The 70,871-nt window shown below is 49.2% G+C and overlaps 2 protein-coding genes across 2 annotated transcripts in view; one reads left to right on the plus strand and one right to left on the minus strand.

The window, feature by feature from the left end:
* Taok3 (TAO kinase 3) overlaps positions 1-16,558 on the minus strand; it is a 167,239-nt gene extending 150,681 nt beyond the window's left edge. Inside the window, exons 1-2 of the mRNA XM_036171725.1 lie at positions 16,362-16,558; positions 5,917-6,010 (exon numbers count right to left, since the gene is read on the minus strand). The gene's annotated coding sequence lies outside the window, so the exon portion shown is untranslated. The remainder of the gene's footprint in view (positions 1-5,916; positions 6,011-16,361) is intronic.
* Positions 16,559-20,501: 3,943 nt separating this feature from the next.
* Positions 20,502-47,346, plus strand: Suds3 (SDS3 homolog, SIN3A corepressor complex component). Its single transcript, XM_036171886.1, has 13 exons — positions 20,502-20,818; positions 23,020-23,089; positions 26,099-26,154; positions 27,762-27,833; positions 29,491-29,510; positions 30,794-30,950; positions 36,318-36,413; positions 37,343-37,404; positions 37,567-37,588; positions 38,392-38,497; positions 44,329-44,413; positions 46,711-46,796; positions 46,886-47,346. The coding sequence occupies exons 1-13, from the start codon at positions 20,677-20,679 to the stop codon at positions 46,908-46,910; spliced, it is 999 nt and encodes a 332-aa protein (XP_036027779.1). The 5' UTR covers positions 20,502-20,676; the 3' UTR covers positions 46,911-47,346.
* The last annotated feature ends 23,525 nt before the right edge of the window (positions 47,347-70,871 follow it).

A 70,871-nucleotide genomic window follows, 5' to 3' on the forward strand; every position in this document is an offset into this window, starting at 1 on the left:
TGCACACCTCTCACCCCAGCACTCAGGATGCAGGGGCAGGAGGATCTCTCTGAGTTTGAGGCCAGCCTGGTCTATATGGCAAGTTCCAGGATAGTCAGAGAGACATAGTGAGACCCTGTCTCAACACAAAAGCAAAAACTCTCATTGAAAAAGAGAAGTATGGCCCAGGTGTGCCTCTCCTGGGTATCCACCTGGAGGAATCAGCCGTCAGACACTGTGGACCTGCACACCATGCTTATTGCTGCCCTGGTCACAGCAGCCAAGCCATGGAATTGGCCTAGGCTAGCTTGTGGGTAAGAAGGGTGGAGAAGACGTACATATATTCGGTCATAACCAAGAATAAAATCCTGGGGGGCTGGAGAGATGGCTCAGAGGTTAAGAGCACTGACTGTTCTTCCAGAGGTCCTGAGTTCAATTCCCAGCACCCACATGGTGGCTCACAACCATCTGTAATGAGATCTGGTGCCCTCTTGTGGCCTGCAGGCATACATGCTGTATACATAATAAATAAATCTTAAAACGTCCCCCCCCCCCAAAGAATAAAATCCTATCATTTGCATGAAAGTAGATAGAATCAGAATCACCAGAAACCAGACATGGAAAGACAAGTGTCACATGTGTTCTGGGCTTTATGGAAATGAGAATTTAAAAAACAAACAAACAAACAAACAAACAAACAAACAAAAAACCCCAAATAAATGACAGATGAGCTGAAAGCGGCAGAGGGTCTGCTAGGAGATGTGAAAGCTGGGAACTGGAGGGGGGGCGGGGTTAGAGGGTGGGTGGAAGAGGGGTGTGATGGAAACATGATACAGGCCTGTCACACAAATGTCACAGGGAAAGCCATTCACTAGCATGTATAATTAGTATGCACAGATTATAACCCCAGTGTGTGTGTGTGTGTGTGTGTGTGTGTGTGTGTACTAGTGAGGATGTGAGAATGAATGACAGGGGCACACACACTTTTATTTTTTGTTTTGATCAATTAAAAGCCATCTGCTGGTGATGGTGTGCGCCCTTAAATTCCCAGCACTCAGGAGGCAGAGGCAGGAGGGTCTCTGGGAGTCCAAGGACAGCCTGGTCTACATAGCAAGCTCCAGGCTGGCTGGGGCTATGTAGTGAGACCCTGACTCCAAAACAAAACAAAACAAAACACAATGGATGAGATCCTATTGGGAGGTAGAGGCAGGAGAATCAGGAGTTCAAAGTCAGCATTGGTGACACAGAGAGTTCCAGGCCAGGTTGAGCTACAGGAAACCCTGGCTCAGCAAAAAGACAGCAGAGATAGGCGGGGGAGGAGTCAAACAAGACACTGGGTCTTGAAGAAAAAAGGTACCGTGTGAGTGGGTGGAGAAACTCTTTGAGGAAATAACCATGAGTACCAAAGGCAGGACCAGGGTGAGCCTGAGACATCTGGCTGCAGAAGAACAGAAGGGGCCGCCTGCCCGCCCGCCCGCAAGCTGAGGAAGGGAGGCTGGATAAACACTGTGGGGACAGACTAGAAAGGGTATGGGGAACACTGCAGTGCAAAGTGGGAGCCTTGGGGGCTGTGTGCTCAGAGATCTGTGCTGGAAGTGGCATGTGAAGAAGGCTATGCAACAGGACGTGCTGATGCATGCCTGCAATCCTTGCACTGAAGAGATGGAGGCAGGAAGATGGAGTGTTCGAGACCAGCTGAGCCTGCACACAGTGAGACCCTGTCTCCACTAACAACAAAGAAACCAAGGAGCGAAAAGGTTGTTCAGAATGAGCTGGGGTGGGTGTGAGACCAGGAAGAAGAGAGGCAACTTTGGTGACCCGTGAATGAGGCCACCAGGGTCTGAATCAGAAGGGGAGACAGGGAACAGTGTATTTTTACCACAGTGTTGAGGATGTCTGATCGGGAGCTTCCGGATACAAGGAATATGGAGGAATCCAGAAGCAGGAGGCAGGGGTCATGCTACAGATGGAGACCAAGACTTTCAAGTGTCAGGACTGTCTCCACAGAGCCTACATAGTCCTCAACAAGGCGATAGTTTCTTGGTTTATTCTTCATTTATTGCAGGTGTTTCCAAATTTCACATCTGCTTTGCCCATCCCATGAACATCATCATGTCTTCAACTCATCAAAGTTTACTGACTCCTTACCAGAGATAGACAGTAAAAACAACAACAATAACAACAAAACCTTCTTTATCTTCTGCTTCTGCTAAAGAAACACCCGAGAGTTCTCCTTGGGTTGACCTAAAGTGCTGAAATACAGTCTCCACCTGATGTGGCCACACCAGAGAAAACCCGCACATGGACTAAGAGTCGGATCCCCAGCACCATGTGGAAGCTGGACGTGGTGATGTGTCTAATCCTACTACTGACCAGAGACAGAGGCCCCGACACATGCATGAACAGTGAGTGTGCCCTCACACACATGCGCACACATGCACACACAAGTAACTTGAAAATACACCCATACTTCGTTTGCCACGTTGCTTTCCTGAGTTTTTCTGAGGTCTATCGTGGATGGAGAGGGAATTTTCAAGGGGAGGCAAAGAGGAAAATGGTGCTAAAGCTGAATCTTGATCAGACGGAATAATCATTTTGACTAATAATTACTGCATCTACAGCCAACCCTGCTTCCTCCCCTACTCCCCCCCCACCCCCCCCGGCCTGGGTAGCATGGAACATTGTGAGAAGATGAAGGACACCAGCAGGTCCCATCTGCATGTCCACAGCACTGCTCTTCTCTGGACACTCTGTGACCTTACAAGGCTTGTGCACTATTTTTCCTCAGCAAGAACAAACATAGCCACCAGACATCAGTCATGGGCTCTTGCCTTGATGGATGGTCAACTTTTGGCTTTGCGGACATTATCTTACTTAATCCCACACTGATCTGGGGAAGTAGGGTCTCTGGCCAACGCCCACTTTCCAGTTTGGGACATCAAGTCTTCCAGGAGGTTAGCAGGTGTGTGAGGCGATAGAATGAGCAGATGGTAGACACATTCCTGTGCCAACCCCAAGTGCATGTGACTAAAACCAAAGTAATACAATGAGGCTGACCATGAGCCACAGTGCAGGGGTCAGGGTGGGCCATCCTCTAAGAAACATGTTGTGGACACAAATGACAGGTTTTGTGACTCCTTGAGCTGTCCCGGGGGATGGGGGTGAGGGGGTGGCAGGACATTTACATCACATCAAGGTCAGATGGTACACATGAAAAAAAAAAAGATGCTATCAGTCTGTGCAGGACTGATGAGGGCTGGCAGATGGCATTAAAATGCTTTAAAAAGTGTGCAGGGATAGGCCAATCTGGGGCAACTGAAATTAACCTTTGTAAGAAACTTTCAATACTATCTATCTAGCTATATGTATGTATGTATGTATGCATATACATATATACACCCACTTATATGTGTATGTGTGCATGAGTTATATATACACATGTGCAATGTATATGTATGTGCGTACACAGACACACACACACATACAAATGCATACACTCACACAGACACACTCACACACACACACATGCATACACACTCCTAAGACACTTCTAAAAACAACTTGCCTCTGCAATTCCTAAGCATCTGGGCCCAGATGTCATGTTTCCTCTGAAGGCTTCCTTTTTATGTTGCCACCAGGGCTGAACCAGAACAATCTAGAACTTCAGGCTCCTTCCCAGGAGTTTTTGATTCTTGTTTAACATTTTACATGACAGTCCCAGTGTGTCGGGAGGTTCTCACACACCGACTCTGCAATAATTTAAAACAGGAAACAGCACTCTCGCTATGAAACTCTGCCCCCCCTCCCCCGCTTTCTGCTAACATGTGGCCTTGTACAAAAGGGGTCCATGTCATCTTCGAGGGCCAGAGATAAGGACTATGACCACAGGAAACTAGAGAGAAGGGTCAGCATGTGTCGTGTCAACTTACTTGGGAGAGAGAGCCCTGACATCTGGATGGAACCGGCACACTGTTGGTGCCGGGTAAATCAACAGGCACAGATGAATGGCACACAGCAAGTGGCTTCCACCTTCCCTAACTCCAGAAAATCTGAAATCATCTGTCAGCGTGAGGCTACGCCCACTTCCTCTCCCCACTCCCAGCTCTGACCCGAAGCTGGACTGTGACATTCAGCCCATCATGGCAGTTCTGAGAGACTGCAATTTATATTACAAACACACACACACACACACACACACACACACACACACACACATACTCATATACACACACACCCACGATTTGGCATCATATTTCAAAGATTATCTGAAATTTTTAATTTCCTCTTTTCTTTAATAGACCTTCCCACCATGAGCAGTACCCCACTACACACATTCTTGAACAAACAATGCCTCCTACGCAGGACGACAAGAATCAATTTACACGCGAGACATGGAGGATGCTAGAGTTTGTCCAGGGCTGAATGGTAGCCCACACATTTCATTCAGTCCTTGCTCCGATTGCCTAGTAAAGCTGTTGTTAAAAGAAACTGAAGATTCAAGAGGCAGTGTTCAGGCAGAGGATGTTTTAGACTAACTAACATACAAAGTAACGGGCTGCCAATCAAAAGTTACCTCCTTGCTTGCGTCATCTGACTTTATTTTATGGACTAGAGCTGTCCCAGAAATTAATGACCTCAACGCTAAGGTATTTTCCTTTCCACTTTACTAAGTAACTAACCCTAGTCACTAAAATGATTTCAAAAAATTGCAAAACCAAGTAAATGTGGCCAAACTCTTTGATCTTTGTGTCTCTGCATTTGGAATTATATGTGAGACACTGCTCTGCTTTCTACCCTGTTTTTCCTTTCTTTGAAGTAAGAAAAATAGGAAGTGATATTTTTGAGGTCTGGGACAGACCTTGTGCCATTTTGAGTAGTTTACTATCGAGATGTTACTTTAATGCTGTGGCACCCATTAGGGTAGGCGGCGTCCACCTTTAAAAAGGTGACCTTTAGCATATTTTTAAAGTTTTCTTCACGGGCTTTTCTGCCAAGATTATGACATTCTGTTGGCAGCTTGGCCTTTGCCTTGCTGATCCAGAAGAAAGAGGGAAAACTTAAAAAAAAAAAAAAATCTAAGTTTTGAAAAATGGACACAAAAGCTCAACTTTGTCCAACTACTAACTAAACATAGCCTGGGTGTTGGCCGAGCCTCGGCTTTCCCTTTCTCGGCTGGACTTTGAGCGAAGGTCCTAAGTACTCATGTGAAATTCAGCAAGACGTTCAAATGGCTCCCGTGTGTGAACTCGGTGGCAGCATAAGGTGCTATATAGTAGGACATTCAGTATAAAATGGAAAACCAAGCACGCTTGCTCGAAATGGGCTGTCTGAAATGCAGGCCCCTCCACGTCCAAGCTGACATGACAAAGGCTTGCAGTGGAAGCCCGCCTCAGCGGTTAAGAAGCCTGCGAGGTGAATTTCTTTCAAAGACTGGCTCCCAGGCAAGATAAACCTGAGATCAACTTCAGTGACAAGGACACCCTAGGCTGTCAAGCGCCTTCTTCATCCAGAGAAAGGAAGCTCTTCACAGACACTCAAGTAAGACTTAAGCAGTACTTCCTGGTCAGACCCGGAGCCTCAAGAGCACTTTACAGGGCTTTGTATTTTGACATTCGGGGAGGGAATGTTCTAAAACAAGTTTCCAGTCTGCACGCCACCCCCCCCCCCAGCACCTCCTCACCCCTGTACCCCCAGTTCCCACCAAAGAGAACAAACAGACGCTAGCCTAAACAAACACCATGTAAAAATCCATGACATTTGGTCAATGCCTGCAAACACCAGGCCAGGCCAGGGCACACTGTCCTCCACAAAGGCATCCGCAGAGTTAGCATCGGGCTCCGTGAACGCGCCCCTCGTCCCTCTGCCTGGGTGCTGTGTGAGCTTTCATGGGACACACCCTGTTAGGAGGCAGTGAAAACATCCCAGAAAGGCACTCACCGGGTTCCTTGAGAATGAAGAGCAGTCAAGGTGCCTTCACATTTTACTCTTCGAATCTACAGTGCCGTCTCTTCGAGGTTTAGGGACGAAAAGTCTGCAAGAAACCCCAGAAAGTCCTTATGAGGAACTACAGATAAAGAAGCATGAGCAGGGTGCCCCACGGTGCTATCAGGCCCAACAGCCTGCATGCGGCATTTCCTGTTCCGACGCCCATTGGCCCTTGCAGGTGCGTATGCCTCTGGGTGGTGCCAATCTGCCATTCAGTTTGCGCTCTCTCTCTCTCTCTCTCTCTCTCGTTCTGTCTCTCTCAACTATCAATTCCCTGAAGATTTAAGGTTGGCTTTCCCGATACCAGGAACATCTAGGATCCAGGACACTACCACCCTAGGTTCAAACTGAGAACCATCCAGCGAGGTTCATTATGGACTGGTGATCGCCTGATTTGAAAGGGCTGCGGACAGTTTACTTCAACAGGTTTTCATGATTTCTCTAAAACTCGCCATTACTGTCCTAGAGAGTAGGGAGGATGAAACAGGATGATTCCCAGTTCAAGTCTTGCTCAGGCTGCAGAGGGACTTCACAACCTGTGTGGGCTTCAGGGTGAGTTCAAGGACAGCCTGGGCAACTTAGTGAGAGGCTGTGTCAGAAATGAGTGGTGGAGGGAGAGAGGCTGGGGAGAGGGCTCCACGGTTAAGAGGGCTTGCAGCTCTACCAGAGGTCTGGAGTTTGGAACCCAGCACCCACATCGAAAGGCTCACAGCTACCTGCAATTCTAGGTCCAAGGGATCCAAAGCCACTTCTGGCTTCCCTGGGCATACGTGCATGACACACACATAAATTAAAAAAAAAAATCTTTATATTTATCCCAGTCACTTTCTTTATTTAAAACATGGTTCCTGGCACTAGAACATTGTGATGACCAGAACATGGTCTGGGATCTGGTAGATTTTGTATATAAAGGGGGAAGAAAAGTTTCATATGATTGAGACTGAAGTCACTCAGCTGGCAATTGATAAAGCTGACAGTGTTCATGTTTACTACAAAAAGCATCGTGATCAGGCCTCCGCTGGAAGCCTGAAAAGGCTTTTCAAGCTTGGCGGCTCACACCTCTAACCTCCTGCATTGGGGAGGCTATGGTGGGAGGATGACAAGTTCAAGGCCAGCCTGGTTTACACGGGGAGATGATGGAAAAAGACAGAAACCTTTTCCATACCCCGGTATGTGGAGGTGAGGGTTTGTGTGTCCTTGGTATTCCAAGTGCAAGTTGGAGGTTGTGGTTGTGGGTACCGGGAGGCAAGACCTCGCCAGTGCTCAGTTATTTTAACTCAGGCTTAAAATGAATTTCAAACGAATTACTCATACATGCAGAAAGCTGATAACACCCCCAAAATAACAACATCAGGACTTTGAGCTGACCAGTTTTCAGCATCAATATCATAACCAATGGAAACCAGGTGAAAAGTCTCCAAGGAGTTAATGCTCCTGCGCGGGGCTCAGTATTACTGCGGGTTTAAGTGTTTTGCCCCTAATAAGGTGTCACAGGCGCCGGAGAGGTTTCCTTACAGCCAATGGTGCTCATAGGTTTTTCTCCAGCCTGAGATGCATCCTTCTTGGCTTGTACTGTCAAAAGTAAGAGTGAATGTGAGGCTGGCACGAAAGAGAAATGTAAAACCCAGAGAGTCAAGTGGACATGAAAATGCTTCCAAATTATATTTCCTTCCTCTGGATTTTTACTTCCTTATGTTCAAAAGAACGAAACTCTTGTAGCCAACCAATTGGAGAACTTGCTCAAGGCAGACTTCTACTAGATATTCCACAAGTACTCACTAAGCGACTAGCTGGGGTGAAAGCAATAAGTCAAAGCGACAAGAACCCCTCCTTTGTGGACCCCAAATGCTAGTGGAGAGATTGAAGGTGAACAAAAGTGAAAAGCAAAAACCCTCGCCAGAAGTTAGCAAGTGTTGGGGAGAAGAATTCAATGGGAAAGGTGGAGACCACCCCAAGTTGATTTGTGCTCAGCTACTAATTGATCGTCTAGGAAGGAAGGTCCTTTGCTTTGGAAGAACAGTGTGGGAAGGTGACTTATGTCACCACCATCTCCTGTTTCTAAACCTCAGAGAAAGTACAGAATTCCAAAGGACCCAACTAATAAAAACACCATCCAAGGAAACAAAGTAATAGACCCCAACATCAACAGGCAAAGTGAACTCAGGAGGCAGAGGCAGGCAGATCTCTGAGTTCGAGGACAGCCTGGTCTACAAAACAAGTTCCAGGACAGCCAGAGCTACACAGAGAAACTCTGTCTCGAAAAACCAACAGTCAAAGTGAAATGTTAAAAATGGCCATGGATCTTTCCAAGTCCTGGGTTCCTGATGCCTCCTGATGTCAGACTGTCGTGCTCGGAGGTAATCTTCCTTCAAGAACTTGTCCCTATTGTCTTTGCTTGAAGTGACAATTGTATTCTATAATTATCTCCGTAACTATACTTAAATACTGTTTGGATCTAAAGTGTTACAGTTCAATACAATTCAATAATTAAGGTATTGGTTGTAAGGTTAGAAATATAAGAGATTGTCCTTTTTTAAAACCAAGAAGATGAACATCTGCAACAGAGAAGGGAAGTGTAAACCCTAGAATAGACAACCAGAAAGAATATTCTAGAACAAAGGAAGCATATACTTAGAGAACTCAAGAGAGAGAAGTGGAGGGTAGTCAGAGGTCTCACCAACCATAGCCCTAGGTCCATGAAAAACACTCCAGAAAACCCCAAAGAATCCTGAAGATGAGGGACAGGTGTTGAGAGGGCTGGGCAAAGATGGGACCATGAATGGCCAGGCAGGAAGTGCATGGCTGATAGGCAGGTGACATGGCTCAGGGGCAAGGTGGTAGGAGCAAACTGGCTCCCACCAGTTGTCCTCCGACCCCACAGGTGACCCCCAGCAATACCCCATACACAGAAAATAAATGTGTGATAAAAATGGGGTGCTCAAACCCAAGAACATGTTGCTAAATCTGCCCTGAGTTTACTAGGCCAGGAGATTAGTTGGGGGCTCTGACTAGATGAAGAAAATTGGTGTCCTCCTTTGAGGAAGTCAGAAAGTGCCTGTGTACCCTGGAAGGACAGAAAGATGAGGCTGGAGGCTGGAGAGCTGGTTCAGCAGAAAGAGACTGACATACATACAAGTGGACAGAATGACACCCACATAAAACTATAAAATTAAAAAAAAATTTAAAGGAGACACACTGGACAATTGTCACGGTGTCCTAGCACCCTACTAAGGCCCTTACAGGACCATGGAGGGTAGGAGGTGAGGACGGGGGTGGGGTGGGGTGGGGGGTGGGCTTCCAAATGAAAAGCCAGCCCCGTGGCAGAGCTGGCTCCTGCCTCTGCCCCCAGCACCGAAAGACAAAGAAACCACACCTAGCTCACCTGGGTCAGGCTTGCTACTGTCTTGGTGATCTTAGGAAGGCACCAGCTCTTGGAGCCTCAGTTTCCCTGTATGTAAAGTTACTCCTTGTTCTTTCTGGAGTTGGGTGTCATTCAATGGAACAATGATCCATGAGAGCGCAGCAAAGGTGACTAGAGAAAACGGTCTCGAGGGGTTGGAAGAAGCAGCCTCCACTGCTGATGGAGCCTTCTGTGCGTCACTGTGCTCAGAGTTGACACAGGGCCCTTCATTCACTCATTCCAAGAGCCAGGAGAGCCATATATCCTTCTTGGACAGAAGAGAAAATCTGATGCTTCCAATGTCTCCACAGTGCACCCAGTGGAATGCTAACATTTGTTCTTATTTTCCAAGAGAATCCTGTCTCTCTTCCCAGACTTCATTAAAAAGTTATTTTTTTGAGCTGAGGACTGAACCCAGGGCCTTGTGCTTGCTAGGCAAGCGCTCTACCACTGAGCTAATTCCCCAACCCTAAAAAGTTATTTTAATAGCATGCTTTAAAAAAAACATTATTATTATGTTAAAGTGTGTGCACCTCTGGGTGTGTGCATGTATGAATGCAGGTACCTGAGGAGGACAGAGTTATTGAATGCCCTGGAGCTGGAGCTCCAGGAGGTTGTGAACCACCTGCTACTGGGAACTGAATTCAGATCCTCTTTAAGAACAGGGCCCACTCTTAACTACAGAGCCATCTCTCCAGCCTACAGAGTATCCTTAATTTATTCACTGACAATTCCATACATGTCAACAATGTATCTTGATCATATCTACCCCCAACTTCGCTCTAAATTTGATTTTTTTACTTTTATGGTCCATGTGTGTGCATGCTGGTGTATATGGGCATGCATGACACACACGTGGAGATACAGGACAACTTGGTAGAGTCATTTCTCTCCTTCCATCCTGGGCTACAGGGATTGAACTCTGGTTATCAGGCTTAGTGGCAAGTGTTTTAAGGGACTGAGTCATCTTGATGGGCCCCCTGTTCACATCCTTTCGATGAATGAGCTAAAAGCACCCGATGAGGACTAGACAGAAGACATAGACATGACCTATTAATTTGCCAATCACTAATTCATTTCCCCCATTCTTATGCACACTGCTGAGCATACTTCCTACTTCGTGGGTCACGCTTAGCCTGGGGTATGTGAAGATGAGTAACGGCCATGCATTTCCCCAGCTCACAGGCCAGTCACTGAGAAACATGGAGACGGGGCCCTGGCTGGCATGCCACGGCTGAAAGGATTTTGCAAGCCCAGGTGTGGTGGCTCAAGCCTGTGATCTTAGAACCCAGAAAGCTGAGAAAGAGGCTACGGGGGAGTTCAAGGTCAGCCTGGCTAGAGAGGAAGACCCCGTCACAAGACAAAAACAAAACAGAAACAGAAAAGGAATTTTGCAGGGCCAGTCGAAGCAGAAAGTCTCACAAAACCCCTTTATCATCCTCTCTGCTATCAAATCTTGACCCAGGTCTCTTAAAAACCACGTCAATGTTGCTTTGTGACCATATCTGTGGAGGGGCTGTAGCTCCGAGGCAGGGCACTTGCCTAGTGTATTTGAGGCCCCGAGTTTGAGCCTCACCATCTAAATAAATACAATAAAATACATGTATTTGCACACTCCTGAAACACAGTCTTTCGTTTATCCCCATGATTAGTACTGCTCTCAGCCCTGGTCAGGGCTTCCCGAGGTGGGTGTCTTCCTGAGGCGGGCAGCAGTGAATGAAGAGATAGACTCAGAACTGGGCGGAGCACTGGGCCGTGATACCCAAGTGCTGGGCCCTAGTGGGACATCCCAGGCCTCAGAAGGCTCAGGGGACACTGAAGAAGAGGGGAGCTGCAGGAGTGGGGAGGGGGCTGTGAGGTGATGTCTTCTGGGCAGGGCATACCCACTACACTCAGGAACTCACTGCTACTGTGGTTACCCGCGCACGAGGAAGCCAACAGATCAGCCAGCACTCGGCCAGCACGCCAGCCAGGCGGGCAGGCCTAACTGGACTCTGGATTACAGGCATGCCAGTGTGGGGGTGGGGTGGTGGACATGAGGTGGGAGGGAGGCATGTTGGAAGGTGTCTGGAGAGACAGAGAAGAGTGTACTGGAGTGGATATGATCAAGATATATTGTATGCATGGGTGAAGAGGTCGGAGGATAAATAAAAGATACTTTAAACATTAAAAAATAAATGAAAATTTTTAAAAAAAGGCTTATGTTCTCAACAGAAGAGAAAATTGGCCATGAACTATGATTCTGGTTAGTGTATTTATTGCCAAGACCAATTAAGTTATTAGTTTATTTAAGAAAGCTTTCTGACTTAATTAGTGGGCTCTCTTGTAGTGGGGAAGCAAGATGTATTTGAATTGCCATCACCCTTGTTCGCCATGGGCATATGCCAGTGACAGACAGAAAGTGAAATACGTGAACATAAATTCCGGGCTGGCAGGGCTGGAGAGCTGGCTGATTGGTTAGGAGCACTGGTTGCTCTTGCAGAGGACCCAGGTTCAGTTCCCAGCATCCACATGGTGGCTCACAACCATCTCTACCTAGTTCCAGAGGATCTGATGTCCTCTTCTGGCCTTCGAAGGCACCAGGCACACATGCAGTGCCCAGATAAAACAAAAACACCCACACATGTAAAGTCCTTGCTTATAAAATAAACAAATAAACACGGGGCTGGTGAGATGGCTCAGCGGGTAAAGGCATTGCCACCAACTCTGGTGACCTGAGTTTGATCCCTGGGGACCCTCGTGATGGAAGGAGAGCAGCGACTCCTGCATGTTGTCCTCTGACCTCCACACAGACATATGAGTCTATACCTACACACAGTAAATAAATGGATATAAAAAATATAAAAGTGAGTATGCACCATAGAACCCCAGCTTAATCTGGAAATGAAGTTTCCTCTTAAAGTAATGGAAGAAGCTGGCGTTGAAGTCTTCCAATGAATACGTCATTCATTCATTCCACTATTAAAATGAGGTTTCACTTCCTTCGTGGAGGCCAGAGGTAAAATGGTGGGACCACTGGTGACAGACTTAGGCACAGAATGTTCCATTGGTTGGGAACTAAACACATCTACACTCACAGTAAATCAGCCAATTCAATGGGTGATGAGGCTAGCCCACAAGGTAAATCATCCAGGCTAAACTACACCCCCAAAATAACAACTCAGAAACTATCTACTGTGAGTGATATTGAATTTCCTCCCTGAAGGAAGATAAATTGAAAAATGTTTTCTCAGGAAGTCCCCAAACATGTTAAGACAGGATCTTCCCGCGCGGGCACGTGTGTGTGTGTGTGTGTGTGTGTGTGTGTGTGTGTGTGTGTGTGTGTTTCTGTGTTCTTTTGGGGAAAGGATGAAGAAATTTAAACTGGGAGTAAATTATGAAGGAAAGATGAGTGTATATGTAACACTGGATGGAGCATGTGTGCAGAGTAAGGCTTCATGATTCCCCTGCATCAGCTCTCCAGCTCCACTCCTGCACCCTGCTCTACTGAAGACCCATGTGTTTATGAATGTTGGCAAGCAATGAAAACGCTTGTTCAGGTTGGCTTGACTGTTAAGCCACGCTAGATAGCAGGGCAGCCTTGGCGAGCACAATGGATCCACTGTGCAGGACTCCCGGTGTCAAGAGTGTGAAATGGGTGATTAGGTTTCCTGGACTCTCTGGCTAAGACCAGGTAAAGAACATGGAAGTGCTCACCTGAATCTCCTCCTGTCATTTTATTTCTTTAAACAAGAAACAAGGCTTTGTTTGTTTGTTTGTTTGTTTGTTTTGGTTTTTTGAGACAGGGTTTCTCTGTGTAGCCCTGGCTGTCCGTGAACTCGATTTGTAGGTCAGGCTGGCCTTGAACTCACAGAGATCCACCAGCCTCTGCCTTCCGAGTGCTGGGGTTAAAGGAGTGTGCCATCAAGGCTGAAACAGGCCTTTTAGATGAATGAATATCTCATAGGAATTCCTACCTTCCCATGCCCCTCCCCCAGGGAAGCAACTCGTGGGCTCCTCCTATCTCTAAGAATTCTACCCCACTTGTCTCCCCTCCATCATCCCTGGATCAATACCATATCCGAACGTGGTTGCCATGGCTGCCTGGGTGATAACTCAGGAGAGGGGCAGGGCACTTTCATTTCCTACAAGGAAATACATTTCTTGTTCTGTCTTCAGAAAGGACCATTTGCACCAGTCAGAAGTGAGCTAACAAGATGGTGACAAACATCTATGCACTGACACTTTCCTGACTTCCTGAAAGGACTGGGGTGGGTCTTTCCACTCAGAGTACTTCAGGCTCCCCCCCACGCCCCACCCCCAGGATGAATAGACACAGTAGTTAACTGAGTTCATCCCCTCTCCCTCTCCCCTCAACTTCACATCTTCCTTGAATGCTGGGAAAATCTGCGGATTCTGTCCTTAGCATCACTAGTCTCCCAGGGGAGGATTTCTAGTGGGTGGGATTTTCGTTATTTCACACCTGGCTCCACGTTCATGGCATCAGCACTGCTGGGGCAGGGCGAGCCTTTTATCGCCCCGATGAAAACCATTTCAGACATTGATTGGTCTTGGACTGAAACCGCATCGGGGCTGGCAGTGTGGCTCAGTGGGAAGATCACTTGCCTAGTATTTGGAAGGTCCTGCACCCAAAGAAACAGCAGATCTAGGCAAGTCTACTTTTGCTGTTGTTCTGGGGACCAAACTCAGGGCTTCGGGTTTATTCAGTAGGAAATCCCCACCCCTACCTTGTGTCTATGGGAAATAACACAGTAGACCTCTTGGTGGAGCTGCAAAATCTTTCTTTGGTCTTTTGAAATGGTGTCTTAGAGCCCAGGCTGGCTTGGTACTCCTTGGGTATGTAGCCCAGGCTGGCCTCTAACTCAGAATGATCCTGTCTCATGCCCAGTGAGGGAATCACATACACTGAACCTAATTCAGAGGAGACATCTAAATAACAGAAATGGGATAGTAGTTACATTTTCCATTATTTCCCTAAAACTATCCTTTTCTAAGTTTCTAAAAACAAAACAAAACAAACAAACAAAAAAAAGAAATAAAACAGCGACCAAGGGAACAGAAGCAACATTAGAAACAGAGAAAAAGGAGATTGAAAATGAAATACAAGAGATATAGAAAAATGTCACAATGAAAGTTAGATTTGTAATGGTAATCCAAAAATAATTTAAGACAAAAAAAAAAAAAGACCCATCATGATTCCTTAAAATCATCAAATATAAAGTTGATGACCAAATAAAGTACATTGAGGCTGAATTCAGAAGGTGGGTGGGGCCATGTCAACTTATCCCAGCATTGAGGTCATGAGATTTTCACATCCCTCAGAGCAGAAGGCTATGCACGAACCTACCACCTGATTGCTTCAGCTCTTTGTCCCAGCCGAGTCAGACCTACAGTATCTGCTTCAACTACCCATATCTGGCTCCTTGGCTTGCCTAGAAAGTGCCATTCATTTATTGATCGTAGTAACTGTTTTGAAAAATTGACTGTGACCTTCCGACTGTGTCTAACACATCAAAGTTAAACAGCCTCAACTACAGACCCTGCTCAGGTTCTCTTAAATCTGCATTGTAAACAATGACAGGGACAGACTGCCAAATGGGAAAAAGTTTCTTAACTCCTCATGGAGCAAAAATGAAAACCTAAAACCAAAACAAACAACAACCAAAACCAAAACGGTGCTTCAGGAGCACACAGCGTTAAAATTAACACACTAATGAATCCAAAGCGAGGATATTCCAGAAGACATCTTCCTCCAACTTCTTGGGATGGGTCAAATGAAAGCCCCTCTAGGCTCCCCCTAGATCTGTCATCCAGGAATCCCCCAACAGGTCGAACTTTAGTAAAGAGATGGGAAGCCAGCCTGCTGTTTACGAGAGGTGAGGCGCTCGGGTCTAATCTCTACAAATCGTCGGACTAGCCCTTGGCCAGCCCTTGCGATCCAGTCCTTCACTCCCCGGCCCATCACATGATCCCCCTTCCAGCGAGCGTCCGGGAACTCAACCCTCAGGGAGACCTCGGATTCGTAGAAGCGGAACATTGGGTGTCCAGGTGTCAGCGTTGCTGCTGTCCCCACCCAATGCCACCGGGACCCGGGCTGCCGGTGTTTTTCCCCAGATGCCTGGCTGCCAGGTCAGAATGCCACGCTCCGAACGCTCTTCTCTGGTACCCCACTCACCCGTTCTCCCCGGACTCTTCGATGCTGGCCCCGCTTTGGGTCCCTCAGCCCACACCCGTCTGTCTTGTCCTTTCGTAGGGACCGCTCCCGTCACGCAGCTGTTCTAAACTTTCATGAGTTCCTCGTCACATCCATTGAGAGGGCACAGTTTTCAGAACCACTGCCCTGGCCTCCCTGGAGGTCCTTTGCTTATCGTGTGTCTTCGTTCCTCTTGGGTCTCCTTCCTTCATTCCGCTGCCTGGGTTCTCTCGAGTCCACTTGCTCAGTCTGCGGTCCCGGTCCCTCTCAGTGTCTCCTCCGCTCACTCCACGGTTCCGGTCCCTCTCTGGGTCCGGTCCGTTCTCCCCACTGGTCCATCTGGGGCGGCTCTCCTCGCTCATCCCACCGTCACGGTCCCTCCGGGGTCCTCTCGCTCATCCCACTGCCCGGGGTCCCTCTTCAGCTCCCTCTTCAAGTCGCCTCGTTAGTCCCACTGCCCAGTCCCGTCGTCCCGTCCTGGGGTCCCCTTGCTCACCTGCGGTATTTCTCGGTCCCTTCCTCATCTTACTTTCCACACCCGTCTCGGCGTCCCCTCTCTCACCCGCGGTCCCACTCGAGGAGTCCACTCGTCACCCCGCCGTCCCTGTTCCCCATCCTGGTCCCTCTCCCTCACCCGCGGTCCCTCTCGGGGTGCCCTCGTCACTCCCCGTCCCGGTCCTTCCCGGTCCCCCCCGAAGCACTGGCAGAGATCGGCTAGCAACTCCGCTCCCGGGATGCTCGTGGCCGCTGCGCCGGGTCCCCGCGCCGGGACTCCGGCTGTCACTCTGGCGCCCGCGCTCTCACCTCGGCGCTGTCACCCGCGGCCCCGGCGCCGCCGCTGCCGCTGCCTCCTCTCACTCGTGCCCCGAGTCGCTCTCGTGCTGGGTCCCCACGCGCAGCCTCCGCTCGCCAGCCCCGCGTCGCGCCTCACTCTCCACGCAGGACCCTCGCTGCTGCTGCCGCCGCCGCGGCTGCTGCTGCTGCTGTCCGAGGTGCGGCTCCGCCAGGGGTGGCCAATCGCACCCGACTGCGCGGAGCGCGCCCCGCCCCCGCGCGGCCCCGCCCCTCGACTCCGCCCCCAGCCGCGCTCTGATAGGCTCTCTACTGACCATCCCTGGTCGCCGGCCTCGGGCCCCCTGTCGCATGTAGGCGTTCGATTGGCCTTTCCTGGGAAGCCCGAGCGGTCGATGGAGCCAGGTCATTGGCGGAGCTGGGGGGGGGGGTGGGCGTGTCCTGTGGGCGTGGCTCTCTCAAACGCGGAAGCTTTCTCAACTTGGGTTACCCGGGGCCCTCTCCGGGTGCGGTCGGGCTTGTTTATACAGCGCAGGGGTCAAAGTTCGTGGCTCTCTTCCCCACGCCTTGGTTTTTCTTGGGAGACCACCGTGAGAGTGGATCTGGTCTCTCGCTGGACCTTTCAGAACTTCTAGTCATCCTTAAGGCAAGCTTTCCTCCTCCTGGGGCTTGTAAATAATTCCTAGCTCTCAGACAGGGGAATTGCGTTTTCTTGCCTTGCGTTCAGTGGACGTCAGTTTACTGCTGGAGAGGGAAAAAAAAACAATCTGTAGACTGGATAAACCCTCTACACAGCTAAGCACATATTTCAAAAGTCAAGCCTTTGCACTCATTGTGGCTGGATTTGGTGTGACCATCAATACAGGCAGAAGCAGGAGGATCGCCTTAAGTTAGAGTCCAGCCTGGGCTAGAGCTAGACCATGTTACAAAAAAAGAAAAAAAAAAGTGAAAACTACTCATTTTGTGAGTTTTGAATACCATGGTTGGACAAGCAGTTGGGGTAGGGGGAACCTCGTTAGTTTTGGCAAGTACATTCAGCTGAACCGCATTCAGGGCAATGGGCTTTAGGCTTTAATGAACTAAAGGTGAAAGGGACACTGAGTTTGACCCCAAGTACACCCTGCAATAACCTGGATCCAACCTGAGCCACGCTGAAACATAGTACTTGCCAGGAATTAAAGTGCACCAGGACCTGTCTCCTATTTTTCCGGAAATGGCTGTGTTGTTTCATTTAACGGTAGAAGCTCAAAACAGCTTGCTGTAGGGGCAAATTTTCCCCGTAAGCCTTGTCAGATGTAGACTCACCTTATCTCTTAGTAAATACTCCTTTACAGCTTGGCGGTAGACTCACAGAGATCTGCCTGCCCCTGCCTCTGGCTGGGATTAAAGGTGTGGCCACCACCACACCTGTCCTATTTTTTTTTTTTTTTTAAAGCACTGGAGATTGACCAGAGCTACTCCAACAGGTTAGAAAATTGTTTCTTCTTCCTCTTCTTCTTCTTCTTCTTCTTCTTCTTCTTCTTCTTCTTCTTCTTCTTCTTCTTCTTCTTCTTCTTCTTCTTTCCATCCTAAACATTGTTTGCAAATTAAACTTCATTCCATTACCTGGGCACCCTTAAAATCTGGATGGTGGGAACACAGGCTGCCTGGGAAGGCCTGAGGTTGTGAACACTGGGCTCCAGGCTTGGAGCCTCAGGTCCACTTCTGAGGTGGGTTTTTTTCCTGAGTAGTCTGAGTACCATGTCTGGGAGAGGAGCCATGGAGGACTTTAAGGGGTAAAACTTGATTTTGAAGAAAACCTAGGTTTTATAGGCAGCGTTGGCCTATGGAGTAAAAGCTGGTGCAACCTCGAGTCATGAGGGGTTTTTAAAATGTAGTTTCCTTCTTCCAGAAGCACATAAGTAAACTACTTATGGGGTGGGCTCAGCAGTCAGTCTCCATGGAAGATAAGGGGTAAACTGTCATCATCCAACTGTTTATTTGTGTCATACACAATGTGTATCTGTAATACACATAAAACAGAAACGCATGACTATTAACATAGGCTGTCTGCAATCAGGGAGTCAGAAATAAAAGTTAAACGCAGGCAAGATTACAAAAGGGCCCAGCTTCTTGTAACTATTTAGTAACAAAGCCAACTACTTCTTGATTCATTGTATCAATGAATTCTGATTTTAAAAATGTTGCCCTTTATTTTTTTTTTCTGCTTTGTGTATAGTATTTCTAATTGGAGCTCCAGTTCCACAAAGTGGATTGCACATAGTTTAGCTGACCTCATTCTTTGCAGGAGAGACCCCTCTACACACCTCTGCTGAGGCTGCGCATGAAGTACTTGTAGAGAAAGGGTTTCAGATCCCAGAACTTCTGGGAAACTCATCCCAGCGTTGCATTCTGGAAATTCTTGCATTTCACACAGAGGAAATAGCCCTTACAAGGAGAGCCAAGATTTAATTAAAACAAGGTAGTAAATAGGAGATGTCAGAATGAATGGGACTGAGAAAGAAGGTTCTTATTTTTAGAAGTCTCTCTGGGGCTAATTTGGAAATAAAGCTGATCACAAAGGATGTGAGAATCAGAATATTGTATTGGGTTCCACCCTGCCTCTCACCGCATTCACATCACATTCACATCTGCCCGGCTTTGTTGCTTCTTCCCTTTTCTGTGTAGATTTGACTCAGCTGAAAGGTGTTCCTGTGACCACATCTTCCCTGCCTCCTGGCATTAGGAATTGAAGCTGGGGTCTCCTGCGTGCCAGGCCAGGCAAATGCTCTACCCAGCGGCATCTGTGGCCCTCTTTTTTACTTTTGTTTTCTAGACGTGGTCTCTCTAAGCTGGCTGACCTTGATTTTGCCCTCCCTCCTGCTTTTATCATCCTGAGTAGTCTTGAGCCACTAGGCAGAGGCCACTTTTTAAAATTTTATTTTATTATTTTGATTGTTTGTGACAGGGTTTCTGTGTTGCCCTGGCTGTCCTGGAACATGTTCTGTAGACCAGGCTGGCCTCGAACTCACAGAGATCTACCTGCCTCTGCCTCCCAAGTGCTGGGAATTAAAGGCCTGAGCCACTACCACCTGGCTTTTTTTTTTTTTTTTTTTTTTTTTTTTTTTTTTTTTTTTTTTTTTTAGCAAAACTGTAACACTGCATTCCTCCTCTTCTGGGGCGGTGGGGGACACACGGCTACGCAAATTAACACACGGAGAAACTCAGCTTTCTTGGCTTTTTTGGTTGTTTTTGATTCAGGATTTCTCTGTGTAGCCTAGGCTGTCCTGGAACTCGCTTGCTGGCCTCGAACTCAGAGATCGGCCTGCCCTGTGCTGGGTTTACAGGAGTGCTCCGCTATGCCCGGGCGTTGGCTTTTGAATTTTAGCCAACATAATTCCTGTAGTTAAATGCTTTATTTGCTCACCTGAAAACGAGCAGGTTAACTAGTTACTGGATTAGGTAAAGGTACCTTAAAAATTACATTTGAGGAAACACGAGGCGGCTGTCCCATGGACAGCCTGGATCTGGGGTTCTAAACTGATGTCACCATATTCTCTCTCTCTCCCCTCGCTGTCTCTCTTTTTCTTTTTTTGAATGGAGAATGATAGCTCTTTGATCATTTGTCAAATCAGGAAAACAGCTTACCCAGTAAATCTATTCAAAAGAAAGCACGGGAAAAGCCTGGGTGCAGCAACTAGCCTTTAATTCTTAAGCCCCCCATTAAGGCAGGGGCGGAAGCAGACTCCCCATTTTCTGTGTCACACACACTCTGGCTGTCCAGGCTTCCACACCCACCAAGGGATCCGTTCATGTCGTTCACCTGCTTGAATCAGAGACCCCGCCACCTATCCAAGGCTTGGCAAAGCCTCCGCCCATCAGGTCGCGTCCATCCCCACTTTAGTTTTGACTCCGGGCGCCGCCTGGCGGCCATTTCCGGAAGTGTCCTCCCAACTTTGGGGTCCTGACCGCAGGCGGGGCTGCCCACGGATGTGCCTGACTCCAGCGACGACACCGGCCTTCGCCCCTCCCCCGCGGCCGGCCGATCGAGCATTCTTAAGACAGCGATGAAGGCGCTGCTGTGTGAGAGAACCTGGAGCCCGGCGTCTCACCCACTGCCTCCAGGATGGCGGGATCAGGCTGTCACCGGGCAGCCTACGACCCGGAAGTGGCCGCCCGCCCGAGGCCCCCGTTGTCCAGCGCGGGCGCCGGGGGCGGAGCTCGGCACCGAGGGAGACCGGGTGGCCGCGGCTGCGGCTCCGGCTCCGCGAGGTGGGGGCCGTCCGGGGCGCAGCCAGGCGGTCGCGAGCTCCGCGGGACACGTTCCGCCGCGCCCCGAGGCGGCGACATGAGCGCCGCGGGGTTGCTGGCTCCGGCGCCCGCCCCGGCTGCAGCGCCGCCCGCCCCGGAGTACTACCCGGAGGACGACGAGGAGCTGGAGAGCGCCGAGGACGACGAGCGCAGCTGCCGGGGTCGCGAGTCCGACGAAGGTGCGGCCCCGGCCGGGATCGGGGTCCGGGGGCTATGGGGCAGGGGTCAGAGGTCGCCAGAGCTCTTCAGAGCCAGGGGTCGTCCCTTTGAGATTGCCCCTCCCCGCTCAGTGTCTCAGATCCTCTCTGGATGGCAGGGCAGGAGAAAGTCATCCCTTGGAGTGCGCTTGGGTCGGAGTGATGCCCAGCTTCTCTCCTCAAAATGCTTAACCCCCTAGCTCCACTTGGGGACCTGGAATCTGCCAGGTGTAAGTATTCATTGGGCTGGCACCTACCCCAGCTTTGTGACCCCCATCCTCTTGTTTACCCACCTGCTGCGGAGTAGTATGGAGTCCTCACTTCCTGGGTAGGTGGGAGGGTTAAATGAAACCCGCTTTGCCGCTGTGAAAGTAGACGCAAGGGGAGGTCGGGATTTGTCTTCAGTCCCGAGTATTTTGCATTATTGCTTCCCAGAGCTTCACTTCTCAATCTGGACTTTGTTTACTCCTTCCTGTAGCTATAGTGTGAGGGACAACCAGAGAGAGAGATTGAGGAAGGAGCTAGCTAGGTGGAGAGGTGTGTAGAGGGGGAAGGGGGGAGGCCTTTGTATGGGTGGCGTGTAGTATGAAGTCGGCATAAAGTCGCGCTGTAAAAAAGTAAAGTCTCTCTAGTGCCCAGGGATGTAGCTGACCGGCTCTAGACAGGACCTCTGTGCAAGTCCCTTTCCAAAAAAAAAAAAAAAAAAAAGGCAGCGAATGCAGAGCAGAAAGTTGAGGGAACTGATTGCATTTGCATTTGGTTTAACTACGTTAAAAGGCAAGGCTTAACCGGGGATTTTGCCATGTGAAACGCTGCATTGCTTTTAATGACCAGGAGGTGGTGCAGTGAAGACAAAATTGATCCCGTTCCTCTTCGATGTAAGAGCTATTGGATTCAGCTATTTGCTTAAAACCAGTTTAAATTGTTATTATTTTTTAATATATATAAGGGGCCTAGAGAAATGGCTCAGCCGTTTAGAGCGTTTACTGATTTTTCAGCGGATCCAAGTTTTGATGGCTCACGACTCACGATTGTCTATAACTCTAGCTCTGGGGGATTAGTACTTCCTGACCTCTCTGGATACCAGGCAGGCAAGTGGTGCGCTCACACGCAGACACATAAAATGAAATAAATATAATTGAAAATGCTTTTAATTAATGAAATTTTGTTTATGTGTATGTCTGTGTGTCTGAACTTATGTGCACCATATATGTACAGGTGCCCTTTGAAACCAGAAGAGGGTGCCAGATCTCCCTCCTTCCCCTCCGAACTGGAGTTACCAGACATTATAAATCATTTGAAGTGGGTGTTGGGGAACCAGTCCCATATCTGCAGAGAACAACTTTCTTAACTATACTGAGCCATGCCTCCAGCCCTTATTTTCAAATCTAGTTTTGGCCATGCAAGGTTTTGGAAATTTTTTTAAAAATTATCTTGCCCCTCTCCTGCCTTTTTTTTTTTTTTTTTAATCTGTTAACTTTGAAAGTGTTTCAGTTGTTAGAACTGAGTTGGTTGTGAGGATGGTTCCCCCCCCCCCCCCACAGGGTTTCTTTGTAGCTTTGGAGGCTGTCCTGGAACTCGCTTTGTAGCCCAGGCTGGCCTCAAACTCACAGAGATCCGCCTGGCTCTGCCTCCCGAGTGCTGGGATTACAGGTGTGTGCTACTATTGCCCAGCTCAATGGTTTCCTTCTTATTGTGTATGTCTAATGTGTGGGGATGAGCACACATCTGACCTCTGACCTCTGTGGATACCAGGCAGGCAAGTGGCACGCTCACATGCAGACAAAGTACTCATACACATAAAATGAAATAAATATAATATTTATACATATATTCACTTCTCAATCTGGACTTTGTTTACTCCTGTGGCTCAGAGCCTGTCTTGAACTCTGTACATTGTTGCTCTGTGGCCTCCATCAGGACTGCCCTTCGGGTGTGACCTATTCTCTGATTGTACATCATCTAAAAGCAGATTTTCAGCATAAACCCAAGATGGAAAAGGCATTGGCATTTTCTTTTTTGCTTTAACCACATGTAACATAATTATTTTTGCTAGTGGGTTCACGCAGGCCCATGTTGGGTAGGGATTTATTATTCTCCCAGATGCCCGTTAATTATGCTGTCCTGGTGCCAGTTCCATGGCTTTTGATCTCAGCCGTCACTTCTCCCCTCATCTCACGCAGACACTGAGGACGCCAGCGAGACAGACCTGGCGAAGCACGATGAGGAAGACTACGTGGAGATGAAGGAACAGTGAGTCGGGCTTTGTGTTCTTTCTCTGGAATGGAGTTGGCTCAGTCATCCTAGAGACTTCTAGGAGATTTTGACCTTAGTCCTTGCGAAGCTGGAATGTTCCTATGATTCCCCTCCGGGCACATCTAAGAGCCTTCTGTTAGGAGGTTCTGCGTGGAGGCTCCAAAGAGCCATGAGGGAGACGGAGGGGTGGAGGTGATGAAGCTGTGGTTGACGTGAAAACTGGTGCCCAGAGAAGTGGGCGTCTTGCAGGCCCCCAGCCCCTGTCCCGTATTGTAGGCCCTACACTAGGTATCCTGAGTATGCTCGGAATTCAGGGAAGCTGGGATTGGAGCAGGCATCTGAACCCTTCCTGCCACACGGCTCTGTTTGCTTAGGCATCCTCACCCAAGCCCCTCCCTTGTCTTCCATAGGCACATCTGTCCAGAGAGGCTAAAGCGCTGCTTGTTTTTTGGGTGGGTGGAGTCGGGAAAATAGTTTTGAGACCAGGCTAGCCTCTAGCTCACAGAGTGCTGGGGTTAACGGTGTGCACCGCCACACCTGGCCTGCCTGCCTTTCTTCGTTCCTTCCTTCCTTTCTTTTTTTTCTTATAAAAGAAAAACACACCAACCACCGAGAAACGAAAATCAGAGTTTTGCCAGGCTGCCACACCGGTCTCAAACTTTTGGCTTCCAGCTTTCCTCCTGCATCAGCCTGCCACATAGCTGAGACTATGAGTGCATGCCACTATACTGCCCAGCCTTTATCTGTGCCCAGATGGGTGGCAGGGTAAGACTGGTTAGAGATAGGCCAGCACTCGAGGGTTACCTGGAAATCATCTTGTCGCCCAAGGATGCTTGAACTTATCACAATCCTCCTGCTTCATACTCCTGAGTGCTGGATTACAGACTGTGAGGCACCAGACCCAGCTTTCATGAAGTGGTGATTACTCTATTTTGAACCCTATTGGATCTGTTTTGAGAATCTATTGGATCTATTTTGAGGCCCCCATTGGATCTGTTTTGAGAACCTATTGGATCTAGTTTGAGGCTACTTTGGATCTGTTTTGAGAATCTATTGGATCTATTTTGAGATCCTATTGGATCTATTTTGAACCCTTCAGCCTCCTATAGGGCAGGTGGTCCACGTTTCTTCCCCCCCCTAGAGTCTCCTTTCAAATGTGTGGCCATCTCTGGAATCTGTCATTTTCAAGCTTTTGAGCCCAAAGGAGCATCTCAGCCAGGTGTGGCTGATGCTGGCACAAGGTTACATGAATAATTCATGAGTGTGTTCTCAGTTGCACCCCAGAACTCTGCCTGGCCTTGCTACTTTGCCAGCTTTTGACTGGTGTAGTCTGGCCTGTTTGAGGTGCATTGTGACAAGGGATCCCTTGTCGGCCCGCTCTTCCTTTATCATTCTGCAAGCATGCCATTTCCAAGAGGACTCAGGGCAGGAATTGGCTACTCCCTCTATGTGGTGGAGCTTGGTGCCCTGGGTTCCACAGACTTCTCAGACACTGTCTGGGCATCTGCTCCTCTCTTGTCCTTATCGTGTTTCAGAAACGGTGTGTGTGGTTTTTTGTTTTGTTTTGCTTTATTTTTTTAAAGATCAATTTATTTTTCTTTTTTCTTTTCTGTTTGTTTTTTTGAGCTGAGGATCAAACCCAGGGTCTTGTGCTTGCAAGGCAAGCACTCTACCACTGAGCTAAATCCCCAACCCTATTTTTCTTTTTTGTGTATGGGTGTTTTGCCTGCATGTTCTGTGTACCACATTCGCAGTGCCCTTGGAGGCCAGAAGAGGGCATTGGATCTCCTGGAACTCGAGTTTCAGACTGCTGCCACACAGGGGCAGGACCCGAACCTAGAGCAGCCAATGCGTCTCTCCAGCCCTCCTCAGCAGCAGTTTTAGAGATGAGCTTTTGACTGGCCAGACCTCCTTCATGCTTACTAAGCTAGACAGCCATTGTGATGAAAACTGAATGCTCTCAGTCATGATGAACATGAGCTGCACGTTAGGGCTGGTCATGAAAAGGGGGTTGGGGTGGGGCTCACAGGCCTCTCACTGTCCCGAAAAGATGTGTGTTGCATCTGTCAGCCTTTCTGAGGAGTGAAAAGGTCTTGTGGAAGGGTCTTCTCTTAGGCCTGTGCTGTTGCTGAGAAATTGGGAATGTTTTCCCTGGAGAAGCAAAAGGTTTGACCCGGATGTGATATGCCCGGAGTTCACAGCTCCGACAGACTTGCTGGCGTGTGTGGTTGCCCATAAGCCCTCTGTGTGAGAGCTGAGAAGAACGGCTCTGGGTATGCTGTGCCCTCGTCCTGCATTTTAACTTGTGAGCCCGAGTTGGCTCCACGTTTCTGATCCCGGGAATGCAGTGCCTTTAAAGTGACGCAGGAGTCGTGGACTTGGTGCCCACTGCTCACACGCTGTGCTGGCTGTGGAGGAGGTCTGCTGAGGGCGTCTCCTTATCCCCCGTCCAGGATCCTTTTGGAAATGACATGTCTATGTGTTCACTTGTGCCTTGACGGGTCGTCCCAGGCCGTGCTGTGGCCGTCAGGGGACAACTAGCAGGAGCTGGTTCTCCCCTCTACTGTGCTGCTCCCGGGGTGGAACTCAGGCCATCAGGCCTGTGGCAAGTGTTCTAACCCTCTGAGCCATCTCCTCCGTCCCTTTTGCCATGTATAATCTAATTGTAGGGTTGTGTAGGTGCGGTTGATACAGCAGCCATGTTTAACCTCATTTCTTCTGCATCTTAAATCCAAGAGAGCAGCATGCACACCCCCCATCTTTGCGGTGAGCTCTTGCTTAACCCTTGCTATAGGCATGCATTAGTGCTACCGTTCTCCCTTTTCACACTCCTTCACGGGATTGTACACACTGTGCTGCTTCAGGAGTGCCGGGGCAAGCCTCCCCCCCCCCCCCTGCCCCTCCTTAGACTCCCCTTCTGTCCCCAAGAGCGCCGATGGCCTCCCCAGGGTGGCCTGGTCCTGCCTGTGCCGAGTGAGCCCGAGCCGCACTCTTCCTCTCTTCCAGGATGTATCAGGACAAGCTGGCGTCCCTGAAGCGGCAGCTGCAGCAGTTACAGGAAGGTAGGTGGGAGACGGCCCTGTCCTCCACAGCACCGGGGCCGCGAGTCCTTGAAGTCTTCAGTTTACAAAGTCTGTCTGGGAGCCTGAGTGAGGGCTGAGTCTGGCTTGTGTTGGCCATCTGACACACGTTCTGCTGTCTCTTACCAGAAAAGTGAGTTTCTGACTTTCATATTTCACTGTTTTCAGTAAGGAACAAATTCCTGAAGTTTCCCTTGGGTCCTCGGGGCACAGATTGGAGACCATCATGTCTAAGATAGACTTTGTTTTTTTTTGGTTTTTCGAGACAGGGTTTCTCTGTGTAGCTTTGTGCCTTTCCTGGAACTCACTTGGTAGCCCAGGCTGGCCTCGAACTCACAGAGATCCTCCTGGCTCTGCCTCCCGAGTGCTGGGATTAAAGGTGTGTGCCACCACCGCCCGGCTTAGACTTTGTTTTTTTAAAAGCATGTTGTGAGTCAGCAAGATGGCTCAGTGAGTAAAGGAGCTTGCCACCAAGCCTTATGACATGACATTGATACCCACAGTTCACATGGTTGGAGGCCAGAACTCCAGGAGATGTCCTCTGACTTCCAGATACACACACACACAGGCGCACAAACGGAAAGACATATTTAAGGAAGAGGGACATTGTTATCAAAGGGGTGGAGTTTTCCTTCTTCCTAAGCTGAGTCCACACTTCACCACGCTGCTCTCTTTTCTTGGTAAATTATAAGTGGCCATGTCTTGCAAGTACAGTGGCCGTTAAAGGCTTGGCAGCCTGGCTGAGAGCCAGCTCCTCAAATTCTGTGACATGCTTGCAACCCAGTGTCACCGCTCTCTAAGGAACGTGACTTTGGGGCAGGTCCCATCTCTTGCTTCATCTACAAAGTGAAGAAAGAAGGGCCCAGAGCAGAGTGCTGACCGTATGTGGAGCGGGCAGGTTAGCTGCGGTCTCTAGGGCACACTGGTCTGTCAGTGAGACTGCTTCTCCGTGGGCACCTCCTTGTCGGAAGGTTGCTACTGGGCCCTGGGCCTTTGCCGGGGACTCTACCAACAAGTGCTTCCTACAGACGGGCGCTCATGACAACGGGCGCTCATGGCAGCTGCCTTGGGGCGAGGTGAACAGGCAGAGGTCTCAGGGTTGGTACCTGTACCATCTGACTGCCACAGGCACGTGACTAAGTCTCATTGACTTGATTGAAATTAGTGATTTGGTTCCTCGGTTGTACTGATTGAGTTTCATTGCTGAAGTGGCCCCTCATGGCCACTGGCCACTGTAATGGACATTGGGAAAGTCACCATTACAGAAAGGTCTCCTGGATAGCCTTGACCTAGACGTCACTGTAAGAGGATGAGCCTTCTCCGGGAGAGCGGGCCCGTCGTCGTCTTAGACTGTAGGATCCTGTGATCAGCATCACCTGGGTGTCTGTGCCCTTCTACTTAGCCCCACTCTTCCCCTTATCCCCGGGAGGGGGTTCCGATGGGGGAGCTCCACGTGGTCTCTGGTACTGTCTGCTGTGTGCCTCTTCTCTGGTACGGCTCTCTAGGCCTGCTCTGGATGCTAGAGAGTGACTTAGAGACATGTGCAGAGCGGCTGATGTTCTGAGTCTGCGTTGTGAATGCCCCATCAGGTACGTTACAGGAATATCAGAAGAGGATGAAGAAGCTGGACCAGCAGTACAGAGAGAGGATCCGGAACGCAGGTAGGCGCTCCTGGCTTGGTGTCCACTTGGTGGCTGTAACTCATCATGCCTGTGCTTAGCTTGGTTTCTTCTGTACCCGAGAGGAGGGGTGTGGCCTTGTGATGGTCTCCATGTGTTTAAGCACTTTGGTGGCATGGAATGCTTTTGGCCTGTTCTGTATAGCATTTACTCAGGGTGTTGGAGCATCTGTGCCCATGGGTCCTTTGAGCAATGTGAAGTCACCATTATGTTGTCCGTGACTTTAAGAAACTCACCATTTCATTGGCCAAGAATACCCATCTACAGAAAGTTAATGAATGATAGGTGCTAAAGAACCATGCAGCTGCCGGGCGGCGGTGCACACCTTTAATCCCAGCACTCGGGAGGCAGAGCCAGGCGGATCTCTGTGAGTTCGAGGCCAGCCTGGGCTACAGAGCAAGATCCAGGACAGGCACCAAAACTACACAGAGAAACACTGTCTTGGGAAAAAAAAAAAAAAGACCATGCAGCGGGTGCCTGCGCCCATGGTTCCCTGGGCTGGAGTGATCCTGGCTTCTGGGATGAGTGGTTTCTTTGCTCTGAGTGCTTTTCATCAGACAAAATGTCTAGGCTCTTAGTTGAGTTCTAGAACTCTAAAAGCTCCATAGAGTATGTGAGTGTGCTTTTCACAGGGAAATGGTATGTAGGATTTGAGAACTTGTGACACCCAGAAGTTTCTGGTCCATCCATCCATGGTCTTTGTGGACCAAATGTAGCCGTCTCATACTGACCCAGAAAAGATGGGAGTCGCAGACATGTTTTGTTTCAAATGCTGGCTTTATCAGAACTTATAGCCTCCCAGGGGAGGATACTGGGCTGTATTCGGGTCTCTAGAGGAACAGAACCAATAGAATGAGTCTCTATGTACAAATGGGATTTATCAGGGTGGTTCATGGGCCGTGGTCCAGCTAGTCTAGCAATGGCTGTCTCCCGATGGAAGGTCTGAGAAGCCAGCAGTTGTTTGAGGCTGGTTGTCTCAGCCGGTCTCCAGTATAGGGTGGACTCTGGAAGACGTAGGCTGTAATGTCAGTGAGATAGAGGGCAAGCAAGCAAAGAGCTTGGGCCAGGCGAGCTTCCTTCTTCCACGTCCTCTCTATAGGCTGCCACCAAAAGGTGTGGCCCAGATTTGAGGTGGGTCTTCCCACTTCAATGATTTAAAAGAAAATCTCTCCCAGGTATACCCAGCCACTTAGGTTTTAGTTAATTCTAGATGTAGTCAAGTTGACAACCAAGAATAGCCATCACATAGGCAAACAGTTTTTTCTGTTTATAGATCGTTTTATATCACAAAACAGTTATCTTGTCTGGCACACAGTAGGACTACAGAGCTTAGCTAGCTAGGGCTTGATGAATTTAGGTCTGTCAGGAAGGCCTCAGAGTGAAGTTCCCAGCTGAGCCCAGACCCTTGTCCTCTGGAGGCTCTAGAGGGCCCTGCCCACGTTGAAAGCTTCCACGTGGCCTCTGCCTCCAAGATGACTGTGTAGTGTCTCACTGGGCTGTCCTGCGTGGGCTTCAGTGGGGGACAGCTTTGCATTTTGTCAGGCTGCTTGGGTAGAACTCTGGGACTCTGTCTGACACTCTCTAGAAGAGGGTGGGCGGGCGGGCAGGCGGCTCTAACTGCACCCTTCTCTCTTTTCAGAACTCTTCCTCCAACTGGAAGTAAGTACCCAGGGGTTTCTTGGGTCTGCAGGCTCCTGAGGCTGCGGTGCACAGTGCTGCCTCTTGACTGCCGCCCCCCTCTGTCAGCAAGTACACGGTTTGGAAAGCTCACCACCGTCTGCTTGATGAGGGGATGCTTGGTGTCTGCTGAGACCTTCCATTCACTCAGGAGTCATCACGCAGGGTTGGGATGTCACACCTCACCGTTTCTTGGTTTTGAATTTAAAACCTAATTTATATATGTGTGTGCCAGTGAGTGAATGCCATGTACGTGGGTGCCTCTGGAGGCCAGGAGAGGGTGCTTGGATCTGCTGAAGCTGGAGTTACAGACAGTTGTGAGCCACCCAACACGGGTGCTGAGAACCAAACTCAGGTCCTCTGGAAGAGCGGCAAACATCCTCCCACCTCTCCAGACCACAGCCTGTGCGTTGACCTTTACCTCACATTTGAAGTCTCTCAGGGCTGTCGCCTGGGGATGTGTTACCCTTCTCTCTCCCCCAGCCCAGTCTCTGAGCTGGCTCCACAGAGCCATCCTACGCTGGGACTTCTCTGGGTCCGGAGCAAGATGGAGTTAGCGTTTCCACTCATGTCACAGGAGCCTGGTTCTGGAATGATAGGCGGCCCCGGGGCCTAGAGGGTATGCAGGGTGCTTTTTGGTTTGTCAGAGTCACATGACTTGGAAGACATTTTTACTACGATCAGTTTGGCACACACAGTCGCGGCCAGAAAGAGTGTGTACTCCAGCCACACGGTCATCTCCCAGGACATTGGTGAAATTTCACAAGTGGGCTTTTAGGCAGTTTCTTGTTTTATTAATAGCTTACTTTTGATGCTGGAGCACTTGAAGGTTCAGGCGCCTAATGAATGGCCTGTAGTTGCTTTTGTTCTTAGGGATCAAACATAATGGCATGCTGTCTGCTTCAGTATCGTATAATGAATTCTGAATGCAGAAACTCACCTGGAATGGACTGTTTTCACTTGAAGTTGTGTCCTTCCAAAAGCGACTGCTTGCTGTCTTGGAGAGACTCGAGTTCTTTTTGGCGCTAAAGCCCCAGACTCATGATGGGGAGAAGAGGGGCCGGGTGGCAGCGCAGTGCCTTGGAGTAAGCGCTGTAACATGACTGGGTTTGGGGCACCTCCTGGGATTGTCCCCAAGACCCCTGGTCCCACAGGTCAGTGTGGGTGAACTGAGGTCTCAGGCTTTCTCTGCTTCTGAGGTCAGAGCCAGTGGCAGGCTGGACCTGTGGCCGTGCCACCCCAGCCCACATCTTTGTTTTGATCAGACCGAACAGGTGGAAAGGAACTACATTAAGGAGAAGAAGGCAGCCGTGAAGGAATTTGAAGACAAGAAGGTGGAGCTGAAGGAGAACCTCATCGCCGAGCTCGAAGAGAAGAAGAAGATGATAGAGAATGAGAAGCTCACCATGGAGCTGACGGGAGGTACGGAAGGAAGCCCTGGGCCTGGGGGCTGCCTGGTCACTCCCCTGCCTCACACCTCCATGGCAGGGCATGGTCTGGAGAGCAGGCTTCCTGACCAAGTCAGCGTTTCACCTCCACCCCAGACCAGCCGGGGATTTGGTCAGGCTGCTTGGCTTCCCCTGTAGAGGGTCAGATGCCGCCACCTCATCTCACGACTGTGCCTCTGTGTGTCCGCACATGACAGGCAGGCCAGGTGCAGGCTCTGCTCTGGGCCTCCTGTCCCCGTGTCAGCTGCTGTTTGTGTCTCTGCATTTCCAGGTTTCTTAGCAGGTCCACCTGGAGGGTGCTGCAATTATAGCAATTAGAAGAAGGGCATTGGCCTGACAGTGTGAGGAAGGTGGCCTCGTGCTCTGCCTGTGTCGTGCTGCGAGGCTGGAGCCCGTGATTCCTTCAGGGTGGTGAAGTTAGTGGTCTCCTGAGCGGCTAGAGCAGAGTTTGAGACTAGGTCCTCCTTAGCCTGCTGGGATTGAGTTATTACCAGGGAACTAAGCTGGTTACAGACAGGTTTCCGGGGAAGCTGTGGGTGACTCCCGATGCCATCTGCAGACTGGTGAACACAGGAGACGGAAGAGTTGGCAAGAGGCAGCCATGTTCGAACTTGGCAGGGATGTGGTTGCAAGGCAGCATTGAGTTTGCCACATGGTGTGCTCTTCGGGGGCTCTGGGATAGCCGATTTTAACAGCTCTGTAGGATTTGCTGGTTTTCATGGAAGTCTTGGAGCTGACTTTGAATCAGGAAGTAGGCAGTTACAGCCTCCATGGCCCTCTGTCTCTGCTGTGAAGCAGCTTGGCCATCCCATCGACACAGACCGAGTCCCCCCCTCAGGTCCGCCGATGACAGTGAAGAGTGTCACGTCGGGGTGGGATAGAGGAATGTGACTTGTCAGAGGCAGGGAGCTCTGGGAGGGCATGAGTGTGGCTCCGAAACATGAGGTGGGTGCTGGAGGAGCGCCTGGGGGCCGCACGCTCTTTACCCTGTCACAGTGCTGTTTCTGTCCTGCTGCCACCTGTCGGGTGGCATTCTCCCCACCTGTTTGTGACCCACATGCCGTTTTCCTGGTGGTGGTTGTGACTGGCGTTGACGCTTCATCGCTCTCTGCCAGAGCCCCCAGCTGTTTGGGAGGCTCCATTAGGCTAGTGGGAAATCCTGTCCGTTTATGGCTGCTCCCCTCCATCTGCAGGGAAGGACAGGCTCACCTCACCCATGCTATGGAGTCCTAGTTACTGACAGGCAGCAGGCACTGCTCAGGCGCTTTTATAGCCAGCTTCTGAACTGAGACGGGAGGAGGAAAGACAAATAAAGCCCAGGAAATCATTTGTAATGCAATAAAGCAGATAGCAGACGTGTTTAGCGCCGTTTGTGGGCACCTCGGTGTGGAGAGCACTGCCAAGGTACTGATGGAGGGCGGGAGGGGAGGCATCGAAGCTGGAAGGATGATGGGCCTTCCACAGATGGTGCTGCCGTGGTGTTGGATGGAAGGCTGATTTCCTTCTGGTCGACAGACTTGCTTCGCCTCTGAGGATCGATGCCTAGAACCACTGCTTCCAGCTCTATCCAGAGAGGAGATGTCTTAAAATTGCCTTTTTGGCTTCAACCTGGATCTCTCTCTTAAAAAGTAGATGAGAGTTTGGTGAGACAGTCCGTAAGAAGCAGGTGTTTCAGGCCACCTTGAGCAGGAGTCACCTAGGAGCCAGGACCCCTGGGAGTGGCAGGAGGTACTCTGCATCCTCAGCCACCTGGGACACCAGGGGCTGATTGTACATGCAGTGTTCTGCTGTGGAAGCTGCGCCTGCTGCAGACTCAGGTCACCTGGGGGCTGAGGGCCTGGAGCTAGGGGCTTTCCCACTCCCAGGGCCTGCCCACATGCTGTTGGGCCACTCTCTAGGAGGGAGGTTGTAGGCAGAGGACGCTGAATGGGATGCTTTCATGAGGCCAGGGTTATAAGTAACCCGGATAAGCAAGGAGATCCGCATACCCTTTAAAACAGGGGCCTTACCATTTTTTCTCAAGGTTTATTTGTGTGTGTGTATGTGCACTTGTGTGTCACACCACATGTCTGCAGTTGCCTGCAGAGCCTGGAAGAGGGCACCAGATGCTTTGGACTTGGAATTGCGGCCAGTTGTGAGTTGACCAACATGAGGCTGGAAACTGAACCCAAGTTGCCTACAGGAACAGGCACTCCTTACCACTCACTGAGCCACCTCTCCGGCCCAGGCTTGATAATTTTTTTTTTTTTTTAAGATTTATTTATTTGATGTACATTGGGGTTTTGCCTGCAGGTATGTCTGTATGAGGGTGTCAGGTCCCCTGGAACTGGAGTTACGGACAGGTGTGAACTGCCATGTGGGTGCTGGGAATTGAACCAGGGATCTCTGCAAGAGCAGCCAGTGCTCTTAACGGCTGAGCCATTTCTCCAGCCCCCAGATCATTTTTAATTTGCCTTTCTTTTCATTAGTCAGCTGTTCAGTTGCTGCTTGGCTTTTTGATGTTTTTCCCAGACACTTGCTCACTCTGGTGTCTTCTAGGCCTTAAGCCCTTGCTGGAAACCACACATGATCTCAATAAAAGCTGTGGATTTGATGTAGGCATCCTGGCTTTGTAGCTGGTGCTGTGAGTAATCATAATGTCAAGGTAGAAATCCGTTGCTGCCTGTGAGGCCTGGATTGCCCACACTCTGTAGGTCTACACGCTGGGAGTAGCCCCATTCAGTCACAGGCCTCTTCCTGTGGGGAGTTGTCTTACCTGGTGAGGGAGGATGGAATGTCTGGAGGGTTGGCTGGCATACAGCAGACATGTGGCAGCCTTGCTTAGTTGCACAGTGTCTCTTGATTTAGGTGTCATCTCCAGGTTTATAAATGGTGGAACGGACTCAGAAGTACAGCCACTTGCCCCAAGTCCCTAAGGAAGCTAGCTAGTCCTTAAGCCACAGTCTCTCTAACTTCAATCCTGTTCTAATTGCATTAGGCTGACTCCTTCCATACCACCAAGTCAGGGGAGTCAAGCTGCTGGCTGGTCTGTTCTGGCGGAGTTTGTATTTGGATAGCTCCCAGATGACTGAGCTGCCACACCTTAGGGGTTTAAGGCGAGGTAAAGATGTGACAGGCTCGTTTGACTGTGGCTGTACGAGACAGCACCTAATATTCCAGTGAAAGGGGGCTTCGGAAGTTGGGGCAAGGGCTGTGTAGGAAGATATGTGTAGAGACGAGGTGACCTGGTGGGTGGGCACCATCTAAATGTCAGCCCCTTATCCTGGACAATATTGGTCTCTTTGCTCCCACCATGGTTTGGCTTCCAGACACCTGATGTTGATTCTCAGTCCCTTGCTCTCACCTCCACTGTGGTCCCTTCTGTAGCAGTGGCTTCTGACACCATGGGAGAGCCTGGCAGCCTCCGGAGGTGGAGATGGCTGGGCCTCCAGTGAGGCCTCATGTCGCGTTCCCTGTCTGCTGCAAGTCTCAAGTGTAGTGTATGCTTCAAATATTTGTGGCTATTTTTCTTCCCAATAGCTAGACAAATTGTGATTTTTTTTTTTTTTTTTTTTTTCATCTGAAGAACCAGTGCTCTAACACTGGGTTACATCCTTCACCAACTGAGCCTCTCACTGGCCTTATTTACCATTTTCCTATGGTGAAAACATTAAAAAAAACCCTTAGGTTCTGCTGACTGTTTTGAAACACTCAATATTCTGTAGTTAATTCTAGTCAATACTATGCAGTAGGACCCCAGAACTCATTCCCCTTCTCAAGCTGGAACTTCCTAGTGACCTTCCCCTCCTTCTCGGCTCCCTCCTTCCCTCCCCCGCTCCCTGTCTCCCAGCCTATGCTCAGCCACTCTTTCTGCCCCTGCTTCTTTGGGGTTAGCTCACTCCCTTGACTCCACTTAGGAGGAAGACTGCTTTATGGCTAAAGTATGTCGAAGGGGAGCTTGAGCTGCAGCTGAGGGTGGGGCAGGAAGTGAGAGCAGCCCAGGGAGCTCAGAACGAAGGCAGTGGCCTGTGCCTAGCAGTGCTAAGGGCAGGAGTCCCTCTAGGGAGGTGCTCTAGACCCTACCTAGCACCCGCCAAGTCTTCTGTGGTCTCTGCTTGGGATTCCCGTGTCCAGCAGGTTTCCTGACGAGTGGATTCGAAGGAACTAGACTATTAAAGGCAGGTAGGAGATGGTTTAGAGAGGCGAGAGGCCTGAGGCCTGTCCAGTGGGATGCTAGGTGGTGCCTCTCCCCACAGAAGCCAGGGAGCCTTCTAATAGAAGGCAGTTGGATTAGGTCTTTGGAGCTCCACACGTGACTGAGGCATGTTGACCTGCTCAGGTGTCTTCTCTGGTGTTCATAGTCTGGGCTTCAGTTCTGGGAGTTTGATTTTTTTTTTTTTTAACATTTTTAATGATTTGTTTATTTTTATTATTTGCATTGGTGTTTTACCTGCATGCATATTTGTGTGAGGGCATCAGATGCCCTGGAACTGGAGTTACAGACAGTTGTGAGCTGCCATGTGGGTGCTGGGAATTAAACCCTGGTCCTGTGGAAGAGCAGCCAGTGTTCTTAACTGCTGAGCCATCTCTCCAGGCCCGGGAGTTGGATTTTCTGTGGTGGCCATCCATGTTAAGCTCTCTTGGGCTCACTGGTCAAACTCACAGGAAGCTGATGTTGAAGCCCTTGAGTCGCAGCTCTTGCTGCTGTGAGAAATAGAACTGTGGGCAGGTTTAGACTCTGGTGGCCTGGCTAGCCACCCATCCCTCTTGGGTGTGTGGCTGCTACTGGGGGAGGAGAGATTTCCCTGTGTGGAGTCGAGTCACTGCATCCTCACCCAGAGAAGGTCCAGTATGAGAGGCGGTCCTGTTCCCTGTCTTCACCTCGGGGAGCTGCCAAGGAAAGAAGAAGGGAAGTGGGAGTTTAAGTGAAGACCTCATGTAAAAACCTTGGCTGCGGTCAGTGGCCCCATGAGCTTCAGCACCCAACCGCTAGGGAGCAGCAGAGATGAGGCACCTGCTTATCCCGAGCTCCCTTCCAGTCCCATAGCCTACGACTGTGGGTTCTCAGCTGGAGGGAACGGAGGAGGAGTCCCCTAGGGTTTGAGGGTGCCGGAGGAAGGCTGCATTAGCTATAATGCTGGGGTCTTGGGCTGAGTATACCTGACTCAGCTAGCCTGACTTGGGTAAGCACAGACCCTGCAGCTGGGCATCTGGCTGGGGCTGTGTGTAGACAGACAAAGCATGCTCAGTCATACAGCTGTGGTGGGGTGGCCCTGGGACAGACACTCCTATACTACAGGGACTCCAGCTGGCTTCAGGGGCACCCATTGGATAGAGTCACCCATTTCCATTCTTGCCACAGATTCTATGGAAGTGAAGCCCATCATGACCAGAAAATTGCGGAGGCGACCAAATGATCCTGTCCCCATTCCAGACAAGAGGAGAAAACCGGCTCCCGATATCCGTTTGCGCCAAGCTTGAATCATATCAAATCCTTTGTTTATCCACTCGATAGCATATACAGGGCCGTCATCCAACAAAATAGCAGTGATGCTAGATGGAAAGCATATGGGGAGTATTTCCCACAGCTCGGGGTGCCATTTTCCACTGGGGTCTTCTCATCTATTGCTTTGTGTGGGAGAAAATGGTTGTGTGGAAAGATACTCTGTTGGAAAAAGCCTTGTTTTAACATTCCTTTCCAGGTAGGGGGAACTTACAGTGAGATGTGTAAATTAAGGACAGACTGCCAGTTACCCACCTCTGGACTAGTGGACTGCAGATTGTTTTGGTCTACCCAGTTTTCTGCCTCTACTCTAGTGGGCTGCAGACTGCCGGGGTTTACCAATTATCTTCCTCTACACTTGGGGGCTATGGACTGTGCCAAAAGTAGGCAAGATGTTTATAGAAAGAAGCTGCATAGCTTAGACATGGCCATGGGCCAGCACGGAGCAGCTAGTTTTCCAGAGTGGGTCTGTACTTATGTGCCACCAGCAGAGGGCGTACTGTAGGCTCTTCACCTTCACAGCATGATTGAAGTCACTGTGAGACTAGACTTTCCTTGGATGTCTGGAAGCCTTCAGATTTGGGGCAGCAGTGTTTTCTAAACTGAGGTGAAATTGTCCCCTACTCCCTTGTTTCACTGCTGCCGACATCTGAAGAACAGCTTCCCTTCAGAGCAGTTTGTATGGTGGGGGAATGTTGAGTTCTTCTCTGTGCCTAGTGATCACAACGTGTAGCCTGAGTCAACTTTTTAAAGGACAAGCTCCTACTTTGAAAACAGCATTAACTTTGCCTGGGCCTCGCCAGTTCCAAAGCGCCAGGAGCGTTGTGTGCCTCTGTCTCCTTGGGAGCCGTGCGTTTCCAGCATGTTCCTTTAACTCTCCACACCTCAGCTCAACTACTTGTTAACGGACGAGCAGATCATGGAGGATCTGAGGACGTTAAACAAGGTACAGTTGGATACTTTTGATGTATTTGGAAGCTCACACTTGACGTAACTTCCTGTCACTTTGTCCCCTGTCCCCTGTTAAGTCACCATGACATCTCTGACACTTGAAGTTGCTTCTAAAATGATTTTCTCTGAGACTTTTTTGTTGTTATTCTTCCTACAGCTTAAGTCACCCAAGAGGCCAGGTGAGTGCTTGATGACATTGCCAGTCTTGTGTCCTGTCAGTGGGAAAGCGCCTGGGATTTTCAAGGGTCACTTGCTCATTATGTGCCTGTGAGAAGGCATGCAAAGTGACGGGAACCATAAACATGCCTCTCCCGTGTTGTTTTTAAAGCCCACTCTGTTATTTCGTCTTTTCCTTAGGATTCACTGTGAAGGAGACATTTGATTGGCTGTTGAAGGTTCCCCTCTATGTAGGTGTCAGGCATTAAGTTCAGATCCACGCTCAGTTCTGAACTTGAAGCCATAGGAATATTCAGTGTCTTGGCTTTCCGGAGCTCAGCCCCTGGCATTACCAGTCCAGTGATGGTCTGGTCCTGGTGAGGCCCTCAGGCTGCCCCTAGCCCTCATTAGTAGATGGGGCCTAGGCCCTTGAGACATTAAAGAATTTTTGATTGAGCTGTGCTGTTGGTATCCACACTAAGTCTAGGATCAGTGTGGTGACCGTCTGGCAACGAGGGGCCACCAGGTTGAGGATGCTCATGTAATCAACACCATTGACCTCCTGGGAGTAGCAGTGGCCCCCTGGGAGTAGCAGTGGCCCCCTGGGAGTAGCAGTGGTCCCCTGGGAATAGCAATGGCCCTCTAGGAATAGCTGCTGTTCCAACCAGGCAGCGCAGTGACCGCCTCTAAATAGAACTGAAGGCCTTGCTGGTGGGGATTGTTGCAGCCCTCTGGTGGTGTCTTCTACTGTGTGTCGTTGTTGGGCCCCGCGCTCAGGCCCAGGTTCACTGTCTGCTCGTCATCCTGGTGTCTCTGTTTCCTCCAGCTTCCCCGTCCTCTCCTGAGCACTTGCCTGCCACACCTGCAGAGTCTCCAGCCCAGAGGTTTGAGGCTCGGATAGAAGACGGCAAACTATACTACGATAAAAGATGGTACGTTTCGAGGGTGTGGAGTGTGGACATTCATAGCGGTCTCAGAAGAGCCGCTTGGAGGGATGGGGTCATCTGAGCTGCTTTAGCTCAGGATTTTCTCATGTTTTATGTACTTGTTTAATTTCTTTTGCTGGGGCTGAGGCTCCCACCCACATGCTGGGGCTCTGGCCAGACTTAGAGTCTTCAGTGATATTCCACTTGAGGACTGGGTGGCCAGCTGGTGGATGCCTCCATGAGGTCACTGAGAGCAATGTTTCCCCAGGTGTGCCCTGTGGATGCCAACCCCCTTCCTGCACCATGTTGTTGTCTCCATGCTAGAGTTTACAAGCTGTCTCTGTAGCCATGACGGGGTGTGTGTCTGCTCTGCCCTCTTCTGTGCTCCGAGTGGTAGGAGAAAAGATTTTGTGATCTAACCAGGTTAGAGGAAGGTCCTGCTGCCTAAGCTGAGTGGGCTCCCTTCCCAAAACTACAGCCTTCTCACACGTTAGTTGTTTTTTATTTGCTGGCTCTACTCTTCTCTCAGACATTATTCCAGCTTTCAAGGTGTTCCAGGTAGTGCCATTGGGAACTTACATCCTAGAACAGGGCTAGTGGAGGACAGCCATTGGAAGGACAGAAAGGAACTGGAGAAGCTCACACATTTATTCATACAACAAACACTGCTTAGACGTCCTAGGGATTCGGTTGCCGTGAATTCTGCCATCTTCTCAGCGGTCTCTGAGTTCTGTGCTGTGCTGCTATTCAGCGTTCGTTTCTGTGCAGGCAGGCGCCATGGGTAGACGCGGCACACCCTGACTTCTTATTGGCTGTCTGGTGGAGGTGTGGTCACTAGAGGGCTTCTGTCACTACCGTTTGTAATGGCCTGGGATAACTTTTGTTTCAATGTCTTTATTTGGCCAAAAGTTGACAAAAGAGTGGTGGTGTGGTCTTGTGACTTCACGTTAGTCACACTTGAGGTCGTTGACCTTGTCCGTGGTGGTCCCAGGACCCCGGATGCCAAAATCATCATGCTCAGTTCTCTGCATAAAACTGTAGTTTTATGTAAGCATAAAAACTAATCCTGGGGCAGGTCAGAGTGCCTGTGCAAGCCTAGTGACCTAGGTTTCGTCCCTGAAACCCACACTGGAAGGTGAGAACCAACTCCTACAGTGTCCTCTGACCTCCCCTTATGACCCTTGGTCTATTCTCTCTCAAACAAAATTGAAGAACTATATCGACTGTAATACAGATGTTATATAGATATGCCATGTTGTTTAACGGTCAGATACCCACCACCAATGTCACTTTGACATGCGGGGCTTATTTACCAAGGCTTGTGCTAACGTGGACCCCTGTCCCCAGTATTTGGTGTATGCCTTCGGCCGAATCTGGGCCATGGAACCTTCCATGCAGAGGAGATCCAGTCAGGCCTGCGTAGGTTGTCCCACCTGTTCCAGTGCCTGTCAGCCTGCTGCAGTGACTCTTGACCTTTACAGGGGGTTCTTCTCAGTTCTTCTTCCACACGGGCTAGAACAATGTGCCGCCACTAGGTGGCAGCACCAGGGGCAAAGCGAGGTAAAAAATGTTTGTAATAATGAAAACCAAATAACCTTTAAAGATCAGGCCCGCAGGTGAGGACGGCCTTTGGGAATGAGGAGATTTATGACTAGTGGTTCTATGGATCTGTGAGTCTTGCAGCCAGTGTGATATTTCAGAGTGTGTTCATTTTGTGACTGTGGCCTCCTCTCTCCTTTCTGGATTGGATTCTGAGACTATGAGGTGTGTCTTGAGAGGGAAAATGTAATGAAATCGTTTTCTTTTTAAAAGAGGGACCCACAGCGGCTGGTGCCCAGTACTCTTAGCTCAGGAGTCTAGTTTGAACTGTCAGCTTCTAGCCATCTTCCGTATGTCACAGAACAAGCCCCTGAGGCAGTCTGGGATGTGCCCCTTTTTGCGGATTTCGAAGTCGTTTATTGTGCTGTTAGACACCTGGGTTTGGTGCCGTTCCTCCTTGCTTTCCACAGTCAGAGCTCCTGTCGAGGCTCCGGCAACTGGCTCTACCCTGCCCAGTGCCTGTCCTTATTGCAAGGGTCTTGGGGAGTCCCACCTTGAGGTCTCACCCCCCAGAACCAGCCTGTCGCCTCCATCCGGGTGTTCTGCTTTTGTTCCTTTGTCTCTGAAAGCTCCGTTTGCTGTTCTTCCTTCTTCTGCAGACATGGCCCTGACTGAGAGGGCTTCTGAGTCCTCGCGTCCCTCCCAGAGCTGGGCTACTTTCTGCAAAGCATGTTTCCTGGGGGCTTCAGTGACATCAGCAGTACAGTGCTGGGGAGGGTGCCATCTTGGCACGGTCCAGCTGCGTCCCTGACTTTGCCTCAGTCCCCTGCTTTCATGTCCTTTAGCCCGTGCTACCAGCTTGCCTTAGGTTTTGATTTAGACTAATGACCCCTCACAGAAGACACTCTGAAGGCAGCCGAGGTTTTTAAATAGCTAGCTGAAGACACTACAGGGTGTGCACACTTTTTCTCTCTCCCCCTTCCCTCTACTCCCTTCTACACACACACACACACACACACACACGCACGCACGCACATGCACACACACACACACACACACACACGCACACACACACTTCTACACACACACACGCACGCACACACGCACGCACGCACGCACATGCACACATACACACTCCCCCCATACTTTAAATCTGGAGCCGCTAATGTGACCAGAGATGAAGTCACTCCTTGCTGAGGAGATTGAACCCTCTAGCTGTCAGCTGACCCCAGGGCCTAAAGGGCCTGTTTCTGGCCCCTGGAGCCTCTGGAGCTGTGATGTGGGTCGGGTTTCGGGAAATGAAGTTCATTTTATTATGTTACCACTAGGATTCCCAGTAGTACACAGTTGCTTCTCCCCACTCCACATCTCTCCTATGGACCGACCAGAAAGTAAGCATCCAGGTTTGCTGGGCCAGCGTTGAGCCCAGAGTGTTAAGGTCGTAGCTGGGGTCCAGGTCAGAATTCATTAGTGGTAGTCAGTCTGCCATGCAGGACTCGGTCTCAGAGTGTTCTGGTCAGCAGCTGGGCTGCAGCTTGTGCAGTGGGTTAAGGAGGGGAAGGTGCATTTCTACTACATTTCTTGTATATGGTTTGAATTCTTAGGATCGGAAGGCCAATTTGTATTTAAGTTGTCCTGTATTTGTTGCTTTTATCTCAAAAAGGAAAACTTTATCTGAACACTGTAATTTCTGAGGACTTAACTTTTTGAAGAATTTCATAGAATTCAAAGAATTTAATCAACTTGATATCCAGGGTAACAGTTCCCCAAGACCACGGTGGGGTGTGTGAGAAACCCCCTGGAGTCTGAAGGCCAATTGTTTTGGAAACTTGGCAGCTGGGCTGTGGAGCAGCCAAAGGCTGTGGAGGACACTGTGGCCCTCACTGTGTGGTAGGAGACCAGAGGTGCTGTTGGCCAGGTGGCTGCCTTTATCCTGAGGTAAAGGGGACTTGAGCAAAGTCCATCTCATGAGAACTATTGGGATGTCTTCCAGAGCCAGCCATTTCCACAGACCTCCTGGTTCTGTTGTCTCCGTCCTTATTTTCTGCAGTACCTTCCTTCCTTCATAAAGACATGTGCTCAGCCAGGTGGTGGTGGTGCGCGCCTTTAATCCCAGCACTCGGGAGGCAGAGCCAGGCGGATCTCTGTGAGTTCAAGGCCAGCCCGGGAAAGGCGCAAAGCTACACAGAGAAACCCTGTCTTGAAAAACCAAAAAAAAAAAAAAGGACATGTGCTTATAGAGCAGGGGAGACTCAGTCGGGGAAGTGTGAACGTTTGGACCCCCAGCACCCATATAAAAAAAGGTGGGTTTGATGGCACGTGCCCCTGTCGTTGTGGTACTGGGGCAGGGCGACAAAGATTCCTGGAGTTCATGTGACGGCCCGTCTAGCACAATCGGAGAGTTCCAGGTTTAGTTCTCACCCTGTCTCAAAGAAACAAGGTAGAAAATGATCAAGGACATCCAGTGTTGACCTCTGGCCTCCACAGGCACATGTGCACATACACATACTTGTATGCGCACTCACATGCACACGCACATACCTGTTTATTGTAGTGAAGTAAAAGCTATGCAATAAAAATAATAACATATATATTTTATAGGTTGTATTTAATGGAAGTTTGCCCCAATTTTTCTTTGTGTATATAATACACATGTAATGAACATGTTTTATTACACACACTATACCATAGTGGACATTGTGTTTCCACTCAGCTCCATAGTGAGTGCTCTTCCAGGCTAGCGATATGTGTGCATCCCCTTGTAACCTTTGTTATTGAAGTATTGGAAAGGAGAATTAGAACGACTCGCCAGCTGTGTTCTGTTTCATGTTTCTAGCACCATAATGACTCATTCCCCTTAGAACCTCCTTGAGTCCCAGCCTCTCTCTTGTGAAGGCCGTCATTGACCAGGCATGCTGACTCCCTGCTGCAGAGACTCCAAGGGAAGTATGTGTTGCCATGAATGGTTGGCCCTCTTGGGCTGTCGATGTGTGCTGTGGACCTTGGGATAGCCCTGTGCAGTATAATGAGGCTTCTCTGGCCAGCATAAAGGCTTGGATCTCAGCCAGTCTCCTGCTGCAGTTGTTTACGGTGCACACCCTTGCAGAGTTCTTCTCAGGGCGGTCATTGACTCAGGAGCCTGCAGAGAGTGCATGGAGCCTGGGCTGGAGCCAGCTCCTGCGTACAGCTTGTATCTGGGCAGTAATTCTTTCATCGGCCCCAGGAAATGGGCTGCTTCTTTCCCCAAAGATACACCAGCAAGATGCAGTGCCCTGCCTGGGGTCGTGCTTTGCAGCATGGTGCCTGAGGGTCTCTGCCAGATTTGTGTAGCCAGCATGAGCCAGAGGTCACACTCCTGCCGACCTGGGGCCTGGCCAGGCAGTTGTGCTTTCATCCCTTTGTCCCACTGGGCCTTTGGCCTGGCTCCCTCCTTGTCCTTGGTCCTGTGCTGAGCTGGAGTAACTTGGCCATCACGCTGCCCTGCAGGGCAGAGAGTCTGTGGTGGGAAGAATGAGGATTCCTGATGTGATGCCCCAGTTGACAGCCTTCCCAGCAGTCCCGGCCAGCATCGGCCATGGCAGAAGCCCTTAGCTGCTGCTGCTTGTGTCGGGACCTTCAACTGTGCCCTACTGCTTCGTGTTTGCCGCCGTAGGGTTTCAATGTCCTCCTTGTTGATGTCATAATTGGACAAGCAGGACACCGGCCACCAGACCCTGTGTTTGTTGGAGTGGCCAGCCTCCTGCAGTGCTGGGGGAGGCCAAAAAGTGCAACAGAGTTTGTGATGTGGTCATGTGGTTCCAATAATGAAGTAAATTATAACTGGGCACGCTTAGGCCTATAATCCAGCTACTTTGGGAGGCTGAGTCAGGAGGGTTGCATTTTCAAGACCAACTTTAGGCACTTAGTGAGACTCTATTTCAAAATAAAAACACAAGGTGGGCTGGGGTTATGGCTCCATTGTAGAGCACTTGCCTTGGGATTCAGCTCCGTGGTGGTGCACTTGCCTAGGTTACAGTAGGTCCTGGGTTCAGCCTCCAGTAACCCTGAGAGAAGGCAGATTCCAGGCTCTCCAACCTTCCTCTGAGCCTTTTGTTTCCCTTCACAGGGGGCTAGGTTAAGTTTTGGATCCACAGGATTGGAGACTTCTAGTCTCAAGGTGGAAGTGTGTCTGCCTTCTGAAGCCACGCTCTTCCTTGCTTACATGTTCCTAAGATTCCTGGAGTAACCGTTTCTGTCTCTGTGTGGTTTTGTTTTCCTACCCCACTCCTGATTGTTTGTTTGTGTCCTGTTCTTGGCAGGTACCACAAGAGCCAAGCCATCTACCTAGAGTCAAAGGACAACCAGAAACTGAGCTGTGTGATCAGCTCAGTGGGAGCCAATGAGGTAGGGATCAGATTTCTTCCCCCTGAGGAGAGCAGACTGCTCTGAGAAATGTGGAAAGTTTGACAGACACAGCAGAAAACCCCACCCCGAAGGCACTGTCTCTGTGGGGTTGAGTCAGCACTGTCAGGAGAACTGTGCACACACACAGTCACCCTCGGTCCCTATGCCTGCCTGAGCCAGTCCCAGCAGCTCCAGGTGCTGCGGGGCCCATGATGTGCCCCTGTGCAGCTACTGGGAGCCCCTGAGCTGACGCCATCAGGAGAGGGCAGAAGGCAGGGTGCCCTGGTGCGGCTGTGCACTGACGGCCTCTGGAGGGGACTCATCCTTGTTGCAGTGTTTATGGAGAACTTCTCTCCTACATACCAGTGGACGTGTTTCTTCTCTGAGGCTTAGTGGGGCACTGGGCACAAGGCCCAGCGCCCAGGAAGTGCTGAGTAAATGGGTGCTGGTGTTGCCAGTCTGCAATTCTCAGCTGTTCATCCATCTGACACGCCCCGCTGTGCCTCTGGACAGCCAGCTGCTGGGCCTGCAGGGTTAGTCTGGATCCAAAGCTGCTCAGTGTGCTACCTGAGGATACTGGGATGCCCTGGGCTCCCTCTGGCCCTTCATTAGGAAAGTGTCAGCCATGTCTCACTTATGCTATTAGAAGTTTTAAAAAGTCTGAAACTTTAATGGCTGCATTGGCCTGATCTTTTATCAGCCCACAAATGTCTGCAAAGAAATTGATTTTTCTGTGCCTCCCCTGTTAGTGATTTGTGCCATTGCACGGTAAATCTAATGAAACTGGATTATGAAATAACTCCAGCCTCTGGTATTCTCTCAGCTCTCTGAATCAAAAATGCCCGCACACGTGACCAGTTTGCAAAATGATAGTTTGCCTGGAAGTTGGGGACAGCCTCAGATAGAGGAATGCCATTCTTCCCTAGGCTGACAAATTATGACAATTGCTTCTAAGCCAGCACCAGAGTGGGGGTTGACCAGAAAGACATGGCGCTCCCCAGCCAAGAGGCCTTTTGATCATGTGGTGGGCTGCTCTGCGGAGCACACAGGCCTCTCTAGGACCTAATGAAAACCATGACATTCTGTCAGAGTGTGCCAGTGAGGTCCAGTGAGCAAATGGTGATAATGAGGTGTCTCTCAAAGGAGTGAAGCCTCAGGGCACCAGAGCTCTGCCTGGTAATGGAGGGGCAGCCCTCAGTCCTTGGGGTGTTCCAGCTCAATTTTCAGATGCACTGTCACTGAACCCTGGAGCTGCTTGGCCTTTGTGGGCACATTGGACTGGTAGGCCAGAGGGTGGTGACACCTGGCTCAGCACTGTGTGGGGTCGGTTTTCTGTTTAAGATGCTCTGGCAGGAGGCTCAGCTTCACCTGGCTCTTTGAGCTTGTTCCAGTTTTAAGCTGCACGTCTATGTCATCTTTCTGTCACTCAGTAATCACACGAGACATGAAGCGTGGCTGAGGAAACCTGGACCTGCAGCCTGATTTGGGAAGAACTCTGTCTGCAGAGGCTGTGTGTGAGGGGCAGACTTTGGTCCAAACCTTGCTTCAGGCCATTTAATTATCCAAATTCATGGAGAGCCAGTGAGGGGAAGAAGTATTGTGAGAAAAAGCACCCCATAGTACACCCCCACAGGGCTTTTGTGAGAGAAGTGCTTCATACTGCACCCCCACAGGGCAGTTGAGAGAGAAGTACTTCACACTGCACCCCCACAGGGCTTTTGTGAGAGAAGTACTTCACACTGCACCCCCACAGGGCTTTTGTGAGAGAAGTACTTCACACTGCACCCCCAGGGCAGTTGAGAGAGAAGTACTTCACACTGCACCCCCAGGGCAGTTGAGAGAGAAGTACTTCATACTGCACCCCCAGGGCAGTTGAGAGAGAAGTACTTCACACTGCACCCCCAGGGCAGTTGAGAGAGAAGTACTTCACACTGCACCCCCACAGGGCTTTTGTGAGAGAAGTACTTCACACTGCACCCCCCAGGGCAGTTGAGAGAGAAGTACTTCACACTGCACCCCCCAGGGCAGTTGAGAGAGAAGTGCCTATACTACACCCGGTAGGAGGGGCCGAGGAGCTGGTGAGGCAGGAGGACCAGCCTCAGCTCTTTGGCACTGGAAGACAAAATGTGGGGGATTTCCTTGGGTTTGTCTTTTGGATGCTGAAAACGCAGTCACCAAGTCCGGAGTCCTGGCAACCAAGGCAGAAATGAGCCGGGGCCATTTGAGGGGTGTGGGGTGCTGGCTGAGCCTCCCCAGCGGGCCCTGTCTCACTGCCCCACCCTCTCCTGTCCCCACAGATCTGGGTGAGGAAGACCAGTGACAGCACCAAGATGAGGATCTACCTGGGCCAGTTGCAGCGTGGGCTCTTCGTGATCCGCCGGCGGTCAGCGGCTTGACTTTCTACGCACTTCCTCTCCCCTTGACCCTTTTCCTGGAGTGGTTTTTATTTTTGTTTTGTTTTCTTCTTAATAGAAAATTCTTAACTTACCGGGACTAGCTACTTGGCCTGGGACATGGAGAGCGCTGTGGAGTCTTCAAAGGCACCCACACGGCCGGCCACCTCCATCTCTGTCGCTCTCTCCTGCCTCGGCTTCTTCCAGAGTCAGTCACCAGAGACTGACTGTCGGGAGTATGGGGGCTTCCTCCGCCTGCCTTTTAGTCCATACTTTTTATTTGATTTTTTTGTTGTTTGTTTGTTTTTTTTTTTGTTTATACTTGGTCCTTTTTTAAAACCCTCCTTTGAGTTTGAAGGGGAGCTCCTTTTAATGAGTGTTTTGAGGTCTTTCTCCCATGAGGAGCAGTGAGTGTGTTTTCCCGTCTGGATCTGATTGGTGGATTGTGTGCCTGCTTCCCTAGTTAGGCCCGGAAGCGTGGGGCAGGAGAGCTCCCTTGGCTCCACCTTCTCGGAGAAATAAAGGATGTGTAACATCTCACCTGCCTTGCACTTCTCGCTGGAGACTGCAGCCAGTTGATGGGGCTGGGAGAGGGGACATGGCGCATTCCCAACACGCTGGAGTTCCTACTCTGAGTGGTCTTGAATGCATATGATTTATTTAGACCTGCCTGTCCCTGTTCAGGGTGAAGAAGTGGTAATTTCCGAAGTTTCCGTTTGTAATTCCTCTCTCTGGCTCCCAGTGGCTGGAAGATCACGTGCCCCACTGTGGTCTGGGTTTTCTCTGCTAGTCGGGGTGGCAAGGTGGGTGGCACAGTAACCGGTCTGATGTGACTGGACCCACCACAGACCCCCAACCTCCCCCGAGTTTGCCTTTGTTGGTGACAGGGAGAGCTCTGTCATGCTGCGCCCACCAACTCTGCTTTTTCTTGAGCACCCCCAGTGAAGCCACCTGCCATGGTGCTCTGCCCCTACCTGGCCTTCTATTGAGTCATGACCCATGGGGCAGGGCAGAGGATTCTCTGTGTTCCAGCTGCCTCCATGCCGTGTGTAAAGAAGAGGCTAGAGTGACTGCTACTGTCTCTCTGCACTACCAGTGGGCTGTCCACGGTTTAGAATCCCCCCACCCCACCCCCCGAGACAGGCTTTCTCTGTGTAGCCCTGGCTGTCCTGGAATTCACTCTGTAGACCGGGCTGATCTTGAACTCACAGAGGTCCACCTGCCTCTGCCTCCTGAATTCTGGGATTAAAGGTGTGCTCCACTACCACCCGGCTTTTAGAAATCTTGACAAGTGATCTGTTTTGCTCTTAGCCCCTTGGACTCCATTCATGTTGCCTCTTGGTGTTTTTAGCCACAGTAGTGACTGTGACTCCGAGGAAAGACTTGTACAGACCTATTGTTTTAATTTATATCCACTCTCATTGGAGTTTTTAAGAAACCATGATAAATGATGATGTTTATTAATTAAAAGTTGCCAAGTGGTCTGTGTCTTCTCTGCTCTCTACATTCTACCCACTGTCACCATGGTAGGTACTGCAGTGATACCCACAGTGAACCCAACTTGGCTACCGTGCTCACCACAGTGAGCCCCACTTTGTTACATGTTCATTGTTACATGTTCACTACAGTGAACCCCATTGTTACATGCTCACTGCAGTGAACCAAGCCCAGGATACAGTGAGCCAAGCCTAGGATAAGCAGGGGCTTCCATAGGTGGACTCAGTCGCCCGAGTACCCTTGGGTTTGGGGAAGTACCCTGCTGAAAAGCTCAGGTGCCCATGACAGAAATCATTTAGATGTATTTGGTATTTGTCACCAAGGGGGTAAGTCAGGACACTTCCTTAGCTGTGACCTTCATTGCCTTCCTATACAGCGTTTGGAAGTGTGTTTTCATCAGGAGAGGCTGGGGGGGGGGCTCCCCCGGGGAGCAGTAGCAAGCTGTGTCTCCTCCACCTTGCCTGGTGGCCACACTACTTTTGTGAAGTAACTTTAAGACCAGGATGTGGACCCCTTTGCCTTCTGTAACTTCAGAGGTCATCTGGGGCCATACTTGGACACAACCTTGACCTTCACTGCCTGCCCAGTGTCCTTAGAAGCTGTGAAGGGGACTTGAGATACAGCCTTGGAAAATTAATATTCCAGATCCCAGAACACTGAATTTTTCAGTCACGCTTGACATGAAAAATCTGCAGTCTGTTGTTCCTCGTGGGCTCTATTTGTGGACAAAGATCCTTCAGTGAGGAACAGAGGCTTAAAGGGGAAGCAGATAGATGCTGGAGGAGCAGGAGGCTGGCCTTCAGCCTGGGGACCCTTAGAACTCCACAAGGTTCTTGTCTCCCCATAGACCCCCACAGAGCAGATGACCTTGAATCCAACCATCCCCAGGCAATTCTGATGCTGTTTGCATCAGGGTGTTTTCTTCCAGTGTTAGCTGGCCACGAGTCCATAACATCAGCCTCTGCAGTGGGATGTCTGTGTGTTGTCTCCCCTGTACCTCTCTTATCAAGCCAGTGTCCTGACAACTTCCAGGTAGATTTCCGTCGCCATAAGCAAAGCCAGGCTGTGTGTTTCCTGTCGAATACTAGTATTCAAAGTTTGTCTAACTGCCAATGTGATTGCTTTCTCTGCGCTGGTAACTGGGGTCATGAAAGACCCCAGACCCTTATCTCCAGGTTAAACTACTGATTGTGTGAAGCCCCTGTGCAGGACTGGTGGCTTTTTAAGTGAAATGGGGGTGGGGGTGGTGATCGTACATAAGGTTGATTCTATTTCTTCTTCTTCTTCTTCTTCTTCTTCTTCTTCTTCTTCTTCTTCTTCTTCTTCTTCTTCCTTCCTCCTCCTCCTCCTCCTCCTCCTCCTCCTCCTCCTCCTCCTCCATTTTGGTTTTTCTCTGTGTAGTTTTGGTGCCTATCCTGGATCTCGCTCTGTAGACCAGGCTGGCCTCAAACTCAGAGATCCGCCTGGCTCTGCCTCCTGAGTGCTGGGATCAAAGGCGTGTGCCACCACCGCCCGGCCTGATTCTATTTCTTAAGTGCATTGGAGAGGAGTGGATCCTTTTTATAGTGTTTTCTGTTTCTTATTTTTTTTTCTTTAATTTTTATGTTTTTCTTGAATTTTTAGTAATCTCCTTATTTAAGAATTTTGCTTCTCGCTGGGCGGTGGTGGCACACACCTGTAATCCCAGCACTCGGGAAGTAGAGGCAGGTGGATCTCAGTGAGTTCGAGGCCAGCCTGGTCTACAGAGCTAGTCCAGGACAGGCTCCAAAAGCTACAGAGAAATCTTGTCTCCAAAAACAAAACAAAACAAAAAAAAAAAGAATTTTGCTTCTCATCTGGTAATTTGGAATCTCTAACCTTGGTATCTCAACATTGTTTCCAAAGAGCCCACACCATTTTAAATTCAAGGGAAATGGGCAGCTGTTGCAAGCAGCTGGTGGGCCTCATTTAGCGCCATTAGTGGCTGCCACGACAGCGTTCTGAGAGGTGAATGTCAATTGTGAAAATAATGTTAAAAGTATAGGTTTTTATTTTATTTTATTTTATTTTTTGGTTTTTTGAGACAGGGTTTCTCTGTGTCTGGCTGTCCTGGAACTCACTCTGTAGACCAGGCTGGCCTCGAACGCACTTTTGAATAATAAACTTTCCAAGAGAAAGCCTCTGTGAAGACTGTTGGATCGGTTGACTTGCCGAGTGACCAAGTTTTATTTCAGGTTTTCCTTCTATTGATCACGGGGACGGGAGTTCGGGGGAGAGTGTGGATGTTCTAGCATGTTGCTGAAAAGCTCTCCAAGCCCTCTTCATTCCTCATTTGTGGAACACAGGGGGGGGTGCTGCCCCTCAAATTCCGTGGTTGGGGCAGGAACCCACGGTGGAAAACCCAGTTCCTCTGGTGGAAAACCGTGGGAGTCGACTCAGGACTGAGGATCTTCACTCAGTGACATTGTCAACTTTCAGTTCCTCTTCACAATCCAGTTTTCTGTCTTAATTACTGTTCCCTTCAGGCTCCTTTGTTCCTGTACTTTGGGTCTGAAATGATAAAGGCTTCGGCCCCTACTGTGTGCAATCGAGGGGTAGTGGGTTTTTTTTTAAGGGGTGGTTCCCAGGGAGAGGTCTTGGGTCATTGTGGGTGAGTCCAAGAGAGGGATTGAGGGATGCTAGGCTAGTGCCCTTCCCACTATGGCACTACAGGCGATTGGCCATGGACTGACACCCCACTCCCAACCCCACCCACCCCACCCCCCCCCCCCCCTGGCAACTGAGCCTGAACAAATGTTTCTTCTTGTTAAGTTGCTTAGCTTAGATGTCATGTTACCATAGTGATGAGCTGGCTAATAGGTGTCCTCCCATAGCTCTAGCCAGACACCCAGTATGGGGCAAAGATATACCAGAAGTGCCAGAGCCGGCAGGAAAGGCATAACCCAGTCTACCACCACTTACCCTCCTGCATGTTACCTGGGTGGATAAAGCCTGAGTACCTTTGTGTATACCAACCAGACAGTACTGAAACCTTATGGAAGGGTCTCTCCCTCTCTCTCTCTCTTTAAATAACTTTTTTTTTTCTTTTTCTGGGGACTTTCTCATTTAATGAGGTAGTTGGCAAAGGACCTTGTGCTTCCAGATTCAAGGCTGGTGAGTTAACTGAGTTTCCATGAAACCCAGAGCTCAGCCAGCCGCACGGAGAGCTGGACATCCTGCGTTTGGATGCTCTCTGATACGTGAGCTTTCTCTTGCCTTGTCCTCCTGTGGAGACACTGTCGTGGGAGAATGGAAGGACACACCAGTCCTGACTCCCTGCTGTAAGCCTCAGTTCCATTGGGCAGTGCCCTGCTTAGGTTGACAGTCTCCGGGCAGAGACGCTTCTGACATCTGAAGGATGGTGACTCCAGGCTCCAGCGGAGGCAGATAAGCACCTTGCCTACACTTTGAGCAGATTCTGGAATGAAGGAAGACAGAGCGACCATTTGCTCTGGACGCATCATTGATACTAGGAACACAATTGCTTTAAGATCTTTCCAGAAGACCCGGGTTTTTCTAATAACTGCTGTACCGGCTGGTTTTATGCCAACTTGACACAAGCTAGAGTCATCAGAGAGGAAGACGCTGCTGCTGTGATATTTTGTGTGTGCTCTAACAAATAAAGCTTGCCTGAAGATCGGAGGGCAAAGCCACCCACTAGTTAGCCATAAAGGCCAGGCAGTGGTGGCACACACCTTTAATCCCAGCATTAGGGAGGTGGAGATAGGAAGTGATATGACTGGGCGGAGAAAGGAATATAAGGCGGGAGGAGACAGGAGCTAGGTAGGCCCTTTCAGTCTGAGGATTCCTAGAGGTAAGAAGTCTTTCTAGTGGCTGGCTGTTCTGCTTCTCTGATCTTTCAGCTTTCATTCTGATATCTGACTCTGGGTTTTTATTGTTAAGACAAATTAGGATTCATGCTACAAGCCTCAGTTGAGGAAAATGCCTCCAGGAGATCCAGCTGTGAGGCATTTTCTCAGTGATCAATGGGGGAGGGCCCAGCCCATGATGGGTGGTGCCAACCCTGGACTGGTGGTCCTGAGAGACCAGGAGAGGCCATTGGTGAAGGTGGAGCCTCCGTGGCAGTTGAAGGCCCAGGACTGAAGGAAGAAGTTGAGGCTTGGTACCACGAAAAGAACCTATAAGAGGTTATTGGTGAAAGTGCAGCTCAGTTGCAGCAAGGGACCATAGCATTTTGGAGATGCCAGCACCATGGAGGACCACCAAGAATAGTAGCCGCAGTGGAGTGGAGCCAGCCAGAGCCTAGAAGACAAGCTGTGTGCTGCAGTGGGCGGAGCCAGAGAACTGACCCAAGTCCTTTGGAGGAGCCCAGAAGAATCATGAGTAGATCCCAGACGTTGGATGGTTAGAATCTGGTTTTGCTTTGATTCATTTGTGACTGTCCTGATTTTTCCATCTTGAAGTAAGAAAGTATTTTACTGGAGCCTACAGTTGAGAGACTTTGAATTTTAAAAGATCATGGATTTTGAAAGAAATTGGCAGGGCTGGAGAGATGGCTCAGAGGTTAAGAGCACTGACTGCTCTTCCAGAGGTCCTGAGTTCAATTCCCAGCAACCACATGGTGGCTCACAACCATCTGTAATGAGATCTGGCGCCCTCTTCTGGTCTGCAGGGACACATGCAGACAGAATGCTGTATATACAATAAATAAATAAATCTTTAAAAAACAAACAAACAAACAACAGATTGGCTATTTTAAAGGGACTGAGGTTTTAATCTCAATTTGAATTTGTGATGTTACTTTCTAAAGTTACTTATGTTTTTATTGTGAGATCTTGGGAATGAGTAAGAAAGGAGAGGCTGTGGTTCAATAACAATGCAATTGTGTGTCAAGTTAACGAAGGATCAGTTAAAACACAGGCTGGTTCTGTGTGTCAACTTGACACAAGCCAGAGTCATCAGAGAGGAAGGAGCCTCAGTTGAGGACATGCCTCCAGGAGATCCAGCTGTGAGGCACTTTCTCAATTAGTGATCCATGGGGGAGGGCGCAGCTCACTGTGGGTGTTGCCATCCCCGGGCAGGTGGGCCTGGGTGGTAAAAGAAAGACCCAGCAAAGCCACAAGCAGTAAGTACGCAGCAGCATCCCTTCATGGCCTTTGTTCCAGCTCCTGCCTTGACTTCCCCCAGTGGACGGGCTGTGATTAGACTGTAAGCCAAATAAACCCTCTCCTCCTCAAGTCGCTTGGGCCACTTGCTCCGTCAGAGCAACAGAAAAGGAGCCAGAATAGACATGATGTGACGTCAGAAGGGAGCAGCATTGGGCACTCAGAGGCCGTGAGAGTAAAGCTGCCAGCCGTGTGATCACATGACCACATCCGTGGAGACCTGGTCACAGAGGTGAGAGGGTACAGTTTAGACACTCTGTCTTGAAAAGCAAAAAACAAAAACAGTTTGCCATCCTTGACTTAACTTTTACCCCTTCATGAAAGCAACCAAGGCCCAGCAACACTAAACACTCGAGGCCAGATGGCTAAGGTGGTGACATCCCTAGAATGTGGGAGGGATGATCACTGGGACCTGCAGGTGCCAGGGCTGCCGGAAGGCACAGTGCACATACATCCCGTTCTGTATCTGCCTCACTGTGCCCTCTGTGGCTTTGACTCTTCAGTGCGGTGGTTGAAGTGAGTGGAGTCTAGAGTTCATGAGCCTGCCAGAGCCACTTACCAACCTTGGGACATTCACTTGGTGTCTGTGTGCTTTGGCAGTAGGATGCACTCTACCAACATGGCTGGGCATTTCCTGATTTTAGCAGTGAACACCTTGTTTGCATCCTTGAATCCTCAGTAGGCTTCAGCTCCCATTCCCTGCTCTGTTACTTATTTCTGGCTTCTGTCAGATGGAGATGACCACTGATGGCCCCTTTTCCTCAGAGCTGATTTACTATGGGGAGAGTGGTGTTTGGGACCACAGTAAACTCTCAGCACAGGCCGATTGTTTCCATAGCAATCTGAGCAAAGAGTCTCTGTCCTAGGGCTTCTCGAAAGAGACTCACTGTCATCCCAACAGGGCAGGACCTTTGGCCATAGTCATCTTTGGTCAAGTGCAATCATTCTGAAATAATTATTTTCTTCTACTTGAAATAAAAACTATCACCATTTTTTTTAAAAATAGTATTCTTTGAAACCTCCGTACGTTTATATGATGTGTGTTGTTCATGTCCACCCGCCACCTCCTAGGTCTCCCACCTCCCTCCCTGCCTCACATCATCATTTTTAAAGTTGTTATTAATAACCTGAGTCATTGGTCCTGCCCCTATGTGCATAAGTGTGCAACCATATTGCATAAGTGTGCGACCATCCACCAAGGCAGGCAGGTTTACCAGTGCCCCTCGATCCCAAGGACTCTTCTTCCTCAGCATCTCTAACTGCCAATAGCTCCTCTGGGAAGGGTGGAGCCTCGGGGCCCCTCCTCTCTCCCTGCTGGACTTTTGACTGGCTTGATCAAATCATCACCATCCAGAGGACCACATACCTTAGATGCGAGCTCCACTCGCTAGGCATGTGTTCTCAGGTCTTCCGTTGGGTCAGAGGAAGGCAAGGCTTGCACTTAGAGGTGAGTGAGTGTGGGCCACATTTAAAGCCCTGGAGCATGCATTTGGCAATACTCAGGCAGTCCATCTTTGAACTCCAGAATCAGCTTGTCCTGCAGCGGGTATCTTTTTCTTTTCTGTTGGACTCTCCTGGCTCCCTCCCACCTCTTCCCTTTCTCCTTTCTCTCCCTGGCTCACCTGCTCACCACCCCTCCGCTTTATGTCCCCAGGGCAGCGGCTCGGCTCGTGGCAGCCCTGCAGTGACTTTCCAATTTCACACTTACATGCCCCTGAAAGTCTCTGCACACTAACGCCTATGTAAAACCAATGAAGGGCGGCTGCTCCCGGGCCTGTTAGACAGTCGTCTGTCTGTCTGCCTCCCTTTTCAACACACAGCTCTCACCTGAGATTCCAAATGTGTTAGATGAAATCTATCAATATAGGGATTGAAAAGGGACTGACTTTATTGATACTGTATTCCTCCATGTGCGCTTCCCATGTGGTCTTTTTTTTTTTTTTGACAGGGTTTCTCTGTATAGTTTTGGTGCCTGTCCTGGAACTCGCCTTGTAAACCAGGCTGGCCTCAAACTCACAGAGATCCACCTGGCTCTACCTCCCAAGTGCTGGGATTAAAGGCGTGCGCCACCACTACCACCCAGCTTTTCCGTGGTCTTATTTACTACACAAGTCTGGACAATCTGTGTACAAGGGAGAAACTGAGGTATGGAAGAGGAAGGTGTGCCCATCACTCCATTCATACGGGCCCTCCCCTTCCTGACACATCCTGCCGGGGTACAAGGGACTCTTCCTTGTCACCTAAGCGGGTGTCCTACTCCAGTTTCCAGGCTGGGGTGGGTGGGGGCAGCGGGAGAGGGGCCTTGTCTGATCACAAAGGGGTCATCAATGGCTGAGCAATAGCTAGGACCCAGATCTGAGGTGAAACAGAAGAAAGGTCCAGTCTCAAGACTGGTCCCTAGGCTGGGGCCTGAAAAGCTGGCCTTGAATTTCAGCTCTTGCTTGGAAGCTGTGTGATTTTGGAGAAATCCCTGAACCCTTCTGAACAGTAACCGTGGGACGTACGAGCTGGGCGGCTGCTCTCACCCTCGGTTGGAGAAGCCTCGTTTGGACGTGGGCATCGGTTAAGACTGGTCAAAGTGACGAGAAGTATTGACGGGTGCTCAGCATTCAGTGGGACATCTAGAGCTAGGCCTCCCAGCCTCCATCCCCCATCCCCCACCCCCCACGGCTCTGGGAGGGGCTCTCAGAGGATGGGAGGAGACCAGTGAATGCTCTCCTCTGTATGTGGCATGGCTGTTGCATCCCTGGATCCACAGCAGTGTGGTTACCCGAATGGCTGTGGGGGTGGGGTGGGAGGTGGGGTGGGGGAGGGGATTTATTTTGGGGGTGTGTGTAGCCATTGGTAGGTCACATTATACACCTGTGGGTAGGCTCCAACCCAGGTGCAAACGGGCAGCACTGACTGGACCCAGTGAGTTATTTAAAACTAACTAAGACAGCGTAGGAAGGAAGGACCGGTTAGGGTTGAGGGGCCCCTGCGAGAGTGGCAGGGGCTTGCGGCTAAGCCCTGGCCGATTTCCCACAGCTATTTACGCAGGAAAGGCCCGTGACAGCCCCTAGTCACAAGTCTTGAGTCGTTCAAGGCAAGTCGAGGTCCTGCCCCCCCTGTTTATCTTCTTTTTAACTGCTATGTCCCTGGGTGGGTTGAGAAAACCGCTTTACCATGTTCCAGGGAGGACCCAGATAGGGTTGGCGTTTCTTGTTTCTCTAACACCCCGTGAAGTGATGAAGTGAACAGGTTTTCTTTTTCTGGTGTGCTGCAGGTGCCCATTAGACGCTGGCAAAATGAAATCAGTGTTCGGTTCCAGCCTTGTCATTTATCATGGTGCCTCTCTCCCTGTCGTCCCCTCCTCTCCTCCTCCCTCCATTCCATCTCCCCTTTTCCCTCCCTCCCTTTCCCTCTAGGGGGGTCTCAAGTAGCCCAGAGTGGCCTCAAACTCACTATGTAGCCAAGACTAACCTTGAACTTCTGATCCCCCTGCCTCTACCTCTGAGTCCTGGAGTTATGGGGGAACACCAGCATCACCTGGCTTCATGCAGTGCTGGGGCTTGAACTCAGGGCTTCATGTGTGCTGGCCAAGCAGTTTATCATAAGCTACACCCCAAGCCCTGAATCTCTTTCAAGACAGAATGAGGCAAGCACACTTAGAAGCTTCCAGACATTTTGGCCACCAAATCTAGGGATCGGGTTTTCCCCTTCACCTGCTGGAGGTCCCTGTATGATGGAGCTGGTTGCTCTGGCGTTTCACATCTGACTCTTGGTAGTCTGCTCTGAAAGCAGGTGTTTGGGGGCCTGGCATCACCTTTTCCGCCGTGGAAGCCACCCCATTCTCATAGTCAACCCGTCACTTAGGTTGACATTCAGACTGTGACTATAATCTAGTCACGGCTCTCTTGTACTGTAAACCAGAATTGCCGTTCTCTCCTTGACAACCCCCCCACCACCACCACACCGCCCCAGTTAATAGTTGTATTATCATTTTCTTCTTGTCATTTGCTTGGCTGTCTATGTGCGTAGGGCTAATCCGACTCCAGACTCGTTACCAACTGACTAAGTTCCTTCAAAAGACATGCGCTGCGCAAGGTGTCCTCTGAGCATCCAAATCCCTCTTCCCTGCACACCCCTGGCTCGGCCCACAGCCATCCCCCTGCAGGCCCTTTTGGCCTTCTTTGCATCTGTGGCTTTCATTTCTTGTCTGTCTGTCTGTCTGTCTTCCTGTGTTTTTATAGGACACAGTTGCTGGTGCCTCCCAAAGCTGGGTTGCAGATACCGCTCTTCTGTTCCTGCATAATTGAAAGTCTGGCGTGGGGGGTTGGGGGGAGCAGTCTCAGGTTTTGAAAACTGTGAAAAGCCTCACACCAGCTTAACGCTCCATGTGTTTCTCTGAGCTCTGCTTTCCTTTCCTTCCATTTCTAGAAGTCCTTTGTGCTTCTGATTCATTGGGGTGTGTGTATTTTGAATCCATCTTTGGCCTTTAAAATCTGGCCTGTGCCTCTCCAGTGCTATCCATTCTGGCCGGTTTAATTTTAGCCTAGGAACCATTTACCTTTAGGATTTGAAGGCAATGCTTATGGCTTCTAGGATTTCCTCAAGAAGTCAGAATCCATCCCAATTATCAGCCGTTTTGGCCTGACTTTGTCACATCTCCAGGAGCTTAAAGGACTCAGTATCTTGAAACCTCACGATGATTGGCCTTGGTGTGTGCCCATGGCACTAAGCAGTTAGAAGTTTCCCAGTTCTAGGAACTTGTTTTTAATGTATTTCCCTTATGTCCTGGGAATACAGTAGCCTCCTATATCCATGGAGTCTGTGGTCAACCCTGAACCGCAAGGGGAGAAGGTAGTTAGGCCTTGTGCAGTCTTTTTATCCTGGTCCTCAAACAACATAGTAAGTATTTAACTAGCATGCTCATTATGTCTACTAGTATTCTAAGCAACTGTGAAGTGATTTAGAACAGACTGGAGGATGTGTGGAGGTTATCTGCAAATGCTATGCTAATTATACCAGGGTCCTGGGTCCCCACAGATTTTGGCATCTGGTGGGGGCAGGGATGTCTTAGAGCCAATGCTTCCATAACACTGACGGACAACCATATGTATGCATGTGGGGCCAACTTACAAGATGGCAGCTACACCTTTGCACCATCAGCTCTCCTGTTAGCCCAGAAATGATGGGATTGTTTCTGAGGTTGAGATCTAAAGGGCCTCTGCCTTGGCTTGGGTCATTTGCTCTGGGAGCATATACTCCCATGTTAAATAGGACGCAGAGGCACACATGTCAAGGAACCAAGGTCTCCTGTTGGTGCTCAGCTTGGCACTGAGGTTCCTCATCAAGAGCAGTAGGACCCAGTCATTTGCTTTGGAAGTGGATCCTCTAGCCCCAGTCACTCCTTCATGTGGGACCCCCTGCCACCTGAGTGAGCCTGGGCCATAGTCACCGAACTGTGCTGTTCTTTTTTTTTTTTTTTTTTTTTTTTTTTTAAGCTGAGGATTGAACCCAGGGCCTTGCGCTTGCTAGGCGAGCGCTCTACCACTGAGCTAAATCCCCAACCTGAACTGTGCTGTTCTTAAAGGCACCCCACCTTCTTGTGGGGCAGCTACAACTGCTGTACTGTCACCCCAGAGCCCAAGGCAGGAGAACCATGTATTCCAGGCAAGCATGGGTGTCCTAGTTTCATCTCTGTTGCTGTGATAAGATACTCTGATGTAAAACAACGTGAGGTGAGAAAAGGCTTATTTTAGCCCCAAATTCTAGATTATTTATAGTCTACTACTGTATGGATGTCAAAGGCTACAGGAACGTGAAACACCCACTCACGTGCCATCCACAGCCAAGAGCAGAGAGAGATGGATGCTTGCCTACTGTTCAGCTGTTTCTCCACTCTTAAACAGTCTGGGACCCAGACTCAGGGAATGTTGCCGCCTGTGATGGGCATGTCTTCCCATATCAAGTAACTTCATCAAGACAGTCCAATGTCCACTTCTAGTGACTATGGGCACCCCTGTATGTGCATATAGTCACTAGAAGTGGACATTGGATCCTCTGGAGCTACAGTTATAGGTGATTGTGAGTGTCCCCCAGCCCCCATGTGAGTGTTGGAAACTGAACTCCCATCCTGTGCAGGAGCAGTACATGCTCTGTTGAAGCATCTGCCCAGCCCCCTCCTCTCCTCCTTTGCTTTGCTCTGGATGTAGATCCCAGGGCCTCACACAAGCTATGCATCTGCTTTTCACAGTGCTGCTCCTGCCCTCCCACACATACATTTCTAGATGGTCCTGGAACCTTCTCAGCTTGCCACCCTGCCCACTGAAGATTCAGTTGTGCTTTTTAATATTTGCTTTTAGATTCTAGAATTGAGTTTTCCTTTTCAGTCCCCTTCATTCTAGTGAGATCTCTTTTATAACTTTACATTTATTTTAGTGAGATTTCATGAGAGAAAAACAGATATATGTATTTAACTAATGCCCTACCTCAACCTTTTAATTCCTTAATTATCTGTTCCCCCTCAGATCCCCTGTGACTCATTCAGCCCCTTGCTCATCAAGATAGCTGAGCGGGACATTCTCAGTCATGTGGTCTTGAGGTCACAGCCTATGAATCACAGCAGAAGAAACATGAGTAGATCATTTCCAAGGATTCAGTACACTAACTTAGTTCAAAGCTACTGATTTGGACCCAGAAGTCACGCCAATGGCCTTCATCTGGCGACTTTGACCTCAGAGCTGAGAGTCAAGAGCTGAGGGAAGGAATTTATATGCATGTGACCTGAAGGTCTGAATGTGTGTATCTAACGCAATGCCCATGGGTTCAGATGCATCTATATGCTCTCCATGCATCTCAAAAATGAGCTTTGTGCAAATAAAAACCACCTCTGGTCTGTGGGAAAATTGAGAATCATGAAAAATGCTTTGCCTAGAGTATATTTAAATATTCATGGCATCTTCAAAGCAAAGCAGCTTGGAAAGGCTGAGCTACCAGGAACACAGCTGGGACAGCATAGTCACACTGCCCTGAAAGTCCAGTACTGAGAGGAATTCAGGGGTAGCCTAGTTCATGTCCCTGCTGCCACAGTGAGAAAAGCTATTTTGGATATGTTGTGTCTGTGATTAAAGAGACTAAGCTCCTACTGAAAATATGTACTTAATCATAACATCTTGAAGATAATTATATTTTGTGTTCCAGAACTTATTTAGGGTAGCGAATTATTTCATTTGTTTCCTTCCTAACTCCCCTCGTGTAATAAGGTTTTAGGGATGGCTGTCAGATCATGGTGTATGTTCGTTACTTATCTCCTTACTCCGCCCAAGGCAGACATTACTAATCTATCATGCCACTCATTCTCTTTAAGCTCAGATGTGAGATCTCAGAATTGTTTCACTATTTGATTTTGAGGCAAGATCTCATTAAACCAGGCTGGCCTTCAATTCACTTTGTGGTCAAGGATGATCTTGAACTTCTGATCCTCCTGCCTCCATGTCCTTTGTGTTGAGTTTACCGGAATGTATTCAGCTCATAATCCTTTCCCACAACATCGTTGGTAGCCACTAGCAACGACTGTGATGTGGGGAGCACATCTTTAACTTCTGGTTGGGTAATCTACCACTAGCCTCAGATACTGAGAACAGACTGAAAATGGTCTTTCCAGAAGAAACTAAACTAGAATTGGGGTATTTTGCCCTTTTCTTATTTTGTGTGTTTGGAGCCTGCAACCTCCATAACAACCGTGTTTTGTTTTGGCCTTTCATCTTTTGGCTCTTGCCTGTTGCCCAATATTTTCTTCATGTACACTGAAGCCTTTGATTAACTTACTTAATTGCACCTTCACCCCGCCATTTACTCCATTATGCTCACAAAGTCTCCTGAGTGGCATTAATAGCAACACTCTCCACTGTTTGCTGAGCACAGACTATAGTCCATTTCAATGCTGAGCCTGCTGCATGCATCAAATGCACAAAAGCTGCGAGAGACTTGCCATAGTGCCTGGCATACCGTGATACCCAATTATTATATTTAATCTTTAAAACTGCTCATAAAGGCATAGGTATTATTGATCAAAGGGTTTAAATATTCCTGGGTAGCTGGCTGGTAAGTAGCAGAACTAGATTCCAGTTCAATCCAGGTAGCTTCCCAAACTTGTGACTCTCTCCTTCAACCTTGCCTGATCCCCCTATAGTCTTCTGTTAATTGTCATATCATGATGACAGAGGACATTATATAAATGTGAGTACAGTTGTCCCTCACCTTCTGCGGGGGACTTGTTCTAGGTGTCCCTTGCCCCAGGGGTTCCCAACTCCACAGATGCTCACATCTCATCTCAAATGGGATATGCTTGCATACACCTGTGCACATCTTACTGTAGACTTTCACTCGTCCCTGGTTACTTATAGTACCTAAAGCAAGGTAAATGATGAGTAAAGTGTTGTAATGTGCTGCTTAGGTGACAATGGCAAGAAGTCAGTCTGCACACAAGTATGTACACACACTACAGACGTGACTATTGTGGGCTTAATGACGAAGCATGCAATTTGCGGCTGCCCCGATCCACAGAAATAGATACAGAGAGGGATGGCTGTAGGTCTTTATATCTTCTGTATCAACTGATAATATAGGATATGTACATCATGATCTATATATACATATACATATAATATACATGTTATATAGATATGGATGTGGTCCAGTATGTTAGCACAGACCTCCCTAGCAAGTGTTGTTATATTATTTTTGTTGTTGTTGTTTTTCTTTTTATAGATAATTAAACGGAGGCTGAGAACACCGTATGGCCAGCTGCTGCTTGTTAGTACATTCAAAGTTGATTCAAGTCATTATATCCCACCACTTTCAAAACGAACCATGAAACACACTGACCGACATCTGCCCAACAGCTGTTGCGATGCACGTCCATCAGGAACTTTTCTCAATCCGTGAAACATTTCTTTTCTAGATTGAGTTTCCTTTCTAAGCATTTGCAAGGCGACAGATCGCCAAAGAGATAGCTATACTTGGTGACAGACAACCAGGGTCCCGCTGTAAACTCTTCCAGATAATTTGAAATCTTTGTAACATTACATTCACTCACTTATTGTGTGTGCATAGGTGTTTGTGTAGGGGCATGTGCGTGCCTCTGAGTACACATAAAGAGGCCAACTTGTGGGAATCAGTTCTCTCCTTCCGTTGTGTAGTGAGAGGACTCAGTTTGTCATGTTTAGCCACAAGCTCCTTTTATCTGCCAAGCCGTCTCCCTAGCCCAAGAGTCTGAAATCTTAGCTCTTGTTTTGTACCTCAGTTTCCCCATCAGAAATGGGAAGAATACCTACTTGACATCTTTCAGCTATCAGTGTCCGAGATCACAAGCATGAGTCTTTATGAAACAGGTTGCCAAATAGAAGTATGGGAAACTCACTTTGGCTTATACTGTCAATTGTAAAAGATTGAATAAACTTTTAAAAATTTAACAATTTTTTTTTTTTTTTTGCCAGGCGGTGGTGGCACACACCTTTAATCCCAGCACTCGGGAGGCAGAGGCAGGCGGATCTCTGAGTTCGAGGCCAGCCTGGTCTACAAAGCGAGTTCCAGGAAAGGCGCAAAGCTACACAGAGAAACCCTGCCTCGAAAAACAAACAAACAAACAAACAAACAAACAGATTTTTTTTTTTAAAGTTTCTCTTGAGTTATGAAAACACCCTTGTGGGACCTGGCTGTCCTGCTGGGCACCTGGATGGGCACAAGGGCAGTTTCCCCTCTTGACTGAGTTCACTATGCTGTTAGTATGTCCCCACCACAGCATCTGTGTCCTCTTCCTGCCAGACCTATGTCAGTACTTAAAACTGCCACACTACAGCCACCTACTTTTCCCGCTGGTCCTTGTAGACCTCTGACTTTGAACTTCCATGCTGGAGCAGGAGAGAGTTTCCTGGATAGTTAGAAAGAGCATCAGTGGGACAACTGTTTGAGCTGTGTTGATGAGAGACCTTTATTCCCCGATTCTGCATGTTTAAAAAAAAAGTCTTTAATCCAGAACAGAGCGTTTGAAAGAGTAAATGAAAGACATGTTATTTTTAACATACATATTCACCGGTATGTACTGTGACCACCACCTGCCTATCCAGGGCGAGACACTGGCTCTGTGTGAAACTGCCAGACTGCCCTTGGTACCTCGGACAGCAGCACACACTCTTTTTTTTTTTTTTTTAAATTTGATCTTCTGCAGGGGACAGTCACCCGTCACTCAACAAGGTGGTTTTTCTGCTGTTACACACTGTGCAGGATCCTGTGTCCTGAATGTGTATGTAACACAGCTCTGCCATGAACCATGAGTAAATGCGATGTCACAGTGTCCCTAGATGGTAGGATGTATATATTTTTAATTTCTAAAATTTATTCCTTGAGAATTTCATGTATATATGCAATATATTATGATCATATTTACCCTCACGCCTTCCTTCTAACTCCTCCTGGATCCCTCTGACATCCCCTTCCCAACTTCATGTTCTCTTATTTTTTTTATAACCCACTGGCTTTAATTAATGATGCTCATAGACACACCAACATAGGGCCATCCACCCAAGTGTGGTCAACCTAGAAGGGGCCACACTCCTAAACAAAACTGACTCTTCTTCCCTGAGCATCCACCAACTGCTTCACCAAGCTCCTCCAAGCTCCTCAGGTGTGGGAGGGTTGCGTGCCCCTACAGATTGGAAAGTTTTCCATTCCATTTGCACCCTAGGAGACCACAGTTCTATTTATGGTCCATCACAGAGCCAGACATCATTTCATGGTATGTGACATACTGTTTTGAAGTCTAGCTGACTCAGGACCTTTGCTTGTTTTTTTTTTTATTGAAACAATCTCACTATGAAGCCCTGGCTTTCTTGGAACTCGCTCTGTAGACCAGTCTGGCCTGGAACTCACAGAGATCTACCTGATTCTACCTCCTTAGTGCTGGGATCAAAGGCGTGCACCACCACACCCATCCTAACTTTTACTGTTAAACTACTGTTTATTTCTAGAAAGGGGATTAAGAAATGAGAAAAGGTGCTGGAGAGATGGCTCAACAGCTCAGACCACTTATTTCTTGCAGAGAACCCAGGTTTGATTCCCAACACCCACATGCCTATTCACAATTATGACTCTAGTTCCAGAGGATCTGGTGGACTCTTCTGACCTCCCTGGGCACCAGACATGCCTGTGGTTCACACACATACACTAAGCAAAACACTCATGCATATAAAATCAAATAAATTGATCTTAAAAGTAAAAGAAAGAAGGGGCCATTCTGCTACAATGTTGCCTCTTCAGAACATGTACAGGTTTCCTTGGGCAAACTGCCTCCTTTAAGGATTGGCCAGTGGTGGTGTGCATGTGCTCTTCCCAAGAGCTCCTGATCATTTGCTGTTTGCCCCACACATCACAGTGTTAGCAGTTCTAGGGACCTGACAAGCAGCTAGCTGTGTTCCGGGGACATGTATGTGTCCTCTTGTGTTGATGGCACTGCCTCTCATCACTGTCTCAGGAAGCACAGTGCCAGCCTGGAGCAGATAGGGCATATGATCCCACTGGAGGGAGCATGCCTTGTTTGGGTTCCCTGAAACAGGCTGCATCTACTTCCTGCAGCCAGCTTGGTTCACATGGAGGGTGAGTGGCAGGAGAGAATTGGGTCTAGCCTTTACTCACTCCACACATGGGCATATGCACACGCGTATGCCCATGTGTGTGTGTGTGTGTGTGCGCGCGCGCGCGCACACACACACACACACACAGTTATTTAAAGAGTACTCAGCACAAAATAAGACACAGGGCTGAGCTTCACATCTGGGTCAGCACCAGGGGCTTGGTCCGGGCACACACTTCTCACTTGTCTTTAGGCACCAAGCTGGACAGCACTGAGGAATCATGGAATTGAGCAGAAACCCGTTCTGGGCCCATACCCTTTCTGCTAGTATTTGTCTGTACTAGGTGCTCTGCAGGTAATCATTCACACCTCCTGTTCTATTATTTAAGCCTAACCTTTAACCTCCAGTGCTACTATTTATCCCCCCACCGAATCATATGCAAATGGACTCTACAGACAGATACAAATCAACACATGTCCCTGTAGTGGGTAGCCGGTCCAGCTTTGACATGGAAGTACCACTTTCACTGAGGCTTTGGTAACTGTCACGCCTACAAGGCGGAGCTGAGAGAGGACCCCTGAAGACTCGAGATCTGAATGGGCCAGCTCTCTTGGTTCCTGGGTCCTGGATGCTGGAGGTAGACCGAGCAGAGTTCTTCAGAGAACACTGCTGGACTGCGCCATACCTTTCCCAGACCCTGTAAACTATCCCTTCACTTGTAAGTTACCCCACAAAATAAACCTCCCTTTTAACTATGTGGAGTTGCTTTAATATTTAAACCAATATGTCCCTATATGTAGAAGATCTGTGTCTTAGTTTAGGTTACCCCAAAGCATGCTTTGACTCAAGGTGGGGTCCAGCTAACTGATCTTGGAGGTGGTCCCTGTAACATGATAAGGGAGTCAAATAGTGAGACCCATGAAGGAAGGAGAGGATACAGTTATGACAGTGAATGACCACTGTGGGAAATGGGCACGGTCCTACAGTGACCCTCTGACATTGCTCTCTTGGAGAGAAACGATGCAGCCCTTGTGCCCAATTCAGGTTTTCGAGTAGCCATGTTAAAACAGTAAAAAAAAAAAAAGAATAGGGTGAAGTGTACCTTTTTCACTTCTTGAATACTTGTGTTCTTTTTCAGGCAGTGTGCAAAATGGTGTGTCTCATGGTGACATTTTCATACATATCATCCCGGTCCCCTGATTTGATTCACTCGCCCAACTACACTTCTTTGGTAGTCTCGTCCCTCTAGCAAACAGTCCCCTCCCTGTTCTCGTTCTCTCTCTCTCTCTCTCTCTCTCTCTCTCTCTCTCTCTCTCTCTCACACACACACACACACACACACACACACACACACACACACACACACACCACATGAGAATATACTTCAGTCTAGATTCTGCATATGAAAGGAAACATGATATTTGTCTCTCCTAAGTTCATTTCCCTTGACACAATGACATCCAGCTTCATCCAGCTTCCTGCAAATGGTGTGGTTGCATTTTTCTTTACAGCCAAATCAAATTGGATTATGTACACACTCCACGTTTTCTTTATGCCTTCCAGATGAGATTAACTTAAATAATGCATTGCATGTAACCCAAACACCCGTGATATTATCCTCTTGGTGTATAATCAATGTAAAAATTAGGCACAAGGTCTATTATTTTCTCAAAGCAACTGGTATATTTTAACTTCCTGTCTTGTCTTGTAATGGGGGCAGGGTGTGTGTGCTTACTGACCACTTCTTATTGAGAATTGGTAGAGTCTGACCTTCTGGGTACTTCTGGCCTGCCCTACTTGAGGATACCTCCCGATGATGAGGCTCATGAACTTGTGTCTTAGTTACGGTTTCTGTTGCTGTGATAAAACACCATGACCAAAAGCAACCTGGGGAGGAAAGGGTTTATTTGACTTACATGCCCTGGGATTTAGTCCACTGAGAGAAGCCAACTTGAGGCAGGAGCTGAAGCAGAGGCCATAGAGGAGCGCCGCTCACTGGCTTGCTCTCCATCGCAATGGGCTGGCCCTTCCCATGTCAATCATTAAATAAGAAAATGCCCACAGGCCTGCCTACTGAAGCGTTTTCTCAGGTGAGGTTCTTCATCCTCCATAACGTTAGCTTGTGTCAAGTGGGGAAAATAATGACAACTGGAAACTAGGAACTGGCTAGATGAGCCTCTGGGATACAAACAGTACCTTTCATTTCCACTGCTAACCTGAAATAATCCTGTGCTGACTATGTGGCTTGTGACATCGGAGGCCTTTTTGTTTTCGGTTTTGGCCTGGGAATGATGGACTTCCAGCATGGCTGTGCACGCTGAGCACTGAGTAACTCTAGGGGGCGGCACTCACCTAGGCTTTCTGCAGAGACCCAGCAAGCATCGTAACTCCCACTACTGTGCAGTAGCCAACCTGCCCAACGCCCATGCAAGGGGTTGTCAACCTCTTACCCCTAACTGCATTCATCACTTTGGGAAAAGGGGAAGGGGTTGTCAGAGAAGACATATTCACTTGGGCTGAGCTACAGCATTGTCTTTTAAGGGTCACTAAACATTTTAAGCTTCTGACAAGTCTCCCTTGGCAAGCCAGCGTCCTGAGTAATCGGCCACAGCCAGCGCTCCCACCCCCAGCTCCCAGTTAGTCAATTTTCACACCCGCTGCTAATTTTAGCTAGCAATCTGCAAAAGCGTTCAGTGAGGCTTTGTGCCAGACTTACAGACGTGGCCGGGAGGGGCAGATTTTCCCACCAATGTATCTATCCTCACCTCCCCCTGCCCACACTCTCTGATTCGGGCTTCCCCTCTGCAGTCACCCCCATCCACTCCCGCTCCCCACCCCACCCCACCCTCACACACACAGAGGGTGTCTGGGCTGTGGCAGTCAGTGCCTCTGGGTGCCTGAGCCAGGTCCTGCAGGCAGAGGGGCTCAGAGTTGATTTCCCTCCTCTTTCATTAGGTTTTCCTCAGTGAGTGACAAGCCGCGCCGAAGGAGTCACCTCCTTGTGATCGGTAGAACCTACAAAAATATATATATGAAGCAGTCTGCAGGGAGGAAGTCATTGAATCAGTTGCGGCGGGAGAGCCACTGCCCATCAAACATTCCTAGCGAGGGGTTTGCTGTTACAGATGACAAGCTGGATCGGCGAGGTCGCTGGGCTCATTCAAGGTCATATGGCGGGTTAGCAGCTGAAATCCAGCATCCTCTGCCGCAGCGGCTGTGATGTACGACCTCTCCGATACATTTGAGCCTGGCAGGAGGTTAACATACAAACAGATGAACGGATGCATTTCTTTTCTTTCTTTTCTTTTCTTTTCTTTTTTTTTTCGAGACTGAATTTCTCTGGGAAGCAGTCTCAGCTGTCCTGGAACTCACTCTGTAGACCAGGCTGGCCTCGAACTCACAGAGATTTGCCTGCCCCGGCCTCCCATGTCCTGGGATTAAAAGGCGTGTGCCACCACTGCCTGGCGAATGGATGAATTTTTAAAAGAAGTAGAAAGTTTTTATTAGCACATATTAACTGTAAATAGTAAGGGGCTCCAGGATGACATTTCAGCTATAATGTGTTCTCAGCATATTGTCCTCTTTTGTCTCTTCCCATGCCTGCTGATCCCCCTCCTCTTCCTTACTGGACCGCCTTTATTTTCACGTGTCTGTGGGTGTTGTGCATGTGTGTGTGCACACCTATGTGTGTAGCAGGAAACTTAGGAGGTCTTATTAATAAAATCAAACCTGAGGCCAGTTATTGGGGTGAATGCTGGAAGATCAGAGAAACAGAATAAGCCACAGCTTCCTCACCTCGCTAGTTCCTCAGCTGGTCTTGTTTCCTCAGACTGCAAGCTTCTGAGTCCTCATCCAAATGAATCTCAGAGGAACTGTGCTGCTCAAAGCCTAAAAGCTTAACCAACCAAATGCTGCTAGTTTCTGGTCTCCACGCCTTATATATCTTTCTGCTTTGTGCCAACACTCCCTGGGATTAAAGGCGTGAGTCACCATGCTTGGCTGTAACCTCGAGTACACAGAGATCCAGGTAAATCTCTGCCTCTGGAATGCTAGGATTAAAGGCATGTGCTACCACCGCCTATCCTCTATGTTTAATATTGTGGCTGTCCGGTTCTCTGACCCCAGATAAGTTTATTAGCATGCACAATATTTCGGGGAACACAATACCACCACATATGTGTGTACATGTGAAGGTCAGAAGTTGACACTGGGTGACCTCTCTGTGGCTCTCTACCTTATTTTCTGAGATGGGGTCTCTTACTGTTTCTGTTTGACTGGCTGGCCAGTGAGCCCCCAGGAAGGATCCCCTACTCCTGTCCCCCACACTGGGGTTACAGACACACACCTCCAGGCCTGGCTTTTTAGATGGGTGCTAAGGATCCAAACTCAGGTCCTCATGCTTACAGGGTAGGCCCAAGAGGGGTGGCCATCCACACAACAGGATGTAGAAGGGTCTGTAAACTGAGCTTTATTTATTATGCCTCTAAGGCAGTGTTTCAGGTGCAACAGTAAAAGCCTAATTGCTTTTTCACTCACAGAACTGAAAGGTACAGGGACAGACCCAGGCTTCAATTATCTACAGCTGATTATGCTCTAAGGCCATCATTGGACCTGACCACTCTCTCCAACACTCAGTTCTGTTTCCTTTGTAGAGGCTGGATGCTCAGGTCAGCTGTCCCACTGGTGACAACATGACCAAGACAAACCGAGTCTCTGGCTTTGATTAGTGTAGCATAAATTACATGTCAGTTGTGATTGACATGGTGTGTGTGTGTGTGTGTGTGTGTGTGTGTGTGTGTGTGTGTGGTGGGGTGGGGTGGGGTGCGGTGGTGAAATACTCTGCTTGGCTATAATTGGATCACATGTTTCTTCCTGACTTGGGGAAATACCATCAGAGGAGCAGGAAGTAGAGGCTGGGTTTGCAAAAATCAACAATGCACACTCCAGAGACATCTTAAAAATGTTCACAAATTGTTATATATTTTTATGGTAGTTTTTCCTTGCCTCTAGATAACCTGGATATTATAAAAATGTGCTAAGATTAAGTGGCCACTGAGTGCTCAGCCCCACGTGGAACATCTTCATCACCCCTTCCAAGGTTTAGAGACCCTTGTAGAAGAAGAGGCAGAAAGAATAAGAGCCAGAGGAAAGATGCACTGGAACGCTGTGTCCCTGACGTGGTAAGGCCACGAGCTCTCCCACTTTCAGTAGCTGTGATTACCTGCCGTGAAGGATGGAGGCTGGAACTCATGGGGCATCCCTTCTCCCTGAATTGCAGGGACGGAGAGTGACATCTTTAGTGGTATAACCAAGCTGCCCATAACCCTCTAAATAACCCCTCACCTGTGCTTCTTGTAAGTAATCATACATCCATGAGGGGGTGGAGATGCTGTGGTTGGTTGGTTGCCTGGGGAACTGGTCCCTCCTGGCTGTTGGATGATGGATTTTATTAGCTGAAGCCTACCCTAGTGATGCCAACTCCCGTTGTCAAGTGATTTCATTTAGGCAAAGAGATGGAGAAGGAAGTTTACCGTGTGGATTTGGGGGTAGGCTTTTTTCTTTTTAGAAAATGGCTTACTCCTGCCTTCATGAAGGTGGGATGGCTGGATCTCTGTCAACTGGCTGATAGCATGAGTAACCAAGTCTGAGAATTTGGGCCAGTGTGCCAGGGCGGTAGGCAGAGAGGTGGGAAAAGCATGTTCATGATGTTCTTATGGAACCACTAGACTTTATTATTTCCAGACAGTAGCAATTTTGAGATGTGATAACTTTTTCTTTTCTTTTTTTTTTTTTTTTTGAGCTGAGGATC

Source organism: Onychomys torridus, chromosome 22 (genome assembly GCF_903995425.1).
Source record: "Onychomys torridus chromosome 22, mOncTor1.1, whole genome shotgun sequence".
Classification (NCBI taxonomy): domain Eukaryota; kingdom Metazoa; phylum Chordata; class Mammalia; order Rodentia; family Cricetidae; genus Onychomys; species Onychomys torridus.

Coding starts and splice junctions, on each gene's coding strand:
- Suds3 (XM_036171886.1), top strand. CDS start 20,677: ATGAGCGCCGCGGGGTTGCTGGCTCCGGCGCCCGCCCCGGCTGCAGCG. Junction 26,155..27,761: donor GCTGCAGCAGTTACAGGAAG/GTAGGTGGGAGA, acceptor ATGCCCCATCAG/GTACGTTACAGGAATATCAG. Junction 27,834..29,490: donor AGAGAGGATCCGGAACGCAG/GTAGGCGCTCCT, acceptor CTCTCTTTTCAG/AACTCTTCCTCCAACTGGAA.